The sequence below is a fragment of the Diceros bicornis genome, chromosome X (genome assembly GCF_020826845.1).
Source record: "Diceros bicornis minor isolate mBicDic1 chromosome X, mDicBic1.mat.cur, whole genome shotgun sequence".
In the NCBI taxonomy this organism is placed as follows: Eukaryota; Metazoa; Chordata; class Mammalia; order Perissodactyla; family Rhinocerotidae; genus Diceros; species Diceros bicornis.
The window spans coordinates 58676324-58748412 of record NC_080781.1 but is presented as its reverse complement, the minus strand read 5'-3'; the positions used below and the strand labels follow the sequence as shown (position 1 = coordinate 58748412).

Genomic DNA, 72089 nt, shown 5'->3' with positions numbered 1-72089 from the left:
TTCAAATGCTGGGTTAATTCATGAAGAAAAGACACACGAAAATCCATTTTTTAATTATTTTAATTGTGGTAAAATGTATATAACATAAATATGCTATTTAACCATTGTTATTTAGAGGCTTTAATTACTTCCACAATGCTGTAAAACTGTCACCACTATCTGTTTCCAAATCTTTTTCATCACCCCAAACAGAAAATATGTACCCATTAAGCAATAACTCCCCATTCCATGCCCCCTCTACCCAGCTCCTGGTAACTTCTAATCTACTCTCTGTTTCTACGAATTTTTCTATTGTAGATATTTCATATAAGTGAAATCATATAAAATTTGTCCTTTTGTGTCTGGCTTATTTCAATTAGCATGATATTTTCAAGGTTCATCAATATTGTAGCATGTATCACAACTCCATTCCTTTTCATGGGAGAATAATATTCCATAATATGGATGCATCACATTTTGTATATCCACTCATCTGTTGATGGACACTTGGGTTGTTTCCATCTTTTGGCTCTTGTAATGCTGCAATGAACTCTGGCATACGAGTATCTGTTTGAGTCCCTGTTCTCGGTTCTTTAGGGTATATAGGTGTCATATGGAAATTCTATGTTCAACTTTTTGAGGAAGCACCAAACTGTTTTCCACAGAGGCTGTACCTTATACTTTCTTACCAGTGATGTATGAGGGTTCCAATTTCTCTACAACTTCACAATCACTTGTTATTTTCTGTATTTATTTTTATTTTCATTGAGATATAATTGACAAATAACAGTGTGTAAATTTAAGGTGTAAAACATGTTGATTTGATACATTTATATATCACCACATAATTATCACCTTAGCATTAGCTAGCACCTTTATCACATCACATAATTATCATTTCTTTTTTTGTGGTGGAAACAATTAAGATCTAGTCTCTTAGCAACTTTGAAGTATATAATACAGTATTGTTGCCTATAATCACTATGCTGTGCATTAGAGCTCCAGGACTTAATTATCTACTGGTTGCAAGTTTGTATACTTAAACAACATCTCCCCAATTCCCACCCCCACAAGCCCCTGGTAATTACCACTCTACTGTTTCTACGAGTTTGGCTTTTTTTAGATTTCACATATAAGTGATATCATGTAGTATTTGCCTTTCTCTGTCTGACATCTCACTTAGCATAATGCCCTCAGGACCCCATCCATGTTGTTGCAAATGGTAGACCTTCTTTCTCATGGCTGAATAATATTCCATTGTGTGTGTATGTGCGTGTATATATATATCAATATCACAATTTCTTTATCCATTCATCTGTTGACAGACACTTAGGTTGTTACCATATCTTGGCTATTGTGAATAATGCTGCGGTAAACATGAGAGTGTATATATCTCTTCAAACTCCTATTTTCATTTCCTTTGCATATATACCCAGAAGTGGAATTGACGGGTAATGTGGTAGTTACATTTTTAAGTTTTTGAGGAACCTCCATACTGTTTTCCATAGTGGCTGAACCAATTTGCATTACCACTAATATGTACAAGAGTTCCCTTTTCCTCACATCCTCACCAACACTTATTTCTTGCCTTCTTGATGATAGCTGTTCTAACAGATGTGAGCTAATATCTCATTGTAGTTTTGCTTTTCATTTCCTTGATGCTTAGTGATGTTGAGCATCTTTTCTTGTACCTGTTGGCCATTTGGATATCTTCTTTGGAAAAATGTCTATTTAGTTCCTCTGTCCATTTTTCTATTGGATTATTTTTTGTTGTTATTGAGTTGTATGAATTCTTTATGTATTTTGGATATTAACCCCTTATCTGATATATGGTTTGCAAATATTTTCTCCCATTCCATAGGAGAAGGAAGGCCTTTTCATTTTCTCGATTGTTTCTTTTGCTATGGAGAAGCTTTTTAGTTTGATGTAGTCCTGCTGGTTGATTTTTTGCTTCTATTGCTTGTGCTATTTGTTTTCGAATTAGAGCCATCCTACTAGATGTGAAGTGGTATCTCATTGTGGTTTTGATTTCCTTAATAATTGATGATGCTAAGCTTCATTTATGTGCTTATTAGTTATTTATATATCTTCTTTGGAGAAATGTCTATTCATGTAGTTCACCTATTCTTATAGACTAAATGTTTGTGTCCCCCCAAAATTTGTATGTTGAAGACCTAACCCCCCAGTGTGATAATATTTGGAGTTGGGGCCTTTGGGATGTAATTAGGTTTAAACGAGGTCGTGAGGCTAGGGCCTCCATGATAAGATTAGTGTCCTTACAAGAAGAGAAAGAGACCAGAGTTCTCTCTCTTTCCACCATGTAAGGACAAAGTGAGAAGGCAGCCATCTGCAAGCCAGTAAGAAAGCCCTCACTGGTGAACTGAATCAGCTGGCACCTTGATTTTAGTCTTCGCAACCTCCAGAACTGTGAGAAACAATTTCTGTTGTTTAAGGCACCCAGTCTATGGCAATTTGTTATAACAGCCTGAGCTAAGACATCCATTTTTAAAAATTGGGTTTTTGTTGTTGAGTTGTAGTAGTTCTTTATAATTCTGGATATTGCACTTTTATCAGATATATGATTTGCAAATATTTTCTGCCATTCTATAGGCTGTCTTTTCACTTTCTTGATAATTCCTTTGATGCACAAAAGTTTTTATTTTGATGAGGTCCAATTTATCTATTTTTTTCATTTGTTGCTCGTGCTTTTGGTATGATATCCAAGAATCCATTGCCACAACCAAGGTCATGAAGATTTATACCTATGTTTTCTTCTAAGCGTTTTATGGTTATAGTTTTTATATCTAGGCCACTGATCCATTTTGAATTAATTTTTGTATATAGTATAAGGTAGGGGTCTTATTTTGTGGCCTATCATATGGTCTATTCTGGAAAATGTTCCATGTACAAATGAGAAGAATGTGTATCCTGCTATTGCAGGGTGGAACATTCTATATATATCTCTTAGGTCTAGTTGGTTTATAGTGTTGTACAAGTCCTCTATTCTCGTATTCCTTTCTGTCTACTTGTCTTACTCATTATTGAAAGTGGTATTTTGACGTCTCTAACTCCTATTGTAGAATTGTTTATTTTTCCCTTCAATTCTGTTAGTGTTTGCTTCATATATTTGGGGGCTCTGTTTGGTGTGTATATGTTTACAATTATAATATCTTCTTGTTGAATTGACACTTTTATATTAAATAATGTCTTACTTTTTCTGTTGTAACAGTTTTTTCTATCATAGTCTGTTTTGTCTTACACTAGTGTAGCTACCCGGCTCCCTTTGGGCACTATTTTAATGGAATATCTTTTCCATGCTTTCACTTTCATCATGTTTGCATCTTTGGATCTAAAAGGAGTCTCTTATAGACAGTATAGTTGAATCACACTTTTTAAATCCATTTTTCCAATCTCTGCTTTTTGATTGATGGTTTAATTAATTTATATTTTGTGTAATTACTGATAAAGAAGGACTTATTTCTGCCATTTTACTATTTGTTTTCTGTATGTCTCACACCCTTTTGGTCCCTCATTACCTCCATGACTACCTTCTTTTGTGTTTAGTGCACCATTTTGATTACCTTCTCATTTCCTTTTGTTTATATTTTCAGATATTTTCTTTGCTGTTACAATGAGGATTACATTTATCATCCTAAATTTATAACAATCTAGTTTGAATTGATAAGAACTTAACTTCAATAGCATACAAAAACTGCTTCTATACATCTCTGCCCCAACCTTATGTATTGTCAAAAATTACAAATTTATATATGTTCCCAATAACACAGATTTATAATTATTTTCTATGCATTTGTCTTTTAAATCCTGTAGAAAATAAAATAAATAAAATAAAAAAGTGGAGTTACAAACCAAAAATATAATAATTCTGGCTTTTGGATTTGCCCATGTAGTTACCTTTACCAGACATCTTTATTTCTTTATATGGCTTTGAGCTACCACCTAATGTCCTTTCATTTCAACATGAAGCATTTCAGTCCTTTAGTATTTCTTATATGGTAGGTGTAATGGTAATAAACTCCTTCAACTTTTGTTTTGCTGTGTGTCTCAATATCTCCCTCATTCTTGAAGGACAGTTTTGCTGAATATAGAATTCTTGGTTGACAGTTTTGGTTTCTTTAGGCAGTCTAAGTATGGCATCCTACTGCCTTCTGGCCTGCATGGTTTCGGATAAGAATCAGCTGTTTATCTTACCGAGAATCTCTTATAGACGACAAGTCTCTTCTTTCTTGCTGCTTTCAAGTTTCTCTCTTCGTCTTTGTCTTTTGACAGTTTGATTATAATATGTGTCAATGTGGATCACATTGAGTCTACCCTACTTGGAATTCATTGAGTTTATTGGACATAAGGTCATGTCTTTCCTCAAATTTGGGTAGTTTTCATCCATTATTTTGTCAAATATTCTTTTTTTGCCCCTTTCTTTTTCTCTCTCTCTCTCGTCTCTTTTTAGGACTCCCACAACATGTCTGTTGGTCTGCTTGATGGCATTTATTCTTTTTTTCTTTATGCTTCTCTCACTAGATAATTCAATTATCCTATCTTAAAGTTCACTGATTCTGTCTTATGTCTGCTCAAATTTGCTATTGAACACTTGTAGTGAATTTTTTAATTTCAGTTATTGTTCTTTTCAGCTGCAAAATCGGTTTGATTCCTTTTTATAATTTCTATATCTATATTGATATTCTCATATTGTTCATACGGCATTTTCCTGATTGATGTTCTTTAGTTCTTTATGGTTTTCTGTAGTTCTTTTAGCATATTTAAGACACTTGTTTTGAAGTCTTTGTTTAGTAAGTTCAATGTTTGGGCTTGTTCAAGGATGGGTTCTGTCAATCTATTTTGTTTTATGAATGGACCTTTTTTTCTTGTTTCTTTGTATGCCTTGTGATTTTGCTGTTGTTGAAAACTGGACATTTGAATATTATAATGTGTTGACTCTGGAAATGTGATTATTGCTCTTCCCCAGGGTTGGCTGTTGTGTTTTTTTAAAGCCGTAGTAGTCTTTCTAGTCACTTTGCCTAACTACTTTTGCAGAGACTATATTTCTTGTTGTGTGTGGCCACTGACATTTCTGTATCTTAGCTTGTGTCCACCTAGTGTGAACATATTTCTATAAATTCCAGGAGCTAAACAAGAAAACAAACCAAAAATTCACCTCCCCCTGTCTTTGGCTGTGTGCTGGGCCCTTCCTTCAACACTTAGCCAGAACTTAGCCTTTAAGCTTTGAGCCTACTGATCAGCCCAAAGTGAAAGCTTAAGGTCTTCTTGGTTTTTTTTCTGAGTATGCCTCTTGTCCTATGCACATGTGTGGCTTTCTAAATTCCTTCGTATACACATGTACTTTTGAATGCCCTAATTTCCCAAGGAAACTCTATCCCAGTTTTTTCTCCCAGGCCTCAGGAGGTCTATTGCATATATCAACAGTAGTCTTTTGCCCCAGTTATCTGTAGGTTGTACATCTGCCTTGCCTTACAGTATTTTCAAGTAATGTCCACCAGTTTTCTGTCCTGGTGAATTCCAAGTTAGGCAAAACAGAGATGAACACCTTGGTACAGTCCTTAAGTTAGCCCCCAGATAGGTTAGAACAGGCCTATATAATAATTTGCAAATGAGGTCTGCTGTGCTTATTCTGGAGCCAGGGACCAGAGCCCCACTCTGAAAAAGCAGCTGCCATCTTCAAGACCATTGCCAAGGTGGGGAGGGGGTGGGACAAGGGCAAGTAAAAACACCACAAGCTTTCTTACAACAATTTCCCATAAGAATTTCTTGATTGAAATTCTCTTGGTTGCTATAAACTTTTGACTATTTTCCTGAGTTCTGACAAACTTGGTTCTGACAGTTTTTGCTTGTTTTTCAATGTCTCTTTAAGGGGATAGGAATGGAGCTGCCTGCTCTGCCATTTTCCTGATGTTACCTAGAATCAATTTTTTAAACACAAGGAAATCCTGAGAAACTGACTTGCTTTTTTCCCCCTAGGAATCCTATGAAAAGCATGATTGATTTTGTAATTTCATTCTGACTTTAGCTGCTAAGAAACTCAGAGAGAGATTTGTGTCTATCACTAGTAATTATGCAAGAATTTCTTTTTTGTCCCTACTCCTGGCTTTATCTTATTTTATACATTTATTTCTCATTTGTTACTATTTCCTCTTTCACTTTATTTCTTGATTTTGCAATGTGTGTATCTCTGTAAACTTCATGAAATTCTTTTTGTGGAATAAAGTGAGATATAAAGAAGGGAATATGGTTAAAATTCCAATATTTTCACTTACTACTTGGCCACCTTACAACTGGAAAATAATTCATATTAAGTATCTGTTGCAATCCTGTTGCTTTAACACTATATTATTGCTTCAGTGAAAAAAAATCCAAGCAGATCACAAAAAGCATATCACAGCTAATAATTCATGATTGTGAAATGAGTTGCTGAACCTGCCTTTTAACTGTCCATAAGCTGAAAAAGATGAAGGTAACTGAAACAAATCAGCAATACAAAATAGTGCAAGGTTTCTCAAAGTTGATTAATATAAAGGAAAATTTCTTTTAAATCCCTAAGAACACCCCGATTTGAACAACACAGATCTAATAAACTAAAGTTTTATTTAACCTATTTATATAGAATATTGCATAGTTTTAAGCACATGAACTCTCTAGCCAGGTTGCCTAGGTTTAATCCTAGATGTGTCACTTATTAAGTAGGTGACCTTGTGCTAGTTACGTTACCTCTCTCTGACTTTGTTTCTGCAGCTTTAAAATGAGAATAACAGTAATGCCTAATTCATACAGTTGTTGTGAGAATTAAACTAATTAATACATGTAAAGGATTAACATAGTGCTTAGGTTATAGTAAGTATTCAATAAATGTTAACTGTTATTCAATGATGAATCATCATGCAAAATATGAAGTTGTGTCTATAACTGGCAACATAAAAATTTGAGTTAATTTTTAAATGGAAACAAAATTTAAAAAATTCTGATATATAATCCTTTTAATTGGAAATAATTATCTTAGAAACATAAAAATAAATATGAGTAGGATCCTGGCTTTGCCATTTAGCAAGTGGCTTGGTAAATTTATTTCACTTATTTGCACCTGAGATTCCTCATCTGTAAAATGGGAGTTGAAATAATAACTGCTTTGTGGATGAAATGAAAGAATAGAGGTAAAACCCCCAGCAGATTGCTTAGCACATAAGTGTTCAAACAGCTCTTATTATTATTCCAGAATAAAGAATAGGCAAGTTTAAAATGGAGAGGAGGGCCGGCCCGGTGGCACAAGCGGTTAAGTGTGCACGCTCCGCTGCAGTGGCCCGGGGTTTGCCGATTCAGATCCTGGGTGGACACTGATGTACTGCTTGTCGAACCCAGCTGTGGCGGAGTCCCATATAAAGTAGAGGAAGATGGGCACGGATGTTAGCTCAGGGCCAGTCTTCCTCAGGAAAAAAAAAAAAAGGATTGGCATCAGATGTTAGCTGAGGGCTGATCTTCCTCACAAAAATAAACAAACAAACAAACAAATAAATAAATAAATAATGGAGAGGAGAGGAGGCTCTAGGAGAGCAGGCAAGAGGAGGACCCTTAACAAATATCAGGAAGCCTGAGATTAAGAACTAAAGTCAATTAATCAGGCAGCACACGAAGGAGGGGGTTAACACCAAGATAAGGAGCTTAAAGGGATGGAGTGGCTAAGCTAATACCAACTCCCATGGGGGCAAGGTTGCCAAATAAAATACAAGATGCCCAATTAAATTTGATTCTCAGATAAACAACAACAAAAAATAGTATGTCTGAAGTATCGCATGGGACATACTGAAGAAATATTTGTTGTTTATCTGACATTTGAATTTAACTGGGTGTCCTGCACTTTATTTGCCAAATCTAGTAATACTATCTGGGGGATGCAATAGCCCCATTTGCAAAGGTTGGCTAAAGAGAGCACAGTTAAGTGGTCCAGGACCAGGGCCCAATTCCTGAAGTGGCAGCACCAAGTTAAACCTTGTAGTGGGTGGGTCAGGCAGCCAAGGATCCAGACTCTTGCAAAATACTCAGCAATCAGCAGGGAGGTAGCACCTGGGATTCTGGAGTATTCTGCTTCAGGACACAATCAGTGGCCTGGAGGTCGGAGCCAGATCCGTCCCAAGTAAAGGCCCTGGCAGGCAGTGAAAGTGGAGTGGAGAATAATGAGCCATGGTAGTGCTTTGTATCTGTGAGAAGAAAAGAGGGAGTGGAACTTGGCAGTATCAACCACAGTAACCATCAGCACGAAAATGGGAAAATAGCAGAAACCTAGCCATGCACACTTGTGCACAAGTGGGACAGAGCAGACAAGTTGGAGAGTTAGGGAATGACATCACTGACATGACTAGGTCTGGTCCCTGAGACCAATGAGTCCTGGGTATGCTTGGGAGAAAGGAGGTCAGGGAGTTTGGCTATTGTGAAGGGATGCCCTATCCCAAGTTTGAGAATTTGAATAAATTCTAAACCCCACAAGGTAGTGGGCTGAGGTTATTATATGTCTGGCCAATGCACTCAGAAATGCGAGCAGATAAGAGCCTGGATAGTGGCATTAGTGAATTCAGCTACAACTTTAACAGACGCGGGGAGGGCATAGATTGAGGAATCCTCAATCACAGCCTATCAAAAGGGGGGTCAGGAGGAAGAGGGACAAAAAGGTCAATTTAGCCTGAATGTCACATTCATGTAAAGTCTTAAATTGAGACTTTTGGCATTATCTCCAGATGAGTTTACATATTGTCACTGAGATAAGACGTTATTTGACATTTTTTCCTTTTTTCTATTGAGATATAACTCACATACCACAAATTTCACACTTTTAAAAACGTACCGTTACTATTTAAGTGTACAATTAAGTGGCTTTTATTACATTCACAATGTTGTGCAACCATTACTACTATCTAATTCAAGAAAATTTTTATAACCACAAAAGAAACCTCATAGCCATTGAGAAGTCACTCTATTCCTCACCCCTCCCAGCCCCAGCAACCACTAATCTACTTTCTGTCTATGGATTTGCCTATTCTGAATATTTCATATCAATGGAATCATACAGTATTTGACCTTTTTGTCTTGCTTCTTTCACTTAGCACATTGTTTTCAAGTTCATCCATTTTTTAGCATGTGATCAGTATTTCATTCCTTTTTGTGGACAAATAATATTTCATTGTAAGGATAGACTACATTTTGGTTATCCATTCATCACTTGATGGACTTTTGGGTTTGTTTCCACCTTTTGGACTCTTATGAATAATGCTGCTATGAACATTCACATACAAGTTTTTGTATGGGCATACATTTTCATTTCTCTTGGATATATACCTAGGAGTAGAATTGGTGGATCGTATGGTAACTCTCTTTAACTTTTTCAGGAAATGCCGATTTTTCTGCTTTTTAATATTCTAAGAGCTGTAAAAAAATGGAAATAAATCTGAGCCTCTCTACCACTGAGAAGTCCTATCCTCAGCCAGTGTCGACCACTGGGATGATCGTCAAGGTCCAATGGAAAGAACTGTGCCAATATAACACGGCTATCCCAAAATGGGGCCTTGTGTAATCACCACTACATGTCCCCTTCCTTTCTTCGCACATCTTCCCTCTTGTATCATTTTACTTCACAGAGTTAAGCAGGCATAAAACAGATCTTCATACGTCTTTCAGATAAACTACATTTTCCAGGTTACAAAGCTCTTTTGACGGGAAGGCATTATTATTCCCATTTGGCAGGTGAGGAAACTGAGGCTCCAAGAGGCAAAGCGACTTGTCCAAGGTCTGAAAGCCAGTGAGTTACTGAGTCTGCATTTGATACTAAGGCTTTCCACACCTGGTCTAGGCTCCTTTCCACTGAAGTATATGACCTACACTCCTGGAGAAGGTAGAAGATCACTGATATATTTGGGCTCAAAAACTGAATCCAGATAGCCTCAATAATGTTGAAAGTTGATCTTTAATGTCAAGGGGGAAAGAATCAAATGTGGAGAGGAGGAGACAAGGCGTGATGTTTCTCCCTGTGAACATAGCATCACTGGGAATAACTTATCTGAAGGGGAGTTGTTCACTCCCTACCTGTACAGCATGAATTCACTGAGAACCGGGTCTATGCCAGGCCCTGGAGATACAGAGGAGAAGGAGAAAGGCTGGGACTAGGGTGAGATGAGTGAGGTATTTGCCTTGGACACAATTTTAAGTAGATCCAAAAAACTCAGTAATAAAGATAAACAATATTTTTTCTTAATTAAACTTTTTATTTTCAGATAATTGTAGATTCACATGCAGTTGCAAGAAATAATACAGATAGATCCTGTGTACTCTTTACCCTGTTTTCCCCAATAGTAACCTCTTGCAAAACTATGGTACAATATCACAAAGAGGATAGTGACAATGATACAGTCAAGATACAGAACATTTCTACCACTGTAAGGATCCCTCACGCTGCCCTTTTATAGCTACACCAACTTTCCTCTCAGCACCATCCCCTCCCTTAACCTGGCAACCATTAATTTGTCCTGTATAATTTTGACATTTCAAGAATGTTACATAAATAGAATCATATAGTACATAACCTTTGGGGATTAGCTTTTTTTCACTCAGCATAATTATGTTTTTATTGCTGAGTAGTACATGGTATGGATGTACCACAGCTTGTTTAAATATTCATGTGTTGAAGAGCATCTGGTTTATTTCCAGTTTTTAGTTATTACAAATAAAACTGTTATAAATGTACAGGTTTGGTGTAAACATAAGTTTTCACTTATCTGGTGTAAATGCCCAAAAGTGCAATTACAGGGTTGCATGGTAGTTGCATGTTTCTTTTTTTAAAAGAAATTTCCAAACTGTTTTCCAGAGTGGACATACCATTTACATGCTCACCAGCAATATGTGAGTGATCCAGTATCCTTGTCAGCACTTGGTATTGCCATCATTTTTTATTTTAGCCTTTGTGATAGTGTTTAGCAATATCTCATTGTGGTCTTAGTTTGTACTTCCCAAATAGCTAATGATGTTGAACCTTTTTTCCTGTACTTAATTGCAATCTGTATATCCTCTTCTGTGAAATGTTTCTTCATATCTTTTGCCCATTTTCTAATTGGATTGGTTGTTTTTTACTGTTGAAGTTTCAGGGTTCTTCATATATTCTAGATACTAGTTGTTTGTTGAATACGTGGTTTTCAAATCTTTTCTCACAGTCTATTGCTTGCCTTTTCATCTTCTATCACAGAGAAAAAGTTTTAAATTTTGATAAAGTCCAATTTATCAATTTCCCCTTTTATGGATTATGCTTTTGGTGTGAATCTAAGAATTATTTGCCTGGCCATAGATCTCTAAAATTTTCTATTTTTTAATAAAGATTTCATAGTTTTACATTTTACATTTAAGTTCATCATCAATTTTGACTTAATTTTTGCATAAGATGTGAGGTTTAGGTTAAGATTCATTTTTTTTTTTTGCCAAGGGATATCCACTTATTCCAGCATCATTTATTGAAAAGATCATCCTTCCTTTACTGAATTGCTTTTGCACCTTTGCCAAAAATCAGTTGGGCATATTTGTGTGGGTCTATCTCTGGGCTCTCTATTATATTGCATTCATCTATGTGTCTATCCCCCTATCAATACCACATAGTCTTGATTACTGTAGTTATCTAATAAGTGTTTAAATAGGTTACAGTTATTCCTCCCACTTTATTCATCTCTTTCAAAATTGTTTTTAGCTATTACATTCCCTTTACCTTTCCATATCAATTTTAGAATTATCTGTCTCTATCTACCAAAAATCCTTCTGGATTTTGATATCAATTGCATTAAATCTATATACCAATTTGGGGAGAGTTGACATTTTGTCCCACTTCTGATCATTAGGCGCATGCCTTGTTCCCTATGCCTTGATTTGCTGCTCAGTTCACCAAGCCCTCTACAACTGAGACTTGTTTTTATCTCACTGGACAGTCCATCTACCTTCCTCCATTGCCTGCATCTCAGAGACTAACTGAAGTCTGGTGGCTAGAGCCCTTGTCTCTATTGATACACCATCTTGAAGCCAGCTGCCTACTGGGATCTTCCACACATAGACTCCCTTAGAGCCCTCTTGCTCTGCATCTCCTACCTGTTGGGATACTCCTGTGAATTTATGTCACCCTTCAACTGACTTTCTGGTCTGTGGCTTGTTGGTTAATGTACCTAGTCCAGCCTTCTACCTGGGGCCTGAGTCTTCCCCAAGCACTCATCTAACTCCAATGTGAATATGTGGTAGAAGGGGAATGGGGGAATGCTTGGCCCTGGATTCTGGCCCCCTCCAGCCTGACCTGGCCCTCCACTGCTAACACAGCCATACCAGGACATGTCTTTCAATATGGCAGGCAGGGCTTCTATTTTGGGACTGGACAACTTATAGACTAAAAAGACACTTTGGCAAAGCTGACTTTGACAACTAAAGGATAAACATGTGTGTCTTAATAGCACTTGTTTTCTTGCTGCATTTCTTTTGTCTTTGGCCAAGTTCTGCTTGCTCTGATCCTCAGTTTCCCTATTTTAAAATAAGGCCAAGCAGGACTAAATTAATTGTTCTCAAATATTTTTTAAGAACAGAGCACTATGTTGAAAAATCTCTTCCATGAAAACTCCAAATATGAAAATGATACCAGTTGAGCTCTATTTAAAGTAGGAATGGGAGTGGCTCGCCTTCACTCTGAAATTTTAGGGCTCTTTCAAACCCAGTTTGAAAACCATTGATCTAGCTGACTTCTGAGAGGCCTTTCCAGTGATACTCACTAGTCTTTGTAGTTTTAAATAAACCGAGGAAGTAAGAGGGTCAAGAAGAGAAATGTTGGGTCAGTCTTTATTCAAGATGTGTTGGTTTGAAGGGGCATGGGCTCTAGGAACCTGCATACCTTTGCCTGCCAAGGGGAAATTAATTCTAACTTTGTAATGGTAACTGCAACAGACCTAGCTCTGATAAGGCATGTCTGGGAAACTCTTCCTGATTCTCTCATGTGGAGTTCCTCAGTCCTTTCTCTGTGAACCCATAGCGTTCTATTCATCCCTCCATTATAACACAACTTACAATGTATTGTTATTGCTTATTTACCAGCCCATCTACAATTAGGCTATGAGCTTCCTGAAAGTGGGGACTGTTCTTATTTCTCTGGACTTCCAGCCCCTAGAACAGCACTCAAAATAGAGAGGTTATTCGATAAACATGTGTTGAAGACAAATGTTGGATCAAGAAGAAATTGTTTCTTGAATTCCTTTGTTCCTTGAATTCCTTTTTTCCCTCAAGAAACCCAAATCATCCAAATCATTCCCCAAAAAGCTTATATAAATTTTAAAAAGGCAAAACTATCTCAATTAAATGTTTGAATAGTGTGCAATAGAGCCAGCATACTAATTTTTATGTGATTTATTATATAGTTGAGATGTATTTTTACGTGCTAATGTGCTATATGTAGGATTTATCTGACATTATTTGATTAATATAAATAATAGATATGTAATCAATGTGTATAGTAAATTTATGGCTATTTTATAGGACTGAGAATATGATTTTCCTATTTTTATTTTTATTTTTATTTATTTATTTTTTTTGTGAGGAAGATCAGCCCTGAGCTAACACTGTGCTAATCCTCCTCTTTTTGCTGAGGAAGACCAGCTCTGAGCTAACATGTATTGCCAATCCTCCTCCTTTTTTTTTTTTCCCCAAAGCCCCAGTAGATAGTTGTATGTCATTGTTGCACATCCTTTTAGTTGCTGTATGTGGGACACGGCCTCAGCATGGCCGGACAAGCGGTGCGTCGGTGCGCGCCCGGGATCTGAACCCGGGCCGCCAGTAGCGGAGCGCGTGCACTTAACCGCTAAGCCACGGGGCTGGCCTGATTTTCCTATTTTTAAATGATGTCAGAGGTTAAAATTTTTTGTATCCTCAATTTTATGACAGATTGGTGATCATATCAAGGGTGCACTTATTTGGTATTTGCATTCCTAAGCACACAGGCACAATCCTTCCTTTCAATCCTTATTGTTTAGAGGATAATGGGAACCTGCTTGGTGGGGGAGCTAGGCTGCCAATGGTAGAAACAAGGAAGTGACAAGAAAGTTTATTGAAGAATACCCATCTTAAAATAATAGCAAATATTTCTATAGTTATTACTATGCCAGTAACTAGAAGTGGTTTTAAGCTATTTCCAAATATTAACTCAATGTAATTCTCATTGCAACTGTCATCCCCATTTTCCAGATGAAAAGACTAAAACTCAGAGAAGGGAAGTGATTTGTCCATAAGTCAAGCAGCTAAAAATATTGGAGGCCAGACATGAACCCAGGCAGCCTGACTACAGTCTGGGTGCCTCACCACTCTGCATACTGCCACCTGTGCTAGGAAAGGAAGGGATATCTGGGGCGGTCAAGCTGGGCAATTATATGAGGTCTATGCAAGGGGATTTTCAATGCTAAAGGAAGGGACATTTGCCTTCTCACTCATCTCCCAATCCATTCACTTGCTGATGACTGATGTTTCATTCATTGAAATTCATTCCTTTGACTTAAGATTTGGTCCACTGTTCATAATGCAACCAACCTCTGGGTGAGGTAACACTAAGACTTGGGAGTTATTTTTATTCTCCCAGTCTGTTTTCATTTTTATTTTATGAGTGTCATTTTTCATTGTACAGTTTCAATCTTTATATAGTTGAATCCGTCCATATTTTCCTTTGGGTTTGCTTATCTGTCACCATGGCTTTTCAAGTTATCATCCCTCTAAGCCTCTGCTATAATTAAGGCTGTTTTTGCTCTGGACTCAGGGGAGACAATGGCTCCAATCTTCACATCAGATGCTGTCTTGTCCACTTTGAGATATCTAAATGAAACCTCTATCATTGTCTTCTCAAGCATAAATAAAGACAACTTATTTATCATTTTTCATGCTTTGTTTCTGTTTCTGTTCACTGAATTCTCTCCAAATTTGAAGGCACAAAACTACTCTGAGAGTTAGGGGAAGTGGAGAGGAAGGTGAAAGGTATTAATAGGTACTGAATGCCAATTATATTTCAGCCATTGTGTTAGGTGCTTTTTCACACCTTTTCTCTTTTCGTTTAATACTTAAACAACTCTATGAGGGGGAGGAGGGACCTGTGGGTGGTCCCAAGGTGCCCCAGACTAGGAAAGATATGAGGGCACCCTGGCAAGACGCAGCGTCTCTAGAAGCCCAGATCTATACTCAGCCCTGGTGATATACAGCAGGCAGTTGGAAATGAGGATCTGAAGGTCATTGGAGCTAGACATACAGTTTGGTCATCCTCAAAGAGGCAAGAATTGAAGGAAGGAAGAGGGATGAGGTGTTGTGTGTTCCCTGAGGAAGGAAGCAGAAAAAAAAGAAGAGGTTTAATGTAATTGCCTTGTGGATTGCTTCCATTTTGAAGTCAGGAGAAAGGAAAGGAGTTAAAAGGAGAAATGCACTCAGAGAAGAAGGCAGTAGGGCTGTACTATGGCTGAAAGCCAAGGGAAGGAAACCCATTTCAGTATGATGTCACTCTAGGAACAGGGCTCTGACCATCTTCCTGGGCAGCAACACAGACAGAACCCAGTAGCCAGCCTGCTGCTCTGTGATCAGAGAGGCCGAAGAGAACTAGGACAGGTTGCAGCAAAAACGAAACATAGATGAAAGCATTTGGTGAACAGCAAACATATTCACACTCAAGTGAACAGATTTCTTAGAAAATCCTTCTAACCATTACCAGCTTATGTGTTTGGGGGGAGAGAAATATCCAAGGAGTCAGAAAACTTACAAAGATAGTTATCCAATTCTTTTGGCTGCCCAGCAATCCTAAAGGATACCCAATTACAGCACCATAGAATCCCAAAATGACTGAGTGAGAGTACCAGACCAGGCTACTCCGATCCCTTTGTGTTAGAAATGTGGGAACAGGAGCCCAGAGAAGGGAACATACTTGCACAAGGTCCCATAGGAAGTTAATGGCAAAGCTAGACAGAGAACCCAGGTCTCCTGCCTCCTCCTCCTCCCGTTTGAGTGATTCTGAGTAAATGAGAAATGAATGAGGAAATAATTGGTGGCAAATGTTCCTAGTAAGTTGATGAATTTTAAAAGCATATCTGGTAAAAAATGGAATCTCAGAATGTCAGCACTAGAGCAGGCCCTAGAGTTCATCATCTGGTGTGATGTTATTTTACAAATGAGGAAACTGAGACTCAGGGAGGGCTTGGCTAATTACTGGTGGAGCCAGTCCCTCAACACAGCTCTCCTGCTCCCTTAGCCTGCCTCTTCATGAAAGCTGATCCGTGCAGATTTAGAAAACCTGCATACATTTATTTAAGAAATAAATACAACAAAAGCAGTTGTTCACATGATTTCTTGCCTCTCCTGGGCAGAATGCAAGTCTTGTGGGAACAAGCACATAAGGAGAAAGTTCAAGGAAATAAGGGAATGACTGCATCTTTTAGAACAGGATAAATAGGAAAGGACAAGGGCAGATGGGTAAATGATTCACTTCTACTGGGGGTTGGAGTGACACAGGGAAACAAACCAGAGAGGGCTCTAGTTTCACATATTGTTGGACTTAGAAAATGGGGCTTTTATGAATGTATCCTCTTTTAGATATTTTCTTTTAAGTTCCAGGGGACATTAGAGAGTTCCATCCTATTGTTTTACAGATGGGAAGACTGAGACCTAGTAGGACAAGGGACTTTCCCAAGGTCCCACAGGGAGGCAGTATCAGAGCTGGGATTTGAATCCACAGTCCTCAGCAGTCAGTGTGTCTTCTGCTCCCTTGAGTTCTGGAGGAAGCTGGTGAATGTTTACTAAGAAAATTTAGTAGATGTGCTCTAGGCTACTTTTATAATGGGGTTTCTTACAACAGGGTTTACAGACTTGGAGTGCGGCCCCACTCTGCCAGCTCTTCTTTATACCCTGAGCTTTGCATACGGGGGCTCTAAATCAGTGACATTCTGTAAGTAAGAAAGGATAGAGGAGCAAGAAAGCACAGTGACACAAAGACACCAAAAAAAGCAAGAATCTCAGCTGAAACATTGCCTAAAAATACCTAAAACAATCCATGTAGGTAGATGCAAATTATGTGCTAATCATCCACAATTCCCATCTATTAGGGGAATCTTGGGTAAGGCTTCAATTACTCCCCTCCTGCATTATAAGAATTATTAGGCCAGATTAATTGAAGGGATGGACAACATGAAAGTTTCTGGAAGAGTGTAAAAATGGGATTACATATCTCTGCCCCTAACTCACTGGTTGACTCCAGGCAGGTCAATTACCATCTCTGATCTTCAGTTTTTCCAAGTGCCGCATGTGGGGTCCCTTCCAACTCTAACATCCTATGGTTGTCTTCCAGTCTTTCCTGTCTTAGTGAATGACACTACCCTATTGTCCAGGCCAAAAATCCAAGAGTCATTTTAGATGTCCTATCTTTCCCTTCATACCTCCTCAACCCATCTGTGAGCTAATCATATCAGTTCTGCATCCTATAATATGTTTCCAATCAGTCTATTTTTCTTCATATCCACTGTTACTACTCCAATCCAAGCCACCATCATCCATTTTCTGGATAACTGCAATAGCATCCTTGCTGGTTACCTGCTTCCATTCTTGCCCCAGTACAATCTATTCTACTCACAGCAGTCAGAGTGATATTTAAAAACCCTAGATCATGTTACTCCCCTACTTAAAACCCTCAATGGCTGCCCATTGTGATTAGAATAAAATCCAAACTCCTCACCACGGTTTACAAGCTACTGTTTGTCTCTGCCTACCTCCTCAATCTACTACTGTTCTCCTCATTCAGCCAGAGCCCTGCTTACTTTCTTTCACAGGCCAAGCATGATCCTGCCTCAGGATCATTGCACTGGCTATTCCCTCTGCCTGGAATACTCTTTCTCCAGATCATTGCATGGCTGACTCCTTCTCAGGTCTCTACTCCAATGTCATCTCTGAAGAGAATCTTTCCCTGACCATCTTACCTAAAACATTCTCCCTTCTGCCACCACTCTATTCCATTATCCTTTTTTAGTTTGTTTATTGGTCTTATCCCCACCTAAAATTGTCATATTTATTTGTTTTTTCTTTTCTCTGATTATTATCTGGCTTCCCGCAGTAGAATGTAAACTTTATGAGGACAGGGATCTTAGGGAAACAATAGAACATAGTGGTTAAGAGCATGGCTTCCAGAGCCATAATGTCTAAATTCAAATCCCAGTTCTGCCACTTATCACTTGAGTAACTTTGGGAAAGTTACTTAACTTCTCTGTGCCTCAGCTTCCTCTTCTGTGAAATGGGGATAATAATAGCAATAATTCATAGGGTCATTGCAAGGATTAAATGGACTTAATACATGCAAAGCAGTATATCCCCAGTACCTAGAAGAGTGTCTGGCATGTAGTAAGTACCCAAAAAATATATGATGGCTGATTGCATGAATGAATCCTTGACGCCTCTTGCTCCTTCCCTCCTTTCCTGCCTAGTTTCCCCTCAGGACTCTTTGTTTGGGAAGCTTTTCCCTGACTGTTCCCTTGCCCACTGCCCAGGACTAAGCTGGTTCTCCTGTTATATGTGCTCACAGAACCCAGACTTCTTTCAATCCCTAATTGCTGGGTATAGCTATATATTTATGTATGTGATCTTTGTAATAACTGGTCTCTCTAACTAAACTGCAAGCTTGATGAGGACAGGGCCTATGTCTGTCATGTCTACTATGGCATCTCTGCTGCCTGTCATATGCCTGACATAATAGGTATACAATAAATACTTCTTGGCTGGATGACCCAAAAACTTGGGCTCATTTTTCTCTTAGAAATGCCGATTAAGAAACATGACTTGAGAAATTTAGTAAGTATTTTGTAGCACTTTTTGAAAGGCAATTCAGATTGAAAGTTGTTGTTTCATCTCTGCCTCTTCTCTTAGTTCAGTTCATTATTGAAGCACAGGGAAAGATAAATGAATTCAAACATTCTGGCCTCCACTCTTTAAATCTTCATCTATTCCCTGAAAGTATCATGTCAACAAGAAACTGGCTGGCTTCCCCTTTGCTAATTCTTTGAATTTTAATGGTATTCACCCCATATACCCTGCCCTCCTTACCTGTTTCTTAGCAGTAAGGACAACGCTGATCCTGATAGGACTAAGATTTTTTATTCTCACTACTTCAAATAAATCAATTTTTCTAATAAAATAATGCATTATAACTCACTGCTGGCACAAATTTTAAATATTCTCTCATCCATTATAGACTTTTGATCAATTGAGAGTTATTGAACACTTACTATAAGAAGGCTACCAGTTTAGCTTGAAGATATTGTTTTAAGTACTGCTTCAGGACAAGGAGCAGAAGGCTGTGGTTTCCTTCTATTCTCCTCTCTTTATCTGTAACATTTTCCTTCCTCTTATTGCTAGCCTGGTTTCTTACAACTCAGCAAGGAGCAGGTGAGACACTTGTTATTAAAGAGGTCAAGAAGCCACGACAAACCCATGGAAGCTAAGAGTCTTATGGACCCTTTCCTTTATTGGACACCTTAATTGTTACAAATAGCATAAACTTTCTTCCAAGCTCCAGGTGCTCCCAAGTCCCCTTCTCTAGATTAACTGTCATCTCCCTTTAATGTCCATGGATTGGGAACATGTGACATACTTGGCCCTCTGCAGACTCCCCGTATTGGAGTGTACCACCTGGCTGAAGTAACAGAGGCATTTGGATTCCAAGGGGGCAGCAGCAGCTTGATACAGGCCATGTGGGGCTTTGGGAAGAGCACAAGGCCCTGAATCAGAAGTCTTATTTCCATGTAACCTTGGATAAGTCTTTTGCCTCTCTTGGCCTGTTTCCTCACTTGTGAAATAAGGTTTTGGATAGGCTTGAAAGAAAAGGTATTTGCCAAATTATTTTGAAAATCAGACTGTAAAGCTATTAACATATTTAGTTTAAACAGATACAAAGCCACATCTAGACCCTTACCAGACATGTGAACATAGTGTGAGGTAAAGATTCTAAGAGAAAGTGGATGGTGGAAGAGACATTAGTTTTAAAACCTCAAAGGCCATTCCTAAATTGCTTCCCACACATCCCCATACACACCCTCCATTTCTCCTCAAACCATAATTAGCTCATATTGTAGAGCAATTTATGTTTGACATAAATATATACATCTAAGACCCCATCTCACTTTTGGTCCCCATATTTTTTTCATAAATATTCCCTTCCTTAATCTGCAAGTAACTTGGTCCAACCTGAGGCCAGGCTCTAGCTTTGTAATGTACTGTGTGGCCTTGGACAAACTACTTTCCCTATCTGAGTCAGTTTTCTTCTCTGTAAAAGGGGATGAATCTACTTAACCCCTTCACAGTGGTTGTGAGAATGAAATGAGGGACTGCACATACAGCTCTCAGCACAGTATCTGATACATGCCAGGCACTTACATGGACTTCTTCTCTTCCCCCTCCTCTTATAGAACAGGGCTAGCGACAGTTCTTGGCTCTGGACTTTATGGTACAGTAGCTCAGACCCACAGTCTTTGTAACCCACCAACTCAATAGTCTTCAAATGCCTGCTAGTGGTATCATAAGATACGGATTTTCAAGACCATCAGGAAATTGTTAGGCTAGACACCAAGGAGAATTTCCTGGTTGTGAAAGTTATTATGTCTGGGATCTAAAGAAGAGAAGGGCTTCAATTCCTTCCCTGGAGAATTTTTAAAATCAGTGTGTACATCCAGAATGTCCTGAGATTCATGTTCCACTAACTTTTCTCTAGCTCCTAAAAAAATATTAAGCCCTGTATTCAGCACCATCTGGATATAATCTCATTGAGTACTCACAACAAGCCTTTGAAATGGGGCTAACTAGGGCCATTTTTCAGATGAGAAAACTGAGGCTCAGAAAAAGAAAGGGCAAGCTCAATCAGAGAGAGCTCTAACTCACCTTTACTTGGGAGTGAGTCAAAGTCCTCCTTTTATCTAAAGCCCAGCTCTCTGGGCCTGTCCATACTCTCTGAGTAACCTCTTACATGCTCTTATCTCCTCGAAATCATTCTCCCCTTTGCCTCTAGAGTCACCTCCCTAAGTCATCCCCCCAAATTTATCACTCCTGTGCTTTGAAACATAAAATAACTTGGCATTATTTGGCACACAGTAAGCACTTAATAAATGTGTATTGGATGAATGTGTACCTATATGATTAAGTCCAAACTCTTTAGCGTGACATTCAAGGTCTTTCATAATCTGGCTACAACCTACCTTTTCTAGATACATCGCCCACTTCTCTTTCTTACCTCCACACCACATATATGAACCTTATATAAGCTCCAGACACCATGGCCCACTTGTCCTTTCCTTTCTGTATGTGTTGTGCTCTCTCCTGGAAAGTTCATCCTCCCCAATGATCTGGCAAATTCTCAGTCACCTTTTGAGACCAATTTAATCTTCTCTGCTCAGGTTACACTTTATCCATTCCTGTATTATGACAGCACACTGCACTATAATTAATGGGTTACCTTTCAGCCTCTCCCGCTCCTCAAACGCAAGGACTTGCTTTTATTTATCTTTGCCTCCCCCAGTGCCGCCCCCAGTACCTCTTTCATTGACTGGCAAAGTCCGAGCTCAGTAACTGTAGAAAAACGTTAAGTGTTGCACCACACACACACACACAGACACGCACACACACATACACAAAAGGTAACTATGTGATTAATTAACCTGATTGTGGTAATCATTTCACAAAGTATATGTATATCAGTCATCACGTTGTACACTTTAAATATATATGATTTTATTTGTCTATTATACCTCAATAAAGCTGAAAAAAATTTTTTAAAAAATCGTTGAGGGCTGGAAGGAAGGAGGTCATCCCTCACCCCCCAGCTTTAGCAGCTGCTCCCTCCTCCCTCCCGCATCTTCTCCACCCCCGCGCCATTTCCATCTGAATGCCAACGCCACTAATTCCCTGGAAGTAGCCAGAACACTCAACATCTCAGAAGCAAATTCCACTGCAGATTTTCTCTCCTGCCCCCAAGTGTCAAGTAATTAGCGACTCCTGGTAGCCTTTCGGGGGTGGGTAGGCATGAGGGCCCCGAGAGGGGTGTGAATGAGTATGTCTCTCATCTCTTCAGTTGCCTTCGGGGGTATTTTATCCCCATTTTTTCCAAGCACAGGCCAGACGAATATCTCCCTTCCCTTGTACTCCTCACAACCTTTGACATAATTATCTGGGACAAATTGATTTGAAGTACGACCGCAGGAAGAGAAACAGGCGTGTTTCGCTTCGCCTTCTGGGAGTTGTAGTCTTGCCGCCCCCGGGCTGCCTGGCTGGCCCTGGAGCTGCGGACTACAGCTCCCAGGCCTTCTCCAAGTCCCCACCTCAGAGGCTCAGAGCCCCAAGCCCGGAGGAGGTAGTTACATTGTGTCTATTGTATCCCTGGGCTTGTGTGTTTGTACATAGGACTTGAAACTGAGAGTGTAAAGCATGGCAGATGAGCAAGAAATCATGTGCAAATTGGAAAGCATTAAAGAGATCAGGTAAGTGGAACGTTACAGGGCTCCCTCAGGCCCCCTCAAAGCCCCCAAAATCTCTCGCTGCGGGAGAGGTCTGAGTTATCTATGGAAAATGTCTCTATTGTTGGGCTACTTGCGGAGGGGGCCGGGAAAGGAGACCATTCACCTCCGAATTCAAGGATGGGAAGGAGGTTGGGGAGAGTCGGAACTGAGACTAGTAGAGAGAGACAGAGAAACAAGAGAGACTGACCAAGAGAGACCTCTTGCCAGATGTGGCTGAGCAGGCCAGATGGAGACACACGGTGGGGGTGGAGGGGTGTTGGTCCCGAGATAGCTTTATTCTTCTTAGTGTGGGAGTTGGGGGATGGCATTCTTAGACCCATTATTTTTTTTAAGTGTTTGTTGGCTCAAAGGTGTATTTGGCTCCTTGATCTTTAGGAGTCGGAATTTTGTTTTTAGTCTCCCGTTCAACTTCCAGACCTGGAGCTCGGGCAAATCTTTTAAGAGCAGAGCCTAGCGCGTTAGGGCTGTTGGCGGTTGCAAGGGACTGCGGGCAGGGGTTGGGGGGCGGTGCGGAGGAATCTCGACAGGCCGGGACTGGGAGGACGGCAAGTGCGCGTTTGTGTTTTTGTTTGGTTTCACTCACTCGCCACTTTGTTCCTCTCCTACCCGGTGCTTGGGAAGGGGATGGGAGCCATGGAGACTGGGGAGGCAGACACCACGCCTGGTGGTGGGATTATAACAGCTGATCAGAGACACTAGAGGTGAAGGGCAGGCTAGCAAAGTGGGGGTTGCCTGCATTCCGACGGCTGCGCTTCGGGAGCGGCTGTGGCAAGGCAATGACGTTGTCCTTGCTTAGAACGCAATAGTGCATGGCAAGGGGACTGCCTGGGCCGGCACCAGGCCTCCCAACCCTGGCTTCCACCCTCATTGTGACGGTGGCCAGGATTCGGCTCTCTGCGTTTAGTGTTTTCCAGGAACCTGGAGAACAAGAAGGGAGGATATCAAGTGTGTTCCTTTAAGAAATAAGACTCTGACCAAGAGATTTAACCCTTGGAGTGAATGCTTCGGGTAAGACTCATACATGATGGTGGCGGTGGGAAACATCTTGGCTTTTTTGTCCTTTGGAGGGCTTGCATCTCCAGGAAGGGAACTAGTATTTATTGATCCCCTGTTGTGCCAAGTGCTTTGAGCTACTATCGCTCATTTCAGCAAGAGTCCTGAGAGCTTCCTACACCTCCTTTACAGTGGGAAAATGGAGGTTCAGAAAATTTAACGAACTTTTCCAGAGCCAAACAGCTTAACAATGCCAGATTTTGACAGGAACCCAGTCAATCTGCATGCAGAGGCTCTGGTCTTCTCACCCTATCCCACAGAGGGTCTGGGAAAGTGTCAGGGGTTGGGGTATGTTGCAAGTTTTTTCTGCAAAGGCTTCGAGAGGTAGGGAGTAGGATACCTTGGTGCAGGAAGAGGTCAGCTGTCATAACAACAATGCAGCTAATAAGAGGCTTAGGCCTGCAAGTGGAGAGTCTAGACTTCTATGCTTACCAGACTTTAAAAGAACCTCTGCCCAACCCCAAGAGAAGGAACAGTTGGGAGCAAGGAAAAGTGACCACTCCCAGTGGAGACCACATGGGAGGCCATGACTTCTGCCCTCACCAGTGGTAGTGCAGGCATTCCTACCACTACTAGTTGAGATGGGATCATCAGAGGCCTAGAGAGAAGGCTGAACTTCCAACCTCAGCCATCAGTAACAAGGAGCCCCTCCCTAACCTGGATGTCAACCAGAGACCCAGTGGAAAACATGGACTTCTACTGCCCCCCATCCTTGCAAAAGGAGCATGTCAGAGAGCCCTACAAAAACAAAAGATTTAAAAGAGATCCAGAGAGTCTAAATTTAATTGAAAAAATTTACTTGCCATACCAAAATTATCAACTTAAATGACAAGAGAAAGTAAACAGATGCCAGCATTGTGATGACACAGACAGAATTACTGACAAGGATTTTAAAGCAGCAATCATAAAAATGTTTCAACACACTTGAAACAAATGATAAAATAGAAAATCTCAGCATATAAAAAGAAAGTATCAACAAAGAAATATGAAACATAAAAAAGATCCAAATGGAAAGTTGAGAACTGACAAATGCAATAGCTCAATGGATGAGCTCAACAGCAAGACGGAGAAGACAGAGGAAAGAATCAGACAACTTAAATACAAAACAATAGAAATCACCCAATCTGAACAACAGAGAGAAATTAGATTCAAAAAAAAAGAAAAAAGAAAGAATTGAGCAGAGCCTTTGGACCTGTGGGACTATAATAAAAGATCTAATATTCATGTCAACAGACTCTCAGAAAGAGAGGAGAAAGAGGGCAGGACTGAAAAGCACTTAAAGAAATAGTGGCTTAAAACTTCCCAAATTGAGCAAAGGACATAAACCTCCAGATTCAAGAAGTTAAGCAAACTCCATCAGGATGACCCCTCCCCTGCGACCCAACTCCCACCAAGACACATCATAGTCAACCTTGTGAAAACAAAAGGCAAAGAAAAGATCTAGAAAGCCAATGAGAAACAACACCTTACCTATACCTTCAGGGGAATACAATTTAGAATGACAGCAGATTTCTCATCAGAAATTGATGAGGCCCTAGTGGGAAGCAGCACATTTTTAAAGTGCTGGAGGAAAAGAACTGTCAACCTAGAATCCTATGTTCAATGATAATATCCTTCAGGAATAAAGGGATAATCAAGACATTCTCAGATGAAAGAAAACAGGGAATTTATCAGTAGGAGGTCTACCTTGTAAGAATGACTAAAATAAGTTCTTAAAACAGAAAAGAAACAATAAAAGAAGGAACCTTGGAAGAAAGAACACAGTAAGGAAAAACATGAGTAAATACAACAGAATTTCTTTTCCTCTTGAGTTATCTGAATTATATCTGATGATTGGATCAAAATTTATCACACTGTCTCACGTGATTCTGAATGTATGTAGAGAAAATATTTAAGACATTTATTATAAACAGGGGAGTGTAAAGGGGTGTAAAAGGGTAAGGTTTCTATATTTCACTTGAACTGGTAAAATGATGACATCAGAAGTCTGATAAATTCTCTCTCTCTCTCTCTCTCTCTCTCTCACTCTCTCTCTATAGATATGTATAATGTGCTAGTGAGAGAAAACTCTAGAAAAGCTCTACAAAGAGATGCACTCAAAAACATTATAGATAAATCAAAATGGAGTTCTAAAAAAAGTTCAAGTCACCCACAGGAAGGCAGGACAAAGAAAACAGAAAAAGTAAAACCAGAGAGAACAAACAGGTAACAAAAAATAAAATGGCACTTAGCCTTAACATATTGATAATTAGGTTGAATATAAATAGTCAAAACACTGATGAAAAGACAGAGTGGATTTAAAAAACATGACCCAACTATATGCTGTCTACAAGAAATGCATTTCAAATATAATGATATAGGTAAGTTGTGAATAAAACGATGGAAAAGGATACCAGGCAAATATCAATCAAAAGAAAGCGGGAGTGGCTATATTAATATCAGATAAAGCAGATTTGATAGCAAAGAAAATTCCCAGGGACAGAGTGGAACGTTGCATAATGAGAAAGGTTCAATCCATCAAGAAGACATAGCAAGTCTAGATGTGTATGCACCAAAAGTGATTTAAATTAGCCTGCTTTTGACAATTTTACAGTAATATAGAAGGGTTATGTCACTTGATTTAAGAATTTAAAATGGGGAAAATACAACAAATACACACTTGATGTTCACAAATGGACAGGTAAACATATACGGGAGGTGGAGAGAAGGAAGGAGCAAAGGAAAGGGTAGAAGGAGCTGGAGAAAGGAACTAACGTTTGTTGAACACCTACTAATGTCAAGACTCTTGGCTCCTTTAATGCTTAATCTTCCTAATGGAAATCTGTGGTGAGAATTATTATCCCCATTTTACAGATAAGGATACTGAGGCTCAGAGAGCTTAGGTAACCTATCTATGGTCACACCAGCTAGGAAAGGAAGAGAGAATATATCCTCCTATTCACATGGCATATGCATTTCAACAAATGTAGATAATCTGCTTAATCATTATTCACAGTTTGTCAACTGCTTTAACCCTAAATCCCTTAAAGGTATAAGCAGGGCAGCCTATTTCTGCTAAAAAAAAAAAATCTTACTTCTGGGCTGAAGTAGCAGTTATGACGGCAGTATCACCTAAAGACCTGATTAAGTCAAGCTGAGAGCCAGACAAACACCCCAGGCACAGGCGCAGAGATATACCCATTCATAGTCAGTGCTCCTGCACACCAATGGCAGAATTTGAAGTGGGAAATGTCTCAGGAATGGATTCTCCCACCACAGACCAGTCCCCACTCCTGACTCTGTGCACATGCCCAGCCCTGCCTTTCCTCCCAATCCCAACCACACTCCAACACTATGCTCTAAACTTCAGCCCCCAAATCCCACACTAGTCTATTTTGTCCATCTGTTCCTTGGGCTTTCAAGTGGTGATGAAGGAGCATGTGGATATGTGGAAAAGGGAAGACAAGAATGGAACAAAAGGAGGGAGATGGAAAAGAGGGAAGGAAAGGAGAAGAGGCCATGAGGTAGAGAAAGTGAGTACAGATATCACTAGAGGTACCAGAGCCCTTCACCAGCTCCCCAAATGTGTACTAATGTCTCCTTAACGTGCACATGCCATCCATACGCGCACATTGCACACACCCATGCTCCAAAGCACACATATCTGTACACAATGAGCTTTCCTCGCTTAAGAAAGGAAAAACTCATTTTGGAAGTAAATATTGTGGTGTTAGTAGACCCTCTTAAGTCTAAGTCTCTGCCCTGGATCCTCTCTTTTTCTCTCTACACATTCTCCTGGATGACCTCCTGTACTCCCATGGCTTCAAATGTTATCTCCAAATCCTCAATCTCTACTCCCTACCTTCCTTCCAAGCTTCAGCCCAATATATCCCACAGCCTACTGGGCTTGTGCACCTGGTTGCCCCCCAGACACAGCTCAAGTTGGCCAACTCTTAAGACTTTATCTCTTCTTGCCCCAATCTAGTGCCTCCCCTTAAACCTCTGGTTTAGTGCCGTATTCTCTGCACAGTTACCTCAGAGTGAAACCTGAATGTCAATGTTGATTACCGTTTCTTTTTGTGTGTGTGTGAGGAGGATCAGCCCTGAGCTAACATCCATTGCCAATCCTCCTCTTTTTGATGAGGAAGATTGGCCCTGGGCTAACTTCCGTGCCCATCTCCCTCTACTTTGTACGGGATACCTCCACAGCATGGCTTGACAAGCGGTGCGTCGGTCTGCGCCCGGGATCTGAACCTGGGAACCCCGGGCAGACGAAGTGGAGCATGCAAACTTAACCACTATGCCACTGGGCCAGCCCCATCCTTTCTTTTTTATAACTCACCTCTGATCACTTAGCAAGTCCTACTGTTTCTACCTTCAACATCTGGCTCAAATTCCTGCCCCACTCTCCACCTTCACACTCACTGATCCATTTTAGGCCTTCATCATGACTGGCCTGGGTATTTGTAGTGTTGTATCCATTTCCACCTCTAGAATTACTTTCCTGTCTTCATTCTCCCCTCTGTCTTCAATGCCATCCACACCGCTATGAGAACTACCTTCCTAAAGTAGTGGTGTTATTGTGTTATTCCTCAAACACATTCACTGACTTTCCATTGCCTACAGCAGTATTTTTCAAAACACAGGTCATGAGCCATTAGTAGATCATGAAATGAATTAGTCAGTTGCTGGTAGCATTTGCAAAAAAATTTTTTTTAAAGAACAAAATAAGAGAGAAAATATCAGAACACATTGCATAAGAAATGGTAGATATTCTTTGCAGAAACTTTTAATTCAGTTTTATATCTGTGTATGTGTGTATTGGGTCACAGTGTGAAATTCATTTCTCACTGGAGGTCTTTTCTTGCTGTAGGTCTATTGGACAGACATTTGTCTATAATTGTTGCCATGGTATTCATGCCCCTCTCTTCCACAAGTCTGGCCCAGACTCACCTTTCCAATCTTATCTGCTACTACTCCTTTTCATTTTCCCTATCCTTTATCAGCACATAAGTTCCTCACTGTTTCATATACTTCCATTCCTCCAGGCCTTTGCTAATGCTGATTCCCTCATTCTTGAATGCCCTTCCCTCATTCCAAGCCTGTAAATCCTACTCATTCTTCAAGGAAGACCCAGACCAAATACCACCTCTTGTCCCAAAACGTCTCAAATTTCCCAGCCCGAATGAATCTTTACCCCTTTGGGCTCCCGCAGGGAGAGTTATTATAGCACTCGAGTTATTCTGCCTTATGACAAAGTTTTGAATTGACATGTGTCTTCTTCCTTCCTTGCTTCAGTCATTGCTGTGGCAGCTTCAGCAGGCTCCTCTACCACCTGGCTTGAGAACTGACTCAGCAAGTCACAGGACAGCTGGGACCTCTGGGACTTAGGGATGAGAAAGTTAAGCCATACAGTGCTGACTACAAGATAGAGAATGGAAAAGACTTGACATTTGGTAGTGAGCTATAAGGAAGTCTTCAAGGCGAACTCTTCTAAGAAACCTGCTTTTCTTACAGTAGCTGTTTTTCCAGATGAGCAAGTAAATATGAAATGGAAGAACACTCGGGACTTAGGCAGTGTTCTCTTCAGACTAGAGTAGGCAGAAAAATTGGCTTTTTCTTCACTCAGCGACATTTACCAAGCACCTGTTCTGGGCCATACACAGCGCTGGGACGTTCTGTGGGGACCACTGAGATGAATTAGACCTGGTCTCAAGGATCTTAGAATCAAGGTGAGAGGCTGGCCTGGTGGTGTAGCAGTTAAGTTTGTGCGCTCCGCTTCCACAGCCCGGGGTTCCCAGGTTCGGATCCCAGGCGTGGACCGACGCACCGTTTGTCAAGCCATGCTGTGGCCGCATCCCATATAAAGTAGAGGAAGATGGGCACAGATGTTAGCCCAGGGCCAATCTTCCTCATCAAAAAGAGGAGGATTGGCAACGGATTTTAGCTCAGGGCTAATCTTCCTCACACACACAAAAAAATGAATTACAAAAAAGAAAAAAAGAATCAAGGTGAATATCTCTGATCTCTCCCCTGAGTTCCAGACTCACATATCCAGCTTCCCAGTTAACCAACCCCACTGGAAGTATCACTGGCATCTCAAACATGCCCCAACAGAACTCTCAATTCCACCCCCACCCCCAAACATTCTCCTTTCCTAGTGATCCCCATCAGTAGTAAATGTTCCCTCATCCCAAGATCTGGAATCATTCTTCATTCCTCCCTCTCTCCGACCCCCTGTATCCAAAACAGTAGCACGGTGGTTATCAAACTTGAGCTTGCATTAGACTCCAGCTGGAGGGCCATTGAAATGTAGATTGCTGAGTTTTGTCTCCAGAGTCTCAAATGGATTCAGTAGATCTGGGGTGGGGCTTGAGAATTTGCATTTCCAGTAAGTTCCCAGGCAATGCTGTTGCTGCTGTTCCAGGGACCACACTTGAAAAACCACTGCATTAATAAGACCTGGCAGGTTATACCTGTATAATATACTCTGGATCTCTCCACTTCACACCATTCTCTTAGTTCATCAACAAATCTGAACAGTTTTCCATCCATCTCCACTAGCCAATGTCTTCACTTGATCTGCTCATCCTCAAGTCCTCCAGGTCCCAGCTATCCTACCCTGCTTGTTGAGTGAGTGTCGGGGCTAAGTCACCTCTGAAGCTGGGTGACAGATGAGCCTGCCAAGTTTGTCCCAGGAATGGATGATCCATTGCCCTAGAAGCTCTCTTCCTTTCCACCCTTCCTCCTCCACGTTAGCTAGCAAAGAGCCATTGTTAGCCAGAAGTTAGCCAGCTGACTTGGCCCAGGCCTCTGTCTGCAGAGGCTGTGGCCTAGGGAAGTCAGAAATCCAGGTTCAACAGTTAAGTAAGACTGTGGCCCCGGTGAGTGTCGGAAACCCTAAGGAAGTGTCTTGTGGTTTTCCTGGGATTCTGTGGCCACACCAGCTGTGCTTTAGCCGATTGGGAGGATTTTATTAGGAAATTTCCACAGAAAACCAGGTCTTTAATGACTTGGATGCTTTGCTCACTTGGAGGGCCAAACATTCCACAGGTTCCATCTCATGGAGTCATCCAACAGCTCTGTGCAAGGCTACACTGAGACCTACTTCTCAGGTAGAATTTACGAGCTTCCAGGATGTTCCATGATATGCCCTATTTCATCCTGAAAATTGGTGACTAAGCCAGGACAAGAATTCACCCCATTGGCTTGTTTTCCATGGCTTGAAATCCATCATACAAGGAAAGTTCCCTGGTATGGTGGAAAGGTGATTAGGCTCAGCACACCGGATTCTCCACTTCCTGGCTTTGTGATCTTGGGCAAGTCACTATACTTCTCTCAGCCTCAAAGTTTTCATCTGTAAAAATGAAGCTACATTCACATGGTTGTGATGAGGATTAAATTAGATTGCATATAAAGTGCCTAACATAGTTGCTGGAACATAGTAGACACCAAAAAAAATAAATAATGATAATAGCTATTATTATTATTATTAAATAAAGCCTTTCTCAACACCCAATTCCTTCTCAGTTCCTCGCGCTTACAGACTCTTAATAAATGTTAACTGAATGGATGAAAGCCCCCCACCCACGGTAATGTCTTTCTTTCTCTGAGGCTACTGAAATTACAATCAGTACCCTGGACTTAACCACCTATCTGCATCCATTTTTGTCACACTCCAAATGTAACTGTTGAGCCCCACTTATGGCCAAAGCTGTGTGATAGATGACGTGGAGTTTATAGAGAGAAATATGGTGTAGTGCCAGTCTCTAGAAGGCTCTTGTGTATATAATTACCTGGATTTCAAATTGCTTCCTGTGTGGGTGTGTACATTTAGAAGAGCCAGAGGACCATAGCTGTGTGCTCTTGGGCTAGACATTTGTTTCTTCATCTCTGAAATGAAGAGGATGGATTTGATTGGTGGCTTTGAAATAACGTTCTGAGGAGCCCTGGAAATTCCAGGGAGGTGTATCAAGGGCCACTCTGGTAGAGTCAGGCAAGGTTGGATTTGAAGAGAGAATAAGGACCCTGGGGGTCCCACTTCCACTTCAACCATAACGGTTATGATTTGTTCTGTTTTCCGTATTGGAACAGTTATTTTATTTGAAGGAAGGGGTCTTCTCATCAACCACCCACAGGATCTAGCACACTGTTGGGTAAAAGGTACTTGCTTAATAAATTTTTTTTGTCCACCTGATTGATAGAAGATGTAAAGAGAAGGAAGCTATTGTGTGTGTGCATTTAAGCAGCATGATGCCCACTGGCATGATCCCCTCTGTGTAGATTTGAGAAAGGAAGGACCTTTTACTTATATTTAATCTTAGCCCAAACTACCCAGCTGCTGGAGAGAACATGGAAGGTTGGGCGTTAGATACTAAGCCTGAAGAGCATAGTAAAGGCAGTCAACCACAAGGTTAACAAGTCTCCATTTCTTTTTTTCATCATTAACCCCCCCTTCCCATTCCTCCTGTGTACCTCAACTGACCAAGTCCATTAAGAATGTATTTCCTCTACACAAGCCTTTTGACAAGTCATTTATTTTCCTGGGAAAACAGGAGTGGAGGAGTAGAAACAGCTTAGAATTTGGGTTCAAATGGTGTTGTGGGTTTATATTTAATTCTGGGTGCGCTAAGAAGCCATTGGAGGATACATTTTTCACAGCTTCACTGAGTTGTAATTTACATACCGTAGAAACCATCCATTTTAAGCGTAAAATTCAATGACTTAGTAAATTTAAAGAGTTGGGCAACTATCACCACAATACAATTTTAGAACATTTCCATCATCCCCAAAAGAGCCCTTATGCCCAGTTTCAGTCAATCTCTGTTCCCACCCACAGCCCCAGGCAACCAGTGATATACTTTCTGTCTCTATAGATTTGCCTTTTAGGGACATGGCATATAACTTATCATATTGTTTTTGAGGCTCATACATGTTGTAGCATATATCAGTATTTCTTTCCTTTTTAGTGACAAATCGTATTCCACTGTATGGATATACCATATTTTATTTATTCACTCACCAGTCAATGAACATTTGGGTTGTTTCCACCTTTTGGCTCTTATGAATAACGCTACTCTGAACGTTTGAATATAAGTCTTTGCGTGGAAATATGTTTTCATTTCTCCTGGTTAGATTCCTAGGAGTGAAATTTTTAGGTCATATGATAAGCATGCATATAACTTTTTAAGATACTGCAAAACTGTTTTCCAAAGTGGTTGTGCCAATTTCTATCTCCAGAAGCAGTGTATGAAGGTTTGTTTCTCTACATCCTCAACAACCCTTGTTATTGTGTGTCTAAAAAGGACATTATAGACATCGTAGTGGTGTGAGTGGTAGTTCTTTGTAGTTTTAACTTGCATTTCCCTAATGAGCAATCCTGTTGAGCATCTTCTTCGTGGGTTTATTTGCCACCCATATATCTTCTTTGGTGAAGTGTCTATTCAAATCCTTTGCCCATGTTTCAATTGAGTTGTTTGTTTAGCTATTGTGAATTTTCAAGTCCTTCATCGGATACATGCTTTGCAAAGATGTTCTCCCAGTCTGTGACTTGTCTTTTCATTCTCTTAGTGTCTTTTGAATTGCAGAAGTTTTTAACATTGATGAAGAAGTCCAACTCATCTGTATTTTCTTTTATGGATTGTAATTTTTGTATCGTATGAAAGAAACCTTTGCCTAAGCCAAAGTCACAGAGATTTTCTCCTATGTTTCCTTCCAGAAATTTTATTTTTAGGTTTCACATGTAGGACTATGATGCATTTTCACTTAATTTTTGTATATGATGCAAAGTATAAGCTGAAGTTTATTTATTTTTTGCATGTGCATATCCAGTTGTTCCAGGACCATTTGGTGAAAAGGCCGTCCTTTCTCCACAGCATTGCCTTTGCACCTTTGTCAAAAATCAGTTGTCCGTATATTTGTATGTTTATTTCTGGACTCTCTATTCTGCTCTGTAGGTCTGTTTCTGTATCTTTATGCCAATACTTCACTGTTTTGATTACTGCAGCTATATAATAATCCTTGAAATCAGGCAGTGTAATTTCTCCAACTTTGTTATTCTTCTGCAGCATTGTTGTGGCTACTGTAGGCCCTTTGCATTTCTATGTGAATTTTAGATTCCACTTATCAGTTTCTACAAAAATGCCTGCTGAAATTTTGATACGATTGCATTGGTTGTGTAGATGAATTTGTTGGATTTCACCAGTGTTTCAAATAATGTCCTTTTTCTGTTCTAGGATCCAATCCAAGATACCACACTGCATTTACCAGCTTCCTTTTGAATAGTGTTAGCATGGTGTATCTTCTTCCATCCTTTTACTTGTTTCTTTATATTTAAAGTGAGATTCTTATAGGTAGCCCATAGTTTGTTCCTTTTTATTTTAATCCAATCTGACAATCTGCTTTTTAGTTGGGGATGTTTAATGTGCTTGTTGATACAGTTAGGTTTAAATCTACCATCTTGTTGTTTTCCATCTATCTCATCTGTTTTTTGTTCCCTATTCCCTCCCTTCCTTCCTTCTTTTGGATTCAGTGTATTTTGTGTTCCATTTATCTCTTTTTCTGACTTATTAGCTATGATTCTGTTTTGTTATTTTAGTAGTTGCTTTAGGGTCTAGAATATATATCTCTAACTTGTCACAATTTATCTTCAACTGATGTTATACTACTGCAGATATGGTATAAGAAGCTTACAATATTACACTTTTATTTCTCCCTTTCTGGCCTCTGTGCTATTACATTGATGTACTTCTTGGCTCACACTGTTGATTATCTTTTTAAGTAGTTTAAATAATGAGAAAAAGAGTCATTATTTTTTTTTCACGTTCGGTGCTCTATATCCCTTTGCTATCATTTTCCTTCTGCTTCAAGGACATCTTTTAACATTTATATAGAGAAGGTTTGCTGGTGATGTAGAATTCCAGCTTTTCTATGTCTGAAAAAGTCTTTATTTAACCCTTGTTTTTGGAAGTTATTTTCACTGTGTAAAGAATTCTATATTAGCAGGTTTTTTTTTTTTCCCCCCAGTACTTTAAAAATGATATGCCACTGTCATCTTGCTTCCATCGTTCTTGGTTCCTCTGTAGGTAACGTGCCTTTTCTCCTCTGGCTGCTGCTAAGATTTTTCTCTTTATCACTGGTTTTGAGCAATTTGATTGTGATATAACGTGTAGTTTTCTTCATGCTTCCTGTGCTTGAGGGTTTGTTGAACTTTTTAGATTGGTGCATGTGTCGTTTTCACCAAATCTGAAACATTTTGGTCATTAATTCTTCAAATATTTTTCTTTTCTCCCTCCTTCTTGGTCTCCAGTTGCCTGTATTTTTTTTTTTTTTTTTTTGCGGAGGAAGATTCGCCCTGAGCTAACATCTGTTGCCAATCCTCCTCTTTTTTTGGCTTGAGGAAGATTTTCCTTGAGCTAACATCTGTGCTAATCTTCCTCTATTTTGTATGTAGGACACTGCCACAGCATGGCTGGTGAGTGGAGTAGGTCTGTGCCCAGGATCCGAACCCGCAAACCCAGGCTGCTGAAGCGGAGTGCACAGAACTTTAACCTCTTGGCCCTGGGGCTGGGCCAAGTTACCTATATTTGTAGTCACTTGAAGTTGTCCCACAGTTTGCTGATCATGTTTATTTTTTAAAAATCTTTTCTCTCTAAATATTTCATTTGGGAAAATTTCTATTGCTATATCTTTATGTTCATTAATCTTTTCTCCTTTATTGTCTAAATTGATTAATGTAGATTTCATGTGAGACATTCTAGTTTCCATCTGTAGATATTTTATTTGGGTCTTTTTCATCTCCCCCATGTCTCTACTTAATGTGGCCAGTATTTCTTCAAGCTTTGTGAACATATGGAATGCACTCATAATAACTATTAGTGTCCTTGGCTACTAATTTCGTCAAGCATGTCATTTCTTGGTCAGTGTTGATACATTATTCTCCACATTATGGGTTATATTTTTCCTGCTTAATTGCATACCTGGCAAGGTTTGATTGGATGCCAGACACTGTGAATTTTATCTTGTTGATTTTCCATATTTTTTCATTCCTATAAATATTCTTGAGCTTTGTTCTGGCATGTCATTAAAACATTTAGAATCAGTTTTATCCTTGGCCTTGCTTTTCAGTTTACATAAGTGGAACCATAGCAGCATTTAGTGTAGAGCTCTTTTTCCCCGGTAGTGATGTAAAATTTTCTTTGTACTTTAGTGCTTTGTGAATTGTGAAGTTTTTCCACCTTGGCTATTTGGAAGGTGGAAACAGTCACTATTCCCAGCCCTGTGTGGGCTCTGATCACTGTTCCCTCAAATCCTTTTGGGTGGTTCTTTCCCTGGCCTCAGGTAGTTTCCTTACACACATGTGCTGATCAATACTTAACTGAATACTTGAGGGGTATCCCTGGAAGATTGTAAGCATTCTCCCTCTACACAGGTCTCCCCTCTCCAAAATGCTTTCCTGCAAACTCCAGATGCCTTGGCTTCCCCAGGCTCATAGCTCCATTTCTGCAATTGAGAAAGACTGCCAGACTCTGAGTTCTCTGTCCCTGCCTTGCATCCTAGAATATTTCTCTAGGTGGTAAGATGGGGCAATCTTTGGGCTTATCTAAGCTTTTCCATTTCTCAGAGATCACTGACCTTACTTGCTTAATGTCTAGTGACTTGAGTACTGTTGTTTCATATTTTTTTTCTTGTGTTTTTGTTTGTTTGTTTGTTTTGTTTTAGTTATTTTGCACGGGAGGGAAAATCCGGTCCCTGTTACTCTATCTTGACCAGAAGTGGAAGTCAAGGTATTCTCCAAATTTAGTTTTAAAAGATCAGATTTCACCATTTAAGACACACATACTTTATATTTTAAAAATCTAAAGTCAAGATGAGTCTTAAATACAATGCTGCCTTACAATTGCTGTTGGCCAAGAAGTAATTGTGTTGTTGTCAAGGTATGAGCACATGCAAACTTGGCCATGGCTGTTTATATTATCATCCCTTCAACTGACTTGCGTGCATGATTGCCACTGTATATGTTGAGTTTAATTGGCATTTAAAATGTCTTCAAAAAGATTTCATCATGGTTCTTCCTTGAAATGAAAAATTATCATGTGTGAGGAATGACTCAGACTAGAAAAGTCTGATAAAAATTTGTGTCTTAAATAAGTCTACAAGAGCTCTTTCAACAAGTATTAAATGGACATTTAAATAATAAGAAAACATTTTGTCATAATGTAATTGGTGGCATTCTTTTCTTAGCAGTACATAAAATAATGTGTACTTATATTCAGTGGCATTTTAGATTCAATTAAGTACAATAACTAGTTAGCCAGGACATTGGTAAAGCTAATGCAACTTGGTTCCAAAATGACAGTGGTTGAAACAAGATAGAAGTTCATTTCTCTTTCACATTATCAGTCTGGGAACAAGCTATCTGTGGTTTGTGTGGTTACTTAGTGTTGGGGATTCAGGCTCTTTTTATCTTATTGCTTCACCAGGTACAAGGTGTTGCCCTCCTCTACATGGTTCAAGATGGCTCAATGTTGTATGCACATTTTAGGCAGTGGGAAGAGGGCAAAGGGGAAGTCAATGGCACGCTTCTTTCCTTAGAGTCATAGAGTAGAAGTTGCACATATCACATATGTTTTCATCCCGTTGGCCAGAACATTGTCACATGGCCACAAACAGCTGCAAAGGAGACAGGGAAATATAGTCCTTATTCTACGGATCACATGCCCAAATGAAAACCAGAGATTCTGTTACTAATGGAAGGAGGGAAGAATGAATTTTGGGAGATAAGGAGCATTTGTATTCTGTGTGAGCCTAGGGTTTTCAAATTGTCAGAGCCGCCTATAGATGGAAAGGATTGTCTAGAGAAGTAGCAAGAGCTCCATGACTAAATTGTTCAAGGAAAGCCTAATTGAACACTTGGCAGTAATGTTATAGAAGAACACTTAAGCAGTGGTTGGGGAGGGAACAATAGATGCCTTCAAAGGTCCTTCCCAGCCTGGAGATTCACCTGTGCTCAGGTCCTACCCACATGGGTCTGGGAGTCCATGGAACCACTTGCTATATGTGAATCATCTGACTGCTGTCAGTGCCCAGCATTGCTTCGTGTTTGTCTTCACTGTAAATTCCCAAATTAATACAGAGACCTTCAGATAAATTTCTCATTTAACCCCCAGAGATCAGGGACTGGGGGAGGCCAGAGCAGCAATAACTAGGCAGATCTTGATGGTGGAGAGGTAGAGCTGCTAGGTTGGTTGAGCAGAGGTTGTTTAAGAGAGAAATGAGAGCAGCTCAGGGTGCAGGTCTCCAGCTGGGTTGATCTCCCAAGCTCCCCCAAGCTCCTCCATTGCTCCTGCTTTCTGAGTACAAATACAGATGCAGGAGCCCTCATGCACTACTGGTAGGAGTGTGAACTGGAGTTACCATCCTGCAGAGCAAACTGGCACCACTTAGATGCAATAAGAATATATATTACGTGTGTCCCAAAATTCCCACTCCTAGGATACATCCCCCTAAATTTACTCAGACAGGTACAAGAATATTCATTGAAGTGATGTTTGTGGAGGGGCGAGATGGAAGCAAACTGAGAGTCTATCCTTGGGAGAGTGGACGGGTAAAATCCGGTGGATCACCACACCTAGGAGCAAGGAATCCTGGATCTTAACATCAAAGTGCCATGTGAAAACCATATATTATCATTAGTCTACTATATATATATTTGTGTGTGTGTCTATGTGTGTGTATATATATATGTGTCTATGAATATATATATTTGTATGTATATATTTTTGTGTGCATTTATATATATAAATTTTTATTTTATATTATATATATTATACATATATAAATAAAATATGTATTTGTATATTATATATATAATACAATATAAAATGGTCTTCTTTGACTGGATGCTTTGGGCAGTGTCACCCCCAGAACTCTTCGTGGCATCTCCACTCCTGCAGCTATTTGCAGTCACGTTTCTCCTGAGGCATTAGAGGAATCCTGGCCCACTGAAACTGGCGAGGGGAATCTAGTCTCTGAAACTGAGGAGGAAACAGCCTTGCCCCCTGGGCCTGTTAGTCTGGGCCTATGGTGAGAGTGGCAGCCCTGATGATCTCTAAATCACCTTTGGCATCATGTTTCCCTTTACTTGAAGGATAAACCATTTTTGCAGCCAAATAACTCTATTGTCCTGTCCTGTAGAGTCCCAGAATTCCAAAATCTTTCCTTTATTTCATCCTCTTTCTTCTCCCCTTTGTCCATACTGATAGTGTCTGTGCTTGTATAATCCCATCTTTATTCCTGACTTCTGCAGAGATATCTGATTAAAATGATAAGTAATCTCCTCATAGAGTGATTTTTCATCCACACTCTTGGTGTTCTCTCAGAACATGCTTTATCATTTTTTCAATATGAATAGAATGAGAATTTTCCAAATCTTCAAGTTCTGTTTCCTTTTTGCTTAATAATTCTTTTGATTTATCTCTCTCTTCTTGCATTTTACTGTAAGCAGCAAGGAGAAGCCAGGCCTCACCTTCAACACTTTTCTTAAAAATCTCCTCAGCTGAATATAAATTTTATTGCTCACAAGTTCTACTTTCCACAAAACACTGGAAAAACATTCAGCCAAATTCCTTGCCACTTTATAACAAGGATTACCTTTCCTCTAGTTTCCAATAGCATGTTCCTCTTTCGTCTGTGAGACCTCACCAGAAGTACCTTTAATGTCCATATTTCTACCAACAGTCCCTTCAATGCAATAAAGGCTTTTTTTAGCATGCACCTCAACTCTTCCAGCCTCTACACATCAGCCAGTTCCAAAGCCACTTCCACGTTTTTAGGTATTTATTAAAGTAGCACCCCACTTCAGAGTACCAAAATTTATATTAATCTGCTCAGTATTCCAGAACAAAATACCACAGACTGTGTGGCATAAACAACAGACCTTTATTTTCTCACAGTCCTGGAGGCTAGAAGCCCATAGTCAAAGTGCCAGCAAATTTGCTTTCTGATGAGGGCTCTCTTTCTGGCTTGTAGTTGACCACCTTCTTGCTATGTGCTCACATGGCCTTTTCTCTGTGGATGCGGAGAGAGAGAGCAATCTATAGTGTTTCTTCCTCTTCTTATAAGGGCACCAGTCCGATTGGATTAGCGTCCTATATTTGTGGCCCTCTCTATATATACATTCACGTTGGGGGTTAGGAGTTCAACATAAGAATTTTGGAGGAGCACAATTCAGTCCATAGATCACTCACTCGCTCTTTCTCTCTCTCTCTCCATATAAATAATTGCACATGAAACAATAATATACACTTCAGAAGAACACATGCAACACAAAGAGTAGACGTTAAATACTTTTGAATGGTTGCCTATGGTGGGGGAGGTAAAAGATGTAAGGAATGAACCCGGAATTCTATATGTAGCAAAAATATCCATTAAGAATGAGGAAGAAATTAAGACATTCTCAGATGAAGGAAAACTAAGAGAACTTGTCACCAGTAGATTTACCCTAAAACAATAGGTAAAGGAATTTTTCTTAAAAGAAAGGAAACAATAGAAGAAGAAAACATGGAATGTCAGGAAAAAAGAAAAACCAACAGAAAGAGTAAAAATATGATTAAAGTACAGTACATTTTCCTTCTCCTATTTAGTTTTCTAAATCATTTCTGATGGTCAAAGCAATAATATAGTGCTAATGTGTTTCTCAATATATGTGGAAGATATATTTCAGATAGTTATAAATGGTGGAAGATAAAGGGGCATACAAGGAGTTAGCATTTCTACTCTTCACTCACACTAATAAAATGATGACATAGTAAACTATGATAAATTATGAAATATAGTACCTAGAGCAACCAATAAAAAATTGTAGAAAGAGATAAACTTAAAATATTGTAGATAAAATGTAATTCTAAAAAACTTTCAATTAACCACAGGAAGGTAGCAAAAAGAAAACAAAATCAAAGAAGAGAGAGATCAAATAGTAATAAAAAATAAAATGGTACACTTAAGCCCTAACTTAGCAATAAGTACACTGAATAGAAATAGCCTAAACATTGCAATTAAAATACTGATTAGCCGAGAGGATTAAAAAACATGACCCATCTATATGCTGTCTACAAGAAACTCACTTCAAATATAAAGATATAGGTATGTTGACAGTACAAGAATGCAAAAAGATATACCATGGAAACATTAATCAAAGGAAAGCAGGAATGGATATATTAATATCAGATAAAGTAGACTTCAGAACAAAGAAAATTACTAGGTACAGAGAGATACATTACATAATGACAAAAGTGTCAGTCTACCAAGAAGACATAGTAATCCTAAATGAGTATGCACCAAACAACATAACTGCAAAATATGTGAAGCAAATCTGATAGAACTGAAGGAAGAAATAGGCATATACACAATTACAGTTGTAATCTTTAACATGCCTCTATCATTTGATAGAACTAGACAGAAAATCAGCAAGGGTATAGAACTCCACAATACCATCAACAACAGGATCTAATTAACATTTATAGAACAATCCATCCAACAACAGGATACACATGCTTTTCAAGTACCCATGAAACATATACCAAGATAGATAGACCATGTCCTGGGATACAAAATAATCCTCAACAAATTTAAAATAATGGAAATACAGAATGTGTTCTCTGACATTGATAAAATCAAACTAAAAATCAAGAAATCAAAACAAAAAAAATACCAGGAAAAATCTACAAACATTTGGACAGTAAACAACATATTTCTAAAATAATACATGTTTCAAAGATGAAGTCTCAAGGGAAATAAAGATACATTGAACTGAGTGAAAATACAACATATCAAAATTTATGGGATCCTCCAAAAGCAGTGGTGAGAGGGAAATTTATAGCACTAAGTGCTTGCTTTAGAACAGAGGAAATGCCTTGAATTAATAGTCTAAGTTCTCACCTCAAGAAACTAGAAAAAGAAGAGTAAAATAAACCCAAGACAAGCAGAAAACAGAAAATAATACAGATAAGAGCAGAAATCAATGAAATTAAAAACAAAAACAATGGAGAAATAAATGAAGTAAAAATCTGATTATTTGAAAAATATATAAAATTGGAAAACCTCTAGCAACACTAACAAAGAAAAAAGAGAGAAAACAGGAATTATTGAAATCAGGAATGAAACAGAGACTATCACTACAGACCCCACAAACTTCAAAAGGATAACAAGGCAATAATGTTAACAACTCTTCTTGTATAAATTGGACAGATTACATGAAATGGACTGATTTTCTAAAACAAACTACCCCAACTCACCCAACATGAAATAGATAATTTGAATAACCTGTAACTATTTAGAAAATTGAATTTGTAATTTAACAACTCTCAAAAACAGAATCTCCATTCCCATATGCTTTCACTGGAGAATTCTACCAAATAATTAAGAAAGAATTAACACTAATTCTTTTTATTTTCATTGAGGTCATATCGGCTTATAACGTGTAAATTTCAGGTGTACGTTATTATATTTCATTTTCTGTGTAGACTGCCTTGTGCTCATCACCAACAGTTTAGTTTTTATCCATCACCATACCTATGTGCACCTTTATCCCTTTTGCCCTCCCCCTATCCCTTCCTTCTCTGGTAACCACTAATCTGTTCTTCTTGTCTAAGTGTTTGTTTATCTCCAATATATGAGTGACATCATATGGTATTTGTCTTTCTCTGTCTGACTTATTTTGCTTAGCATAATACCCTTAAGGTCTATCCATGTTGTTGTAAATGGCATGGTTTTGTCTTTTTTATGGCTAAGTAATATTCCATTGTATATATACACCACATCTTCTCTATCCATTCATCCATTGATGGGCACTTGGGTTGCTTCCATGTCTTAGCTATTGTGAATAACGCTGCAATGAACATAGGTGTGCATACTCCCTTTGAATTGTTGATGTCATGTTCTTTCGATAAATACCCAGTAGTTGGATAGCTGGATCATATAGTATTTCTATTTTTAATATTTTGAGAAATGTCCATATTGTTTTCCATAGTGGCTGCACCAGTTTGCATTCCCACCAGCAGTGTATGAGGGTTCCCTTTTCTCCACATCCTCTCCAACACTTATTTCTTACCTTTTAACACCAATTCTTAACATTCTCTCCAGAAAGTAAAAGTGGAAAGAACACTTCCCAGTTCATTTTATGAAGTCCTTAGTTCCCTGATACCAATTCCAGGCAAAGACAGTACAAGAAAACTACAAACTAGTATCCCTCATGAATATAGATGTAAAAACTTTTATCAAAATATTAGCAAATAGAATTCAGCTGTATGTATATATATATAAAATTATACATCATGACCAAGTGGGGATTTTTCTGGAGATGCAAGGCTAGTTTTTTATTCAAAAATCAATCGATGTTACTGATCATATTAACAGGCTATAGAAGAAAAATCACATGATCGTGTCAATTGATACAGATAAAGCATTTGACAAAATTCAACACATTTTTATGATAAAATCTCATAGAAAACTAGGAATGAGGGGAACTTTCTCAACTTAATAAAGTACATCTACAAAAACCCTCCAGCTAGCTAACATTACACTTAATTGTGAAAGAATGAATGCTATCTCTGTAAGATCAGGAACAAGGCAAGGATGTCCACTCTTAGTGCTGCTAGTCAATATAGCACTAGAGGTTCTAGGCAGGACAATTAGGCAACAAGTAAATAAAAGGCATATAAATGGGAATGGAAAAAACAAAACTGTCCTTGTTTGTAGATAACATAATTGTCTATGTAGGAAATCTCAATAAATCGAAAACGAAACAAAAAAACCCAGAAAACTCCTAGATCTAATAAGTGTCAACAAGGTGGCAGGATATAAGATTAACATAAAATAATAGCTATAAGCATATGGAAACTACAATTAAAAATACAAAACCATTTATAAGTACTCAAAAACATGAATACCTAAGAGTAAAAAAGATTTAACAAAACATGTACAGGACTTTTATGCTGAAAACTACAAAATGCTAATAAAAGAAATCAAAGGAGATCTAAATAAATAGAGAGACATACTGTATTCATGGTTTGGAAGACTCAGTATAGTAAAGATATCAATCCTCCCAAATTGATATATAAATTTAATGAAATTCCTATCAAAATCCCAGAAAGATTTTTGGTAGATATAGACAAGATTACTCTCAAATTTATATAGCAAGGCAAAAGAACTAGAATAGCTAAAAGAATTTTGAAATATAAAAATGAAGTGGGAGGAATCACTCTTCCTGATTTCAAAACGTATTATATGGCTATAGTAATTAAGACTGTGTGGTATTGGCAAAGGGACAGACACATAGGTAAGTGAAACAAAATTGAGAACCCAGAAATTACCCACACAAGTATGTATGGCCAACTGATTTCTGACGGAGGTGCAAAGGTTATCCAATGAAGGAAGGATAGTCTTTACAGCAAAAGGTGCTGGAGCAATTGGATATCCATAAGCAAAATCTGAATCTCAGCCTAAACTTCACACTTTATATGAAAATTAACTCAGAATGGATTGTAGGTGTAAATGTAACTATAAAACTTTTAGAAGATTACATAGAAGAAAATCTGCAGAACCTAGAGCTTGGCAAAGAGTCTTAGACATGACACCAAAGCATTATCCATAAAAGAAAAATTTGATAAATTAGAATTCATCAAAAACATTTTTTTTATTGATGTTTTAATGGTTTTTAACATTGTGAAATTTTGGGTTGTACATTTTTGTTTGTCCATCACCATATATATGACTCCCTTCACCCCTTGTGCCCACCCCTCCCCCCCCTCCCCCCCTCCCCCTCCCCCCACCCCCACTGCCCCTGGTAACCACAGTCCAGTTTTCTCTGTCCATGTGTTGGTTTATATTCCACATATGAGTGAGATCATACAGTGTTTGTCTTTCTCTTTCTGGCTTATTTCACTTAAGATAATACGCTCCAGGCCCATCCATGTTGTTGCAAATGGGACGATTTTGTCTTTTTTTATGGCTGAGTAGTATTCCATTGTATATATATACCACATTTTCTTAATCCAATCGTCAGTCGAGGGACACTTAGGTTGCTTCCACTTCTTGGCTATGGTGAATAATGCTGCAATGAACATAGGGGTGCATAAGCCTCTTTGGATTGTTGATTTCAGGTGCGTTGGATAGATTCCCAGTAGTGGGATGGCTGGATCATAGGGCATCTCTATTTTTAATTCTTTGAGGAATCTCCATACCGTTTTCCATAGAGGCTGCAACAATTTGCATTCCCACCAGCTGTGTATGAGGGTTCCTGTTTCTCCACATCCTCTCCAACATTTGTTGTTTTTTGTCTTGGTGATTATAGCCATTCTAATGGGCGTGAGGTGGTATCTTAGTGTTGTTTTGATTTGCATTTCCCTGATGATTAGTGATGTTGAGCATCTTTTCATGTGCCTATTGGCCATCTGTATATCTTCCTTGGAGAAGTGTCTGTTCATTTCCTCTGCCCATTTTTTGATCGGGTTGTTTGTTTTTTTGTTGTTCAGTTGTGTGAGTTCTTTATATATTATGGAGATCAACCCCTTGTCAGATGTATGTTTTGCAAATATTCTCTCCCAGCTGGTTGGTTGTCTGTTCATCTTGATTCTGGTTTCATTTGTCTTATAAAAGCTCTTTAATCTGATAAAGTCCCACTTGTTTATTTTTTCTTTAGTTTCCATAGTCTGGGTAGGCATGTCATCTGAAAAGATTCCTTTAAAACCAATGTCAAATAGTGTGTTGCCTATATTTTCTTCTATGAGTTTTATAGTTTCAGGTCTCACCTTCAGGTCTTTGATCCATTTTGAGTTAATTTTTGTGAGTGGCGATAGCACATGGTCCACTTTCATTCATTTGCATGTGCCTGTCCAGTTTTCCCAACACCATTTATTGAAGAGACTTTCCTTTCTCCATTGCATGTTCTTAGCACCTTTGTCAAAAATTAGCTGTCCGTATATGTGTGGTTTTATTTCTGGGCTTTCAATTCTGTTCCATTGATCTGTGTGTCTGTTTTTGTACCAGTACCATGATGTTTTGATTACTATTGCTTTGTAGTATGTTTTGAAGTCAGGGATTGTGATGCCTACTGCTTTGTTCTTTTTTTTAGGATTTCTTTAGCTATTCCGGGTCTTGTTGCCCCATATAAATTTTAGTATTCTTTTTTCTATTTTTGTGAAGAATGTCATTGGGATTCTGATTGGGATTGCATTGAATCTGTAGATTGCTTTAGATAATATAGACATTTTAACTATGTTTATTCTTCCAATCCACGTGCGTGGGATATCTTTCCATTTGTTTATGTCATCATGGATTTCTTTCAATAATGTCTTGTAGTTCTGATTGTATAGGTCCTTCACCTCCTTGGTAAGATTTATTCCTAGGTATTTTATTCTTTTTGATGCAATTGTAAATGGTATTATCTTTTTGAGCTCTTTTTCTGTTAGTTCATTATTAGCATATAGAAATGCAACTGATTTTTGTAGATTGATTTTGTACCCTGCAACTTTGCTGTAGTTGTTGATTGTTTCTAATAGTTTTCCAACAGATTCTGTAGGGTTTTCTATATATAAAATCATGTCATCTGCAAATAGTGAGAGTTTCACTTCTTCCTTACCTATTTGGATTCCTTTTATTCCTTTCCTTGCCTAATTGCTCTGGCCAAAACCTCCAGTACTATGTTGAACAGGAGTGGTGAGAGTGGGCAGCCCTGCCTCCTTGCTGTTCTCAGAGGAATGGCTTTCACTCTTTCCCCATTGAGTATGATGTTTGCTGTGTGTTTGTCATATATGGCCTTTATTATGTTGAGGTACTTTCCTTCTATTCCCATTTTATTGAGAGTTTTTATCATAAATGGATGTTGTATCTTGTCAAATGCCTTCTCTGCGTCTATTGAGATGATCATGTGGTTTTTTTTCTTTGTTTTGTTGATGTGATGTATCACGTTGATTGATTTGCGGATGTTGAACCATCCCTGCGTCGCTGGTATAAATCCCACTTGATCATGGTGTATGATCTTTTTAATGTATTGTTGTATTCGGTTTGCCAATATTTTGTTGAGGATTTTTGCATCAATGTTCATCAGCGATATTGGCCTGTAATTTTCTTTCTTTGTACTGTCTTTGTCTGGTTTTGGTATCAGGGTGATGTTGGCCTTGGAGAATGATTTAGGAAGTGTTCCATCTTCCTCTATTTTTTGGAATAGTTTGAGAAGGATGGGTATTAAATCTTCTTTGAATGTTTGGTAAAATTCACTGGAGAAGCCATCTGGTCCTGGACTTTTATTTTTTGGGAGGTTTTGATTACTATTTCAATCTCTTTACTTGTTGTTGGTCTATTCAGATTCTCCATTTCTTCTTGGTTCAATTTTGACAGGTTGTATAAGTCTAAGAATTTCTCCATTTCTTCTAGATTGTCCAATTTGTTGGCATATAATTTCTCATAGTATTCTCTTATAATCCTCTGTATTTCCATGGTATCCGTTGTAATTTCTCCTCTTTCATTTCTAATTTTATTTACTTGAGCCGTTTCTCTTTTTTTCTTAGTAAGCCTGGCTAAGGGTTTGTCGATTTTGTTTATCTTCTCGAAGAACCAACTCTTTGTTTCATTAATCCTTTCTACTGTTTTTTTGGTCTCAATTTCATTTATTTCTGCTCTGATTTCTATTATTTCTCTCCTTCTGCTGGCTTTGGGCTTTGTTTGTTCTTCTTTTTCTAGTTCTGTTAGGTGTAATTTAAGGTTGCCTATTAGGGCTTTTTCTTGTTTGTTAAGGTGGGCTTGTATCGCTATGAGTTTCCCTCTCAGGACCGCTTTTGCTGCATCCCATATGGTTTGATATGGCATATTATCATTTTCGTTTGTTTCCAGATAGTTTTTGATTTCTCCTTTAATTTCATCAATGATCCATTGGTTGTTCAGTAGCATGTTGTTTAATCTCCACATTTTTGTCACTTTCCCAGTTTTTTTTTCATGGTTCATTTCCAGTTTCATAGCCTTATGGTCTGAAAAGATGCTTGTTATGATTTCAATCTTCTTAAATTTACTGAGGCTTGCTTTGTTTCCCAACATATGGTCTATCCTAGAGAATGTTCCATGCGCGCTTGAGAAGAATGTGTAGTCAGCTGTTTTTGGATGGAGTGCTCTGTATATGTCTACTAGGTCCATCTCGTCCAGTTTTTCATTTAAGTCTACTATTTCTTTATTGACTTTTTGTCTGGATGATCTACCCATTGCTGTAAGTGGGGTGTTAAGATCCCCTACTATTATTGTGTTGTTGTTGATGTCTCCTTTTAGGTTTGTTAATAGTTGCTTTATGTACATTGGTGCTCCTATGTTGGGTGCATATATGTTTATAAGTGATATGTCTTCTTGATGGAGTGTCCCTTTTATCATTATATATTTAAATCTTCTGCTAAAGACCTGGTTAAGAGGATGAAAAGACAAGCTACTGACTGGGAGAAAATATTTGTAAACCACATATCTGACAAAGGACTCATATCTAAGATATATAAAGAACTCTCAAAACTCAACTGTGAGAAAACAATTAATCCAATTAGAAAATGGGCCAAAGACACCCACAGACATTTTGTGGAAAAGGATATACAGATGGGAAATAAGTACATGAAAAGATGTAGAACATCACTAGCCATTAGGGAAATGTAAATTAAAATCTCTTTGAGGTATCACCTCATACCTATTAAAACAGTTTAAGTAAAATGACTGGCCATGTGGAGGAACTGGATTGCTCATACATTGTTGGTGAGCATGTGAAATGGTACAGCCACTCTGGAAAACAGTTTGGCACTTTCTTGAAAAATTAAACATGCAATTACCATACAATCCAGCGATTGCAGTTTTGATCATTTATCCTAGAGAAAGGAAAACTTATGGTCACATTAGAACTTGTACATGGTTATTCATAGCAGCTTTATTCATAATTGCCAAAAACTGGGATCTGCCCAGATGTCCTTCAGTGGACGTTGTTTAGAATTTTCACTATAAACCAATGTTATGGCAATAAAGTTAAAATTAAATTAAATTAAATAGTAAAATAAAATAAAATTTTCAGTGCATGGTGATAGTAAACAGCAAACCAACTTTAGTTTGTTCTATTAATGTTTTTTAATTCTCTGTAAACAGTGTGCCCCATTATTGTCTGCTTCCAGGGTGGACTGCTTCCACTGCCCTGCCCTTGGTACACTACTGCTGAGAGGTGACAGTAGTACCATGAAAGACTGCAGTGACACTGCTGTCCCTCCGCTAAAGCATGTGCCAGGATCTCCCCAGAAAAACAAGTAGAAGCTATTTCTGAAATCCGTCTTCATAACTCTCTTTTCTTCCCCTAACCAGAAGTCTTGGCCCTTCTGTCCCTTAGTCAGGGTCTCTAGTCCTTGCTATTTCTTGCCACAGTGGACAATTGAAAAAGGCTCCAAAACACCTTTGATAGAGGCAGACATTGTGGCTACCCTGGGCCTCATACCCAAAGGATGAAGCTGCCATTTTGCTAGTGACAGCCCTCCTCCCCAGAGAGAGGTAATACCACTGGTTCTTTGAGGAAGGCTTTATGCCTTTGATTTTCCAATTCCCAGCAGCACTTGACTGTTAACCCACCAGGTGAAAAACCTTTGGTTTATTTTGATTTAATGTGGGATTGCAGTATCTCCTGCCCAACAACATGGGGCTCTGTAAGGAGAATTAGGCACAAAGGGTGGAGGGAGGGTTAGGCAAGAGGTATTCATTTAAGTAGGGAAGATGTGCAATGCTGATTTCTATGAAGTGTCTGTGTGAGAGACTTCTCACCTGATTTTATTTAGTAGTAGTTGCTGACATCTTAATTGAATTGGTTACTGATTAGGAAGGCTTGGCCCAGCACTGTAAAATGCCATTATTTATATTAACATTATGAAGTGCCTTATGCTAATCGTTATTATTATAATCTTAGTAACTGGTAATATACCTTGCTACTCATACTAGTACATGTATACTCATCCATGTGCACACAAACACACACACATACACACCTCTACTCACTGTAGGCTCTTTTTAACAAAGTTCAAACCATTGTGGTAAAGGAGATAACCATGGCAGAAGAGTTGGGCAGAGTGGGGAGGGAAGGGTACTGTCATTTGCCACATGTGCCACATACTCTACTTGGGGACTTTACATGTCTTAGCTCATTTAACCCTCACCATATAACCTGTAAAGTAGGTGTTATTATTATTCCTGTGTTACTGATAAGGAAGCCAAGGCTGAGAGAAGTGAAGTGAGATAATCAGATTATGTCACTCTCCTGCTGCTTAACATTCTACGATTTCCCCTTCCCATGAGGATAAAATTCCTAACTCATCCCAATTTCCAGGCTGTGTTCTGGCAACCTCCCTAGTTTCTTCTCAGGCCCCCTCCCTCTTGCAGTAGATGCTCCAGTCACACTGACCTTTGTTCAGTTCCTCTAATGTGCCATATTCTTTTCTGCTCCAGGGCCATTGCTCATGCTCTTCTCTCTGCCTCGACTGCTCTCCTCTGTGTTTGTCTGCACTCACCAGCTACCTCCTACTCATTCTCCAGGTCTTGGCTTAGATGTCACATCCTCAGGTTCTCAGGGAAGCTTCCCCTGACTGCCCACTTTACTCTACAATGTTCCTCAGACTATGTTAGATCCTTTTGTTGTGCCCTTTCCACTGCATTCTGCATCTCATCCCTACTACTCATCACATATATTTACATGTAACAGTGTGTTCAGGGTCTATTTTCCTCATTAGATGAAGCCTCCTGTCCACAGACATCCTGTTCTCTGCTCTGTCCCTAGCGCCTAGTACAGTGCCTGACACTTGATAGATGTTCCATAAATATTCGTTGAATAAATATATATTTAAATCCTCTATAATTGGTACATAATAGGTGCTCAATAAATATAGTTAAACTATAAATATAGTTGTTATTATTATTGTCCAAGGGCAAATAGCTAGTCAGAGGCAGAACCAGGATTTATACCCAGGTCTGAATCTAAAGCCAGTGTTCCTTTCACAATATGGCTCTGCCTGCAGAAATGAGTTCTAGGCCCAGCACTGCCACAGACTGGCTATATGACTTAGAATGAGACACTATATCACTCTGAATCTCAGTTTTCCCATCTGTAAATTAGGATAGGGATAGGCAAAGTTCAAATTGCTCTGCATATAATCTAGAGGAGGAGAATAGAAGTCTAGATAGGAGGAGCTCTAAATAGTTAATTGACTAGTACCTATCAGTATCATCCCTCTGCAAGACAGTTGAACAGGTATACCAGGAACTCTAGATGTGTGTATGCCCTTTAGCCTGGGTAACCCCACTCAGGCAGTGTGGAGTAGTGGGTGGCATCAGAGAGCCTTGGGTTTAAATCCTAACATCCAATTTATTAGCTCTGTGGTCTTGGGCAGGTGACTACCCTGAACCTCAATTTGCTTCTTTACAAGTGGGATAATAACACCCATCTTTTTACCCTTTTCTAAGGTAAAAACAATGTAATAACATGAAAAGAAATTTTTGAATATAGAAAGAAAAATTTCTCCCATCATCCTACCCACCTAACACAATTCTTTCTGTGGTTATGTGCCATTGAGGACCACCTCTTGAAGCAGGAGCCACAGGCAACACTGAGGAAGGAGAGAGAGACTGAAGACAGAAGCAGGCTGAGGTCTCGGGTGTGAAGCAAGAGCACCCAGGAGATGGGCTGGGACAGAGGAGAAAGCCAGCTACTGAGGCAGAAGAAAGGAGATGCCAAATCTGAGTAATGGATAATGGCTAGGCAGGACCTGAGAACCAGAGAGTAGAGAGCCAGTGGGAAGAAAACAATGTGCCCTAGAGGGGCCTCCTTCCAAAGTTTGGTGGCCCTTTCATTTAAGCAGGCTTCAAATGGTCTTAAAGATCCTTGAAACTGTACCCTTGCCAGTTCCTTTTCTTGTTTAGTCACATGCATGTATATTTTGAAATAGTAACCTTAGTGTATGTACTTTTTCATTGAGTATTATATCTTCAAGATTTTCCATGTCACAAATCTTCATAGTGATTCCTTTTAATGGCTGCCAAATATTCCAATTTTGCCCACAGCTTAGAAAGCACATCGCTATGTATTAACTTTTTGCTTCCTTGAATTATTTCCTTAGAATAAATTCCCAGGTGTGGGATTACTGAGCCAGAGGGTATGCAATTGGGATTTAACAACCAGAAACAGGTTTTGTTTTTCTAAAAAGGAATTGAGCTACCATTCTTCCCTTCCCCTTCCTCTTGTGGAACTGATGAGTGGACCCTATAGAGCTGTGCTGTCTGGTATGAGAGCCATTACCTACATGTGGCTGTTTAAAGTTTGATTAAATAAAATTAAATTCAAAATTCAGTTCCTTAGTTGCACTAGCCACGTTTCAAGTGCTCAGTAGCTACATGTGCCTAGTGGCTACTGTATTGGAAAGCATAGATACAGAACATTTCCATCATCATAGAAAATTTATTGGACAGTGTTCCTCTAGAGATTCTCAAGAGGTCACGGTTGGCATCTTGAGTGGTAGTTATTTGTGGCGTGGGACTTTCCTGTGCATTGAGAGGCTGTTTAGCATCTCTGGCTCATGTCCACTAAATGCCAGTAGTGCTCTCCCTTGAATCAATCTCACAGATAAAACCTGTCCCATGTTTGCAAATACCACATAAGAGAACAAAATTATCCCCATTTGAGACCCACTGAGCTTTTATCTTAGAAGAATCTCCTAACTTTTTTGGGATGGCTTCAGATTGGTTCTGCCTGGAGAGAGGGAACCTTAGAAAGATGGCTTAGAAAGATAGCCCTGGCTCAGGACCTAACTATGTACTCCATTCCTGTTTTCCTCCTTTCTCCTGCTGGTCTGTTTCCTGCTTTCTGGGAATTGCAGGAACAAGACCCTGCAAATGGAGAAGATCAAGGCTCGTTTGAAGGCCGAGTTTGAGGCCCTTGAATCAGAGGAGAGGCACCTGAAGGAATACAAGCAGGAGATGGACCTCTTGCTACAGGAGAAGATGGCCCATGTGGAGGAACTCCGACTGATCCATGCTGACATCAATGTGGTATGTGACTGGCTGCCTGAAGCCTACCTCTGTGCCCTTTGAGAAATAGGCAGTAATGAGTGCTGTGGCCCTTCCCTTGAGATGTGGTTGTGGCCGTCTTGGGAGAGTAAGCATCAGGCTGTGGTAGAGTGGAAGAATCTAGGAGTACTGAGATCCAGTCCTGGCTCTGTCACTAATTGTCTATGTATCACTGGACGTGTCTCTTCTTTCTGGGCCTCATTTTCCCTCTCTGTACTATGAGAGGGATTCAGTCACCTATAAGGTTCCTTTCAGCTCTGATGTGCTCTTATTCTGGGAGTCTGGGAGTTGAGAGCTAGCCTTGGGGAAAAGCAGAGTAAGCAGCTGCCTCTAGGGTCTAGCTTAACGGGTTCTAAAGCTTCCAACTAGGCCAAACAAATCATCTCTGCTGGCCTGCCAAAGTGGAACTCCCCCATTAGAGTTTCTCTTTTGGAGACTCTTGGAACATGGGGAATGAACTGCCTGCTAAGGTGATAAATTTCCCACTCTTTGGAATTATTTAAGCAGAGTCTGAATTATCACTTGTCTGGGCTGCAGTATTGATCATTCCTTCACCAGAAGGGAGGTTGGAGGTGCTGACCTGTAAGGTCCTTTCCAACCCTTAGATCCTATGACAATGAGAAGTATTTTTAAAAAATTACATTTGAAGGAGTTAAGTTTCTATCATTGGAAAACTCATTTCTGTGGCAATACTTATTTCCTGATATTGCCAGGCCTAGGATCTTAAAGAAAATATAAATGCAGTTTGGATAGTAGGTACTTGGGATTTTCTGTGTCACAAGATCATAGGGTTCTAGGGTCTCATGAGGAGGGCAGTTCTGCTGCCAGCTAAACAAGGATACAGAGCCAATGAAATGAACAAGATATTAGCCACAGAGGGCTGAAAATCTAGGCCAGTGGATCCCAAACTTGAACATGCATCAGAGTCACCTGGAGGGCCTTTTAAAACACAGATTGTTGGACTCCACCCCAGAGTTTCTGACTCCATATGTCTGGGGTGATGCCTGAGAATTTGCATTCCTAATGAGTTCCCAAGAGATGCTGATGCTGCTGATCTGGTGACCACATTTTGCGAACTACTGATCTAGAAGAAAGGCCACTGGCCTGGGAGGCAGAAGCCCTGAGTCTTTATCTAGGCTTTGCCCCTAAGAATTATTTCTGTGAGGAAGTTCCTTCTTCTCTCTGAGTCTCAATTCTCTGATTTGTAAAATGGTGGTGGGGTGGACTAAATGAACTCTAAGGTCCAATCCAGCTCTAAGATGCTATATTTGAATAGTATCTACCATTTATTGAGCCTTTACTCCCTGTTAGCCCCTGTACTGAGAGCTTTATATGAATTCAATCATTGAATCTTCACCAAGATTATATGAGGTAGGCACTAGTATTATAACCATTATACAGATGAAGAAACTGAGGCTTGACAAGAGTCACATAGAATACATGGTGGATTGAAGACTTGACCATAGATTGATCTGGCTCTGGAGCCTGTGCTATTATCCACTCAGCTGTAGAACCTCACTGAGAATCTTGGGGTCTTTTCTCTGTGTCTGCCTCACTCTGTGTTCCAGATGGAAAACACGATCAAACAGTCTGAGAATGATCTAAACAAGCTGCTAGAGTCTACCCGGCGGCTACATGATGAGTATAAGCCGCTGAAGGAACATGTGGATGCCCTGCGCATGACTCTGGGTCTGCAGAGGCTCCCTGACCTATGTGAAGAGGAGGAGAAGCTCTCCTTGGAGTAAGCTGCCTGTCCCTTGTCCTTGTAACATACACACCACACACACACACACACACACACACACACACACACTCACACAGGCGTATATACACAATAAAGCCTGGTCTGAAACTCAGGGTACCCAGTCCTAGCCCCAGGCCTGTCAGAGGCTAACTCATTGCTTGACCTTGGGCAAGTCTCCATGCTGGGCTGTTATACCAAAAGAAGGATAATTAGCTAGACTAGAGTTACTAGATGGCTTTTAAAATTCTTTGTGCGATTTTGACAATACAAGACCATGTGTATGATTCTTTTTGTGTGTGTGTGTGTGTGTCCATGACTCTTAAGAGGTCACTTCCCGAGTCAAGGGCTATAAGGTGTGTCCAGAAACCTTTGAAAACACATAAAGCTGAGCTTTCATGGTCTCTAGGGGCTAGCCTGGAACTTCATCTTAAGACCCAGAGTTAAAGAACTAGTCTCACCTTACAGAGAAACAGTTCAGTTCAGTAGAGGAAGCACACTTCCTTGAGGTAGAGCAGGCTGCCTATGGAAGTGGTGAGCTTCTTATTCCTAGAGATATGTCAGCAGAGGCCTGAAGACACTTAATAGGAATACTGCAAAGGAACATGAGATGGAAGGTGGGTGAATGGCCTTTGAGTACTTTGCAAGCCTTGGGATTTCTTGATTTTCTGGGTCTGTCAGAGCTAAGGAGCAGGAGGATTACTTTTCTCATCAGACCATGGGCCTGGTACCCAGGGAGAAGAACCTTGTGCTGGGGAGGTTGCAAGAACTTTCTATAGTGAGCCACAGCCCAACCCCCTTGGTTCTGTGGCATGGGGTCCTTAAGAGGGGCAAGGATCTCCTTGCTTTCAGAATGATCCAGCTAATGTCTCTCGTCTTCAAAGTTACTTTGAAAAGCAGAAAGCAGAGTGGCAGACAGAGCCTCAGGAGCCCCCCATCCCTGAGTCCCTGGCCGCTGCAGCCGCTGCTGCCCAACAACTCCAAGTGGCTAGGAAGCAGGACACTCGGCAGACAGCCACCTTCAGGCAGCAACCCCCACCAATGAAGGTGAGTGAGCTGGGTAGGGGCTGTGGAAGAAGCAAGGTATTCTCAAGCAGCCCCATGGAAGGCTGGGTCTGGGTCTCTGGCCTTACTTATTTGGGGCCTTCCTAAAACAGTCTTTGCTTGGGACACAGAAGAAGGGATGGTGTGTGTGTGTGCTGTAGTAGACCCGCTGTTTTTGTTACCTCACATTCCCGGAGGGGTTAGAATGCAGGGAGATTGGCAGGCTCTGCTAACGTATAATTGTCAAAGAGCTAGAGACATGACTCAAACAAATATATATTGAGCATGTGTCATTAATGAGGGAGCCAGCAGGATTACAAAGCTGGTTCTAAAAGCATTTGAGGAACAGATAATTATATAGTCAGGAAAGGAAAGGAATACCGAAAAAAGTTTGCCAAGTTAAATACAGGAATGGTTAATATCCTACAGGACAATAAAACTAACCTTTGTGATTATCTTTTCTTCAGAACAGAGATAATCTGCATCTGTACTGGGCAAAAACCATTTGCAGCTTATCAGCATAAGTCACAGAGTCTGGGTCCTTATCAATAGTAAATGGTCAAACACAGGGACATTCTCCTAGAGCAGGGGTCGGCAAACTAGAGTCCACAGGCCAAGTCTGACCTATTTCCTGTTTTTGTAAATAAAGTTTGATTGGCCCACATGCATGCCTGTTTGTTTAGGTATTATCTATAGCTTCTTTCATATAAAATAGTTAGAGTTGAGTTGCTGCCACTAAGATCGTATGACCTGAAAAGTCTAAAATATTTACTATCTTGGACTTTATAGAAAAAGTTTACTGATACCTGTCCTAGAGAATTAAATAATCCTTGAGTGGGCCTGTTGGACTATCTTCTAGTATAATGCTAAATAGATATGCAATTGTCATTTTGCCTTGTTTCCCAGTTTTGGATATTTTTCCTCAATACACCTCTTTGACCCTCGCTCCCTTTTATCTTTTATGTCCCTTACATCCAGCACTGATCTCTCTACTTGGGTCTCTCTCACTGATTACTACTCCTTCCTGTTGGGAAATCACAATTGCTTTCTGGGCCCCTGGGGATCAGAAGGCTGAATCATGGCCTAGAAGAATCTGACGACTAACTTTCTTTGTCCTGTGTCCCCCACCAGGCCTGCTTGTCATGTCATCAGCAAATTCACCGGAATGCACCTATATGCCCTCTGTGCAAAGCCAAGAGTCGGTCCCGAAACCCCAAAAAGCCAAAACGGAAGCAGGATGAATGAAGAGAGGGAGAACACATAGAGTTCTGCTGCTCATAACCCCTTCCCTTGGCCAGAGTAATTGATGTCCTGATGTGAAACAACACTTCCCCACCTCTACCAAGTCTCCTATTTAATGTGATGGAAGCATAACCCTTCTCTCACTTTGCTCTTATTTCTTTTCATTCTTAGGGTTTTTGGTTTAGGAAGAGATGTGGTTCAGGTGCTAATGACAGTGTGTCTGATGATCCCTTCTCTCCCACCCACATTTCAACCCCTGCCCTTGTTTGGAGCTGAGGGAAGGGCAGAAGGCACAGATGTGATTCTCTGTCTCTTGTGCCTGAGGGCTGGAGGAGGTCCATATCTTATTTCAGGTGAAGGCTCCAGGGTGCTCCCTTCCTGTACTTTTGCCTTAGGCTCTAAAGGGACAATAGTCTACTTGCTGGACTTTCCAACACTCTTGGTGCATATATCCCCTTCACCCACCTCTCACTCTCATCTCATCTTCAAGGCCCAGAGTTAGCTTGGACAAGCCCTCCTTTTGATATTCAATTTGGAGGCCTGGCTGTTATTATAGAGTTCACCACCACCCCAACCCCCACCTGTCTCCCAGATATACTAAAGTTCTCAGGTACCAGGCTATGTGTCTGGGGATCCTGAGATCTGTGGGCCTTTCTCCCATAACCTAGTTTTTGCAAATCAGTAGTAAAAGTTCTCCACAGTGAGACTAGGGAGCCAAACCCACTCCACAAGTCCTGCCTAACTCTGCTGCCTAAGTCATTGGGCTGAGGGCTCTGCTGTAGGGGCTGCCTCAGGCTGAGAGGGTCCCCAGGCTTACATTTGTGTTGCCTTTGGTTCAAAACCATTACTCTGGCACTTACTCAATGGGATATCTTAGGGGCCAGAGGACTGAGTTGAGATTTAAGTGAGTTCCGATCACTTTACACATGCAGGTGAGTGGGACTTCCTCTCCCTCTCTTGAGTCTGCACTCTTCTGTAAGGCAGCCTCAGCTCAGGTCATCTGCTGCATCCCTTTCCTGTGGATTGTGCAGGTAGCCTTCCCTCCCAAAAGAAAAGGTACTGTGCTTCCCAAGCCCTGCAGCTCTCCCCTCCACCAAAGCCAGATCTCTAGTCAAGTCAGTCTCAGACTTAAGGGACTTAAGGGGTAGGAGTTAGCCGACTGAAAAAGTTTTAGCTCCAGGTCTGAGTCCCTGGCTGCGGAGGGGAGGATATTTTTCCTTCCTTCCTTAATTGTAGTTTTAAGTTTCACAATGTCTATGTGTTCATAATATAAAAGGTTCCTCTGCTCTTTGAAAGTAAGAGTGCTATGTCTGTACAAATCTTTTTAAATAAACATTTGTTCATTGGAGTAAATGCTGACTGAGTGCCTACATGTACCAGGTCAGAGAAAAAGTGTAATGCCTTTCCCCTTCTAGGTAGCTCTTGTTCACTCCACCCTACAAATTAGAAAAGCAGGCATACCACAACACAATAATTTACCCTATTATTGTAATAATTTCCATTTATTCAGTACCTACTTTGTGCCAGGTATCTATGCAAGATACTCTATATAAATGATTGTATTTGATTTTCAAAACAACCTTTCAAGCTAACTATTCTCATTGCCATTTTCCAAAAAAGTAAAGTGAAGCTCAGAGAAGTTAAATAACTTGTCCAGAGTTAACAAACAGCTAGTAAGAGAAGTTTCAGAACCAGATTCGTCTGGTTCCAGAGCCCATTTTTTTCCTACTTTTTCTCCATGATTATTTATTTTTTTCTTTAAGCTTTTTTCCCTTTTGCGGTGGCTTGATGATAGGAGTTGTTGAAATAACGATGAACTAGAAATCAGGGGCTAGGAATCCAGTGACTGATGCAGGAACATAAAGGCCTGGTCCCCTATAGGGATGCAATAGGGAACAACTCTGAAGGGCTGTCCCAGCTTCAGAGCTCCCCATAGGGTGGACTCAGGTTTCCATTAAGACTGTGTTGCAGTTCAACAGCTCCCTCTATCAATCCTGCCTCCTTCTCTTCCCTTCTCTTCTACAAGTGTTGATCCCAAGGGCTCCTCAATTAATATCCTATACATTAAATGGTCCCAGTGCTTCCCAGGAACCCAACAGCTGACAAAAACTTCTCTATGCCTCAGTGTCCTCATCTGGAAAATGAGGAAAATAATAGTACCTACTTCTGGGGCTGTTATGAGCAATGCCAGGCACATAGTAAGCACTCAATAGGTGTTAATTTCCTTCTTTCCCTTGTGCCTCTGGCATCAGGTAGATTGAATGACCAGTCAAAAGAAGTACTATTCGCCTTACCTGACATTACTCTATCAACCCAGATTTTGTTCAGCTACAAGCCTGTTTTTGAGGTGATCCACGCTTACTCTGGGCAAAGGAGGGACACCCAACTGCGTGACTTGGAGTACCCGTATAAGCCTTTAGGTCTCTGTAAAGTATAGGAGTGGTCATTGCTCTGCATCCTTGGCACACTGGAGGTCAGATCTATCAATCTGGTTGTAGCGCCACTAACAGGTCAGCCGTTTCCCAGGGACAACTCTGAATGGGAAGGGAATAATCATGCTGAGCACCTACACCTGCCAGCCACTGGGTGAGGTGCTAGTATCTCATTTACTTTTTCTGGTTAATTTACCTATTGTTGTGAAACAGACCACCCAAAAACTTAGTGGCTTCAAACAACCGCCATTTATTTACTCATGATTCTGCAACTTGAGCAGGGCTTGCTGGGGATGGCTTATTTCTATTCCATGTGGTGTTGCCTCAGACAGCTTGGCTGGGGCTGGAGCATCCAAGATGTCTGCACTCTCATATCAGGCACCTCAATTGGGGTGGCTGGAACAGCTGTGGGCTGGCTGGGCATGCCCCACCCCCCCCATCTCCCTTTGTAGTATTTTATCCTCCCGGGCCTCTCTTTCTCCGTTTGGCCTCTCCAAGTAAAATAGTCAGACATTTTTTTTATCTGGCAGCAGGCTTTCAAGAGGGTGAAAACCAAAGCTGCAAGGCCTTTCGTGGCATAAGACCAGAAGTCATACAGCAACACTGCTGCTGTACTCTATTGGTCAAAGCAAGTCACAGAGCGAGCCTAGATTTAAGGAGTGGGGAAAAGAGACGCTACCCTTTGATGGGAGGAGCTGCATGCATGTCAGAGATGAGAGGAATTGTTGGCTATATTTACAGACAATCTACCACATCTTCCAACATCAACCTTGCAAGTAAAGTGTTATGTGTGTCCATTTTTACAGATGATAAAACTGAGGCTCACAAAAGGGTAAAGTAATTGCCCAACAAACAACGTGGAAGGGGCAAAGCCAAGAGTCAGCCCCAGGTCTACCTGCCTCTAAAGCCTATGTTCCTTCTGCCTAAGTGCAGTGCTGCAGGTAAATCCCAGACCTGGTTAAGGAAAAATAAAGAAGGAAAGAGAAGGAACAAAAATAGAGTGAAAGAAGAAGACAAGGGAGATGGAAGAGAGAGAGAAGAAGGAGGAGGAGGAAGAGGAGAGTAAGGGAAATTATTTGTTATATTGGTAAAATGCTTTACACTTAAAGCACCTTCTTTAACATTCTTATTTGATCCTCACGTTAATAATCCTGTACTGTTAGTGATAGTGAGCAATGGGCTCGCTCTGCTCACCACGATCTGAGACAATTAATCACAATGAGTTAGAGATCGAGAAACGAAGCCAGCAAATCGGAAGACAGGTGACTAATGTCTCAAAGACGCATCTTCAAAGATTACAGAATCTTGAGGCAGTTATACAGGGAAAATGGGCAGTAAGGAGGAGGTCCAGGGATGTTGGTCTCCAGGCGTGATGGGCTCCAGGCATCACATTGTTCCATTCTTCTGTCGGCTCTGATGGATACCTTGTAGGTGTGTTTCCTGCCTGTGGTCAGCCTGTTCCTGGAGAGAAACTCATAGAACAAAGTTTTTAATTTATCAAGCTATTGGGGAGTACATACGTAAGTGGAGGCCATAAATCAGGAGAGCATGCGAGCTTTTTGGAGTACATGCAGCACAGCGAGTAGTCACACAGAGGAGGGGTCGGGGCCATTTAGTGTAACAAGATGGCCTCACTTATGCTCACTTACATTAGTAGTGTATGTATTATTGTCATCTGAGTTTTACAGATGAGACTCAGAGGGGAACTGACTTGCCCAAGGTCACACAGCAAGTTAAGAGCAAAGCCATGTGTAGGACCCAGGCCTTCCAATCTGGGAATAACCCAGTTTGGGGCCCTCTTTACATGTATTGATGCAAAATAACCAATAAGCATTCTATAGATAAGAGAAATAAGGTGAGTTTACTTGAGCCAGAGTGAGGATTATAACCCAGGAAGGCCTTAGAAAGCATTCTGGAGAAGCATGGTTTTCAGTACGATCTTATATCTTTTTAGAACAAAGAACATACATTAAACACACCCAGGATACATTTTTATCAAAATTTCAAAGAGGTGTTCAATTGCAAATTAGCAGGTCAGTGTGATGGTGATGTCAGGAAAGGGACTAATCTGGGCATTACCAATAGGGCGGAGGAGGGGAAGTATGCATTCTTATCTTAAGAGTGTATTCTTTACTTTAATGGTTAAGCAGATGTACAATGTATGTTTGACAGGCCATAAGTCAGGCTTTTTAGTTCAAGCCGAATCAGTTTTGAACCCGAATAGTTACCCCATATACCTCAATATGTGAAAATCTCTTGTCACATGTTTGACACAGTGGGGATGAATTGTATGCATGCTTTGTGCCAGAGGTTGCTTGTACGCTGAGGATAGGAGCTCGCTCCACAAGGGAAGGCCAGGCAATTTTAGCAATTCTGCTTTTAAAGTCCAGTTCCCTGTTACTATTATGCCCTCAGCTTTCCCATAGCACCTATCAGCACCTTTGCAGTGATTAACATCTCCCAAGCTGAACTCTGGGAAGGCTGTTAACTCAGGGCCAAGTTTCCTTAGGCCAAGTGCCCTCGGGGCCTCCATTTTCTCATATGTGAGGCAGTAGTCCTCTCCTCGCAGCATTGTTGTGAAGATTAAATGAGCCAGTATGTGTAAAGTGCCTAGAACAGCACATGAGAAGCATTCAGTAAATGGTAACTATGAGGAAGATAATGATAATGATTATGACTGGCTTCCTGAGAGACCAAAGATCATGAGGAGGAGGAGGAGGAGGAGGAAAAGGAGGAGGTGAAAGAGGAGAAGGAAGGATGAGCAAGAGGGAGGGGAAGGGAGAGGGGGAGGGAGAGGGGGAGAAAGAAGGTACAATAGAGAAGGGATTGGCTCCATGTAAGGCCTCCCATAGAGGGAAAGCTGATAGCTGAGAGTCATGGTTCCTTTCCAGAAGCTTGATGAGGCTCTGAGGCCCTGCTGCCACCTGCCATTGAGTCTGTTTAATGGTTGTAAAAGACACAGGCGCCTCCTGGGAACTAGGCAGAAGCCCCTTTTACTACCACATTCTTTTCTTCTTGTGGCTGAGGAGGGAAGACCATCCCTAAACAAGAATTCCCCATAGGTGGTCTAGGATCATGTGTACTTCAGTGGTTTTTGTACCGCACAGTACAGGGAAATGACACTGACCTAGGAGCCAGTTGTTCCTGGGTTCAAATTCCAAATGCTTTATTAGCAGTGGACTCTTAGCAAGTTATCAAACTTCTCCGACCTCCAGTTTCCTCATCTGTAAACTGGAGATAATACCCGCTGTGTGGGGTTGCAGTGAAAATTTTTAAAATGAAGATCACCATACACTGGATGCCCATAATTTAGTGGGCACTGTGCTAAGTATTTTTACGTTATCACATATCGGAGGCAGCACAGTGTAGTGGCTAAGAGCATAGACACTAAAGTCAGAGAGTTTGGCTTCAACTCTCAGCAATGTCATTTGCGAACTGTGTGACTTTCAGTGAGCTCATTAACTTCTTGAAACCTCATCTGCACAATGGACGTAATAATAGAATTTACCTCAATAGACTGTTATGAGGATTAAATGAGATAACATTTATAAAGTGCATATAGAAAACATTATTTGAATGTTTGATAAACAAATGAAATCTTCCTAGCAAAACTGGGTGTCATCAACTTAGAGATGAGAAAATTGAGGCTGGTAGAAGCACCTTCAAATTTGGATCTGACTCCACTAAACCACAAAAACGCTTAAAAGAGTATGCTGATGTCTGCAATTTATTTTGAAATGCATCAAAAGTTAGGTGGATTGATGGATGGATAGAAGGATAGATACGTGATAAAAATAAGTCCTGGAAAATGCTAATTATAGGATCTAGGTGGGGGCATATGGGTATTACCTATAAAAGTTGCTGTATATGAGCAACTAGAAGGATGTGCAACTATGACATACAACTATCTACTGGGGCTTTGGGGGAAAAAAAGGAGGAGGATTGGCAATAGATGTTAGCTCAGAGCCGGTCTTCCTCAGGAAAAAGAGGAGGATTAGCATGGATGTCAGCTCAGGGCTGATCTTCCTCACAAAAAAAAAAAAAATTGCTGTATATTTAAAATTTTTCGTAATAAATTATTGGGGAGATAAAACATCTATCTGGTAATGTTACTCCTCTGCCTAAAACCCTTGGTTTGTTCCCCAGCATTCTCACTTTATAATTTGACCTCTTGTATAATCAGCATAGCTTTCGCTGACCCCAGTGGAATTGGCAGAGCACCAGGGAAAACAGATGATAATGGAGAGAGAGTGACAGCTCTGCACTCTCACTGAGGGTGACCAACTTGTCCCAGTTTTCTGAAGACTGTTCTGGTTTTAAAACTGAAACTACTACATCCTGGAAAACCCCTTAGTCCTAGGCAAACTGAAATGATTGGTCACCCTACTGCATCTTTGGACCTGGCTGTGCTGTGAGCCTTCTTTCTTTCTGGTGGTGCTAAGGGCGGTTGTCACTAGTGATTCTGTTACTATGAAAGGAGGGAAGCATGAATTTTGGGAGACAAGGAGAATTTGTGTTGTGTGTGAGCCTAGGGTTTTCAAATTGTCGGAGCCACCTATAGATGGAATGGATTGTCTAGAGAATTAGCAAGAGCTCCATGACTAAATTGTTCAAGGAAAGCCTAATTGAACACTTGGCAGTAATGTTATAGAAGAACACTTAAGCAGTTTTTGGGGAGGGAACAATAGATGCCTTCAAAGGTCCTTCCCAGCCTGGAGATTCACATGTGCTCAGGTCCTACCCACATGGGTCTGGGAGTCCATGGAACCACTTGCTATATGTGAATCATCTGACTGCTGTCAGTGCCCAGCATTGCTTCGTGTTTGTCTTCACTGTAAATTCCCAAATTAATACAGAGACCTTCAGATAAATTTCTCATTTAACCCCCATAAATCAGGGACTGGGGGAGGCCAGAGCAGCAATAACTAGGCAGATCTTGATGGTGGTGAGGTAGAGCTGCTAGGTTGGTTGAGCAGAGGTTGTTTAAGAGAGAAATGAGAGCAGCTCAGGGTGCATTCTGTTACAGGTCTCCAGCTGGGTTGATCTCCCAAGCTCCCCCAAGCTCCTCCATTGCTCCTGCTTTCTGAGTACAAATACAGATGCAGGAGCCCTCATGCACTACTGGTAGGAGTGTGAACTGGGGTTACCATCCTGCAGAGCAAACTGGCACCACTTAGATGCAATAAGAATATATATTACGTGTGCCCCAAAATTCCCACTCCTAGGATACATCCCCCTAAATTTACTCAGACAGGTACAAGAATATTCATTGAAGTGATGTTTGTGGAGGGGCGAGATGGAAGCAAACTGAGAGTCTATCCTTGGGAGAGTGGACGGGTAAAATCCGGTGGATCACCACACCTAGGAGCAAGGAATCCTGGATATTAACATCAAAGTGCCATGTGAAAACTATATGTTAGAATGAAATACATATGCAATACTATGTATAATACATATATTTTAAATATATTAATATATATTAAATAGTTGCACATGAAAAATAAGATAAATTTTATAAGAACACATACAACAAAATGATACACATTAAAGGTTTAGGATGTTTCCCTATGGCGGGTTAGTAAATGGAGAAGGGAATAAGGATAAAAGGGAGGGAAGGATGGAAGGAAGGAAGGAAGGGAGGGAGGGAGGGAGGGAGGGAGGAAGGAAAGAAAGAAGGAAGGAAGGAAGGAGGGAAGGAAGGGAGAAAGGAAGGAATTAGACAACAGAGAGTCTTTGTCTGGAATAATCATGTGCCATGAGCTGACAAGAATGATTAATTCAACCCTATATAATTAAGATAAAAGACAAAACAAAGCCAGAAACAAGTGCCCAAATATGACCAAAGCATGTGTCTAAGATTTCATCTTAGATGTTGTCCACCAAATCACCACCACCTTATTTACTAATAAGACAAAGACAGAGGATTGGTTTTAGGAATAAGTGAGCTCCCTGCCACTGGAAGTGTGCAAGCAAACGCCAGAAACCTTCCTGTCATGTAACCATGAAGAGAATTTGAAAATGTAGTGGCAGTGGATATTGAGTGGGAGCAAATGCCATTTGATATGACAAGAAGCCTGAGATATTGCAATTCTAGGATGCCTCTGCAACCATCTTCCCTGTGCTTAATTGGGTCAGACAATTTTTTCTTCTGGGCCTTTTCTCATGTTTCTTTTGCTTAAAATGTCATTTCTCTTTCATCCCCCATTATTGAAATCTAACTTTTCTTCTAAGACTCCTTTGAAGTCTTAGATTTATCTTCCTTCTATCTTCCACCGTCTCTTCATTCTATCTTCCCTGATCAGAATAATTTATCCTTTCCCCTGAAGTCTCACAGCAGTTGCTTGGATTCCATTCAGCAGTTAACATATATATATATATATTTTTTGTTTTTGGTGAGGGAGATCGGCCCTGAGCTAACATCTGTTACCAATCTTCCTCTTTTTGCTTGAGGAAGAATGTCCCTGAGCTAACATGTGAGCCAATCTTCCTCTATTTTGTATGTGGGTCACCACCACAACATAGATTGATGAGTGGTATAGCCCATGCTCGGGATCTGAACCCACGAACTGGAGCTGCTGGAGTAGAGCGCTCTGGACTTAACCACTATGCCATGGGGCTGGCCCCCAGCAGTTAACACATTTTGCCCAGTTGGTTATTTAAATGTCTTCCCCTATCTCCATGCCACCACCCCCAATACACATACACACACACACACACACACTTGCATGTACACACAGTTATTTGAGATATCGGCCTTATTTTTTTATGTACTGATTCAATTAGAGCAAAATGATAGCATCAGTATTTTGGTAGTTGTTTTACATAGGTATTGTCCTATATTCTTATCTACTTTGTTCTCAGATGATCTTCCATCTGAGAGAGCCCAGGGGCCGGGACAGGGTTGTTGCTGACCTTCCAGGTTACAGAAGAGATAACTGAGGAAGAAGTCCCTGGTTAACACGAAATATTTTAAGAGAAGAGGGGTGAGATTCTCAGAGAATGGATCTATTGTTGGGGGAAAACGAAGAGAAAGAGTGGAGGGAATATAGTGGAATGGAGGGAGCAGCAAGTCAGGCTTCTAGATAACGGTGGGCTTGGGTCGGTTTACCTCCCTTCTTACTCCTTTCATTTCTGTCCTCCCCTAATCCACCAATCCCAACTCTTCCTCTGTTTCTCAACATCTTTCCCTTCCCTCCACCCTATCTCTAGATCTAAGATGATTCCTCCTGGAACCTCTGAGATAGCCCAAGGCCCAAAATGGACCTGAGAGAAATACAAATAATTAATAAACATAAGAAAAGATGCTCAGATTCAGTAGAAACCTGGGAAAATGGAATACAAAATAAGATGCTTTGAAAGAGTTTTAAATAGCAGAGTGCTGTGGTCACAATGCTTGAACAACTGCAGCTTTGTCCAATTTTAAATTTCAATAATGCAGCATATAATTTTCTGGATACAAGTCAAGACATAAATGATTTATATTTTAGATGTTTAAAAGTACCAAAATAACAAAAATTACCTTAGACAGGTAATTTGGCACTTAAGAATAGCATGGTGTTCAGAAATTCAAGACCACAGATATTTTTTGCAATCACTATTTGTACCCTCCAGAGCTTAGCACACAGTAAAACCCTGGTTATTGTTGAAATGAAAGGGGATAAGAAATGAGGCATCAGAGAATATGGGGTCTCTTCCCAATTTTGCTGCTAACTTGCTCTGTAATCTTGAGCAAAGCACTTACCTCTTTGGGCATCAGTTTCTTCTGCCTATAAAATAGGGTCATGAAGCCACCCACCACTTGTAGCTGGGAAAAGCTGATGAGATCCCATAGGTGAATGTGACTGAGAAAAGTATAAAACTCAGTACAAATAGAGTTGGGTGTTGTGATCATCATTCTAATGATCATTATCATTTGATTGGTGGGCAAATTGTTTAATTGCTCTAAGCCTCAGTTTCCTAATCTGCCAAGTGACCATAATACTAATAATACCTATCTCGGAGTATTGTTATCAACAGGACTTGGCAAGTGATTGAATGCTGGGAATGGGGAGGCCAAAGGAAAGGATGTGCTGTGAACTGAATGTCCATGTCCCCCACAAATGCATATGTTGAAATCAAATCCCCAATTTGATGGTATGTGGATGGGGGGCCCTTGGGAGGTACTTAGGTCATGAGTGAGGAGACTTCATAAATAAGACTAGAATCTTTATAAAAGAGACCCCAGAGAGCTCCCTCACCCCTTCTGCCATGTGAGGACACATTGAGAAGGCAGTCATCTATGAACCAGGAAGCAGGCTCTCACCAGATGTTGAATTTGCTAGTGCCTTGATCTTGGACTTCCCAGCCTCCAAAACTGTGAGAAATAAATTTCTGTTGTTTATAAGCCACCCAGTCTATGGCATTCTGTTATATCAGCCTAAATTGACTAAGACATGGTAGAATCTGTGTACAAGGACTGAAGGACACTTGAACAGGTTCAAAAAGAAAGCACATTATAGAGAGGATTCAAACCTAGGATCCAGGATAAACTTTTGGAGGACATGATCTTTGCCTTTGGATCACTAAAGTCTGATCACTCATTATGTGAGGCCCCAAGAAATAGGGAATCAATTTCAGCTTTCCACTATGTCAACACAAATAATCCATAACCAATCTATAAATCAAAATTGAGGTGAGTTTATTGTGAGCCAAATTTGAGGACCATATAGCCCAGGGCCTTCCTTCCCCAAGGAAGGAAGGACACCAAAGAAGTGGGGGGTACAGAGTGGTTATATGCTGCCAAAGAGCATGTATCACATATGATCGCAATGTCCCTTTTACAACAGTCATGAGATTGCCCTGCCAGCACAGCAATTGATGGACACAGCAGCTATCAGGTCTGCTGTCTCAGATGGGCACAGCAGGTTGCAGGTCTGTTACCTTGAGTTGGGTGATCACAAGATGAGTGCAGTAATCAAATTCTGGCCTAGAGAGAAATGCTTACCCTTAAGGAAATGCCAATGTGGGGGAAGTTGCATCCTTATCTTAAGGGCATTTGTTCTTGTCTTTGGGACATGGTAAATGCTTAAAGCAGATATACAATGCATGTTCAAAGGCCCTTTTGCAAAAACAAGGTCACGCTGAATTAGTTTTACACCAAATGGCTTCCTCATATACTCTGATATATCCTATTGCTTGCCATTTATTTATCAACTGTCAGAGGTGTTCATGAATAGAATCAGGTTCCTCTGGAGCGTGTGAGTTCCTTGTCACTGAAGGAATTCTAAATAGACTAGATAACTAGTGGCAGTGTGACATCATGGAAAAACTTGAATGTGAATACTGGCTCAGTCACAGACTGTTTAGCTTTGTACAAATACCTTCACTTCTCTAAGCCTCAGTTTCCATATTTGTGAAATGCAGCTTTTTTGAGGAGTAAATGATATAATGTGTGCAAAGTGCCTAGCCAAGGATCTGACACACAGTAAGCATGTCATTCACGGCCACTCTTGTTCCTTGGCAGGAATGTAGAAAAAATTGAGGCATAATGAGTGGCTAAGAGGGGAGTGATCACATCTAGCTGGGGGCTGGGAAGTTAGATTAAGTGACCTTTAGGGTTCTTCCTGCCCAGAGTTTCTATTATTCTAGGATCTAAGGCTTCAAGACTGGGAAACTAGGAAAGTCATGTCAGATTTGGAGCTGGGAAGGGAAGTGAAAGCCCAGAACCTTTGACTCCAAAGGTTCTGATAAGACATTTTACTCTGTCAGACGGAAAAACAGATTCTGAGAAACCATCCTGGGCCTTGTGCGCTGCGAATCCTAAACTCTTCAACTGGAGGCTTTTTACAGCCCAGCACATAACATGGACCCTGGCCCAGTCACAGGGCTTGGCTCCAGGCTCCAGGAGTGCCAGCAGAAACTCCTTTCTAGTCCCAGAAACTTTGGTTTTCTAGCAAGCCCAGAGCACCACATTTTCCTTCTAAGAGGCAGAATTAGAGATGTCCATAGGCTGATTTCCCTGAGATCCTGTGTTTTTTTCCATGTGTTTCTCACTATGCCCAGAACTATCTAGCATAGATGTTAGGGAGACACTTTTTAAGTAGGTCTCTCCCTCCACTCCTCACTTTGACTTATCTATCAGGAAAAAAATACACCAAGCAGACAATCACTGAGTGCTCACCATGTGCCAAGCTCTGTACTAGGCACTAGGGTTAGAGAGGTGAACCTGCTATTATTATCATTATCTCCAATTTACAGACAAGAAAATAGGATCAGAAAGAATCTCTTCTCTGTCTCCGCTATCTCTTCTTCTTCTTTTTTTTTTTTTGTGAGGAAGATTGGCCCTGAGCTAACATCTGTTGCCAATCTTATTCTTTTTGCTTGAGGAAGATTGTCGCTGAGCTAACATCTGTGCCAATCTTCCTCTATTTTGTATGTGGGATGCCTCCACAGCATGGCTTGATGAGCAGTGCATCAGTCCGTGCCTAGGATCTAAACCTGTGAACCACGGGCCACTGAAGCAGAGCACATGAACTGAACCACTATGCTGTTGGGCCGGCCCCTCCACTATCTCTTCTGCTACCACTCTCCTCTGCCCACCTACCCCTTCTCACCATAGTCCAGCCACACTGGCCTCCTTTTTGTTTCTCTAACAGCCCAACCACCTTCCCATCTCAAGGCCTTTGTAATAGCTGTTCCTTTTTCCTGAAATGCTCTTCTCCTGCTTCTTTGTATAGTTGGCTTCCTCTTATCCTTCAGGCCTCAGCTGAGAAACTTTCCCTGACCACCCTATGTTAGGTAGCCACCCTTTTTTTTTGTGTGTGAGGAAGATCAGCCCTGAGCTAACATCCATGCCAATCCTACTCTTTTTGCTGAGGAAGACTGGACCTGGGCTAACATCTGTGCCTGTCCTCCACTTTATGTGGGACGCTGCCACAGCATGGCTTGACAAGTGCTGCATCGGTGCACGCCCAGGATTCGAACCCGGGCCACCAGCAGCGGAGCGTGCGCACTTAACCACTATGTCATGGGGCAGGCCCCTGTAGCCACCCTTTTTTCAGTTACTCTCTAATATGTCATCCCATTTATTCCCTCAGAACATCACTTAACACAAGTGTTAGTTTTCTTATTTATTTGCTACATGTTTTTCGTGTGTCTTTTCCCTTGCCCTCCCTCCTTCACTAGAATGTAAGCTCCTTAGGGGTTGAGTCTTTGTCTGTCTTGTTCACTGCTCCATCCTCGGCAACAAGCTCAGAGCTTGGCACAAAGTAGGTATTTGATAATATCTGTTGATTGATGGGCTGAACTGTAGTAAAATTGTGAAGTTATCTAACTACTCTTAGCACAGGGCCTGGCACTTAGTAAGTGCCCAGTTAATATTTGTTGAATGAATGAGAGAATGAATAAATGAACTTGCCCAAAGATGCTCAGCTACTAAGTGGGGAAGCTAGGACTCTCTGGAGTCTTGTAAACCTTGGACTCTTTCCATTCTATTCCCTCCTTTCCAACTCCTCAACCTCTGGTGCCATCTTTGACTGTCGAGTTGAATTAACAGCCCTTCTGCCAGCTGCGGAGGCCCTAGCTTACTGCTCTGTTTTCTTATCAATCAGTATGTGATTAGTGTCACTAATCAGCAGTTACAAGTATCTGCATTGACCATAAACATAGGAGAAACCACCCCCCATCCTAAGAGACAGGTTGTAACACAGCCCCTGCCATCCTCTCCCCCAACACATACAATTGGGAAAGCAGGTTATGGTTTCAGAACCAGGGGCTAAGTTGACAAAGGGACCAGGCCCAGATAGCCACCTCTTTTGTCTCCTAATCTGTAGGGCCTCCATTTGAATGCCACTGACAGAGAGAGCCTTCAAAAAGCCACACCCTCATCCAGTATCATCAAACCTCTAGCTGGTCCTCTGGGAAGTTGAATAAGCAACTAGCTGATGGGCTCTTGTCCACTTTCATCCAGCTGTTTGCTCTTAGGCAGTGAACTCTTAGAATTGAAAATATTACTAACAACTTTTCAAGTCCACCCTCAGCCTCTTCCACAAGTCTGGGGACTGTTTAAGTGGTGACAACCTTATTATGTCAATTATGTACCCTGAATGTTGTTTCTTCTCCCACCCAACTGCAACTACTGGTGGGAAAAACAATTAACTTCTTTGATGGAAAAATCCTACCTGTGGTTACAAACATGCTGACAAAAGGTGTGTATTTTGATATTTTTAAAATTTTAATTGATGTCCAATCTACCTCCTTTTCTCTGCCTTGACATCATCTTGGTTATGACGGATGCCTTCAGGAAAATGATGCATTTTTACCTCTGCCTCTACTCTACCCTCCAACTTTGCCAACAGCCACAGCTATTTTGCTCACCACAAAGATTTCTAGCCTCTAAGGATTGCCCAGCCACTCAGACAGAAACCAACTTTCATTCCTCCTCAGGAGTTTTCAAAAACAGTTTTTCCATTCAAAGGCAATCAAGTAGAACTATAAACCATCATTAAAAAACAGAATCAGTTGGTTGAAATGAGTGACAGCCTTGGGAACTACCCTCTTAGCCATTACCATGACCTTGACGGCTGTACCTGAGGAACTCAATGGAACCATTTGGGGATTCTCAGAGCGGTTTGAAAACCACTACCCTAAAGAAACACCCCTGATGTTGTATGTCCACCTGTCAACACAACTTGTTCACTCAGCTTACTGTCACAGAATGTGACAATGTGTAACAACTCACTGCAACTACTTATTGAGCACTTAGCATGTGCCAGATCCTGTGTTGAGTGCTCTATATGTTTGTTCATTCAGTCCTCACCACAACCATATGAAGTAGGTAGCACTATTATTTCCACTGTACAGATGAAGAAATTGAGGTTTGCCATGTCTCCCTCAAACTCATATGGTAATCCTTGGAATTGCTGAGCCCTAGTAAGACAATGTTTT

General features: G+C 40.4%; 1 protein-coding gene across 4 annotated transcripts; it reads left to right on the top strand.

Annotated features, from left to right (window-relative positions):
• The first annotated feature begins 22392 nt into the window (after nucleotides 1-22392).
• Nucleotides 22393-56755, top strand: LOC131401069 (zinc finger C4H2 domain-containing protein). 4 transcript variants are annotated; one of them, XM_058536024.1, is made up of 6 exons: nucleotides 22449-22529; nucleotides 23473-23576; nucleotides 52517-52688; nucleotides 54275-54447; nucleotides 55332-55494; nucleotides 56623-56738. In XM_058536024.1, exons 3-6 carry the CDS (start codon nucleotides 52533-52535, stop codon nucleotides 56734-56736), a joined length of 606 nt encoding a protein of 201 aa, XP_058392007.1. In that variant the 5' UTR covers nucleotides 22449-22529; nucleotides 23473-23576; nucleotides 52517-52532; the 3' UTR covers nucleotides 56737-56738. The 4 variants fall into 4 exon arrangements, with proteins under 4 accessions (XP_058392009.1, XP_058392006.1, XP_058392007.1 ...); XM_058536023.1 differs by lacking the exon at nucleotides 23473-23576 and having other exon boundaries at nucleotides 22395-22529; XM_058536025.1 differs by lacking the exons at nucleotides 22449-22529; nucleotides 23473-23576 and adding an exon at nucleotides 36356-36385.
• The last annotated feature ends 15334 nt before the right edge of the window (nucleotides 56756-72089 follow it).

Coding starts and splice junctions, on each gene's coding strand:
- LOC131401069 (XM_058536023.1), top strand. CDS start 22,477: ATGGCAGATGAGCAAGAAATCATGTGCAAATTGGAAAGCATTAAAGAG. Junction 22,530..52,516: donor GAAAGCATTAAAGAGATCAG/GTAAGTGGAACG, acceptor TGGGAATTGCAG/GAACAAGACCCTGCAAATGG. Junction 54,448..55,331: donor GAGGAGAAGCTCTCCTTGGA/GTAAGCTGCCTG, acceptor TCGTCTTCAAAG/TTACTTTGAAAAGCAGAAAG.